This window comes from Moschus berezovskii, chromosome 5 (assembly GCF_049115385.1).
Source record: "Moschus berezovskii isolate FMDL1 chromosome 5, NW_MosBer_1.0, whole genome shotgun sequence".
Taxonomy (NCBI): domain Eukaryota; kingdom Metazoa; phylum Chordata; class Mammalia; order Artiodactyla; family Moschidae; genus Moschus; species Moschus berezovskii.
In genome coordinates this window covers 46,037,883-46,109,971 of record NC_142464.1, presented here as the reverse complement: position 1 = coordinate 46,109,971, position 72,089 = coordinate 46,037,883, and positions in this window count along the sequence as shown.

Genomic DNA, 72,089 nt, shown 5'->3' with positions numbered 1-72,089 from the left:
CAACGTGAGTTCTGATTGTTTGCTTTTTTTTTTTTAAGGTATGACAGAAAATGAGAATTTGTATGGAAACTAAGACTTTTTAAATTGGGAATTCACCTACTGTTACCAAATAGTGGTACAGTATATCCATGGGTCATGCCATGTACTGAGATAGGAAATAAAGAATATAATATATAATATTAACAGGCTTCTCCGGTGGTGCTAATGGTAAAGAACCTACCTGCCAATGCAGGAGACAAGAGATTCAGGTTCGATCCCTGGTTCAGGAAGATCCCTTGGAAGAAGGCATGGTAATCCACTCCAATATTCTTGCCTGGAAAATCCCATGGACAGAGGAGCCTAGTAGGCTACAGTCCATAGGGTCACAAAGAATAGGAAACAACTGAAGCAACATAGCATTCATGTACATATAATCCTATGAAGCAACTTCTGTTATTATCCTCAATTTACTTAGGAGAAAACTGAGGCAAGGAGAGAGACACCCTGACTTGCTCACAGTCACACAGTAAGGGAGTTGGTGCATTAGTTGAAATCCAGAAGTCTGGCTGCAGAACTCGTACTTTAATTCACTGTATCCTATGGCCTGTCTATGCAACAAGGCCTTCAATGCGATAAGATCTATCCCTTCCCCGACTGAGCTCCAGAACAGAGATGACAGAGAAGATATACTGGTAAATAATAGCACACCAATGTAATACAAGCTAAGAGACAGTGAAATATAAAGTATTGGTAATCCAAAGAGGAAAGACAGCTATTTCTGAATATTTCTCAAAGAAGATTACGTTTTCAGCTGCATCTGGAATGAGGTATGGGCTTTTCTTCATATGATAAGAGATAGATCTTTCTGAATGCAAGGAATGGGATGGTAAACACCTCCAGAAAGAGTGTTCAGGAGTGAGCAAGTTATTCCAGGAGGCTGGAACACAGGACACACTGTGCAAGGTGGCAGTGATAAGGATGGGCAGGTACAGTTAAGTCCACTTCTGTGTGCTGTGGTGGTGGGTAGCCATCCTGGGTTGTAAGCAGGGAAGTAATGCCATAAAAGACTGGAGTAGTGGGAAAATGGATCAAGAGATATAGGTTCTGGGTGAAACTGGAGTAAGACCCAAAATGTGAGTGAAGTTCTACTGAAACACATTCAGCCTCAAGACAGGCTGCCCAAGCCAATACCAGCTCGCCAAAAGTGAGGACTACAGAAGCTGGGAATCAGGCCAGGCTGATATATAGCAATGATACTAAGAGGAAACATGTTCCTATCTCATTTACCAAGTGTCAGCTAGCGCTCTAAGTATTCTACATCAATTAACTCTTTAAATCGTCACAAAATCCCCATTTTACAGATGAGAAAACAGAGAAGTTAAGGAATTTCCCCAGAATCATATAGCTAGTTGACTGGAGAGAGCTTGTCTTTGGACACAAGCAGCATAACATCACAGGCTACGTTCTGAGCCAGTACATTCCACTGCATCTCTAAAAATAGAATGGAAAGTAGTAATGTAGTAGACTCACTAATTACAAAATTTTCAGGATCCAGAAAAAGTCACTATATTGTCAGCATGGTATGATAAAGGAATTGGGTTAAATCAGCACTGAAGTGTTGAGATATGGAGAAAGAAACAAAACTTCTTCCTTTTGATCCCTTTGATGAAAACGATGCAATCTGGTAACTGGCTTTTCAAGTAGTAGGCAGACGTTGGCTATAGGGTCTCATCATAAAACCAATATAAGTATTGGGTTTAATTTTGTCTCTACTGATGTGAAACTATGAGCTAGTTTTTTTGAACCTTCATTTTCTCTTCTGTAAAAGGGTTAAAGATGTCATCCATGTCAACTCAAGGTAAGTTCTCAACAAATGGTAATTTTTAGATGATCATAATGATGGCAAAGATGTGATGAGTTCCCTGTCTCTAGAAGCAATCAAGTCAGAAATAAGTGGCCATTTACAAATGCTATTCAAGATATATGGAGTTGTCCTTTCTAGTTCCTGGATTTTAGATTCATTCTGAGACATGGCCAAAGCCTTGAAGGAGAATTATCTCATAATGCTGTCCCACTAACCTGATGTGTGATGATCCCTAGATTCAGTACAACAGTTGGAAAGGCACCCAGAAAAAAAAATCACTGAAGTTTCATGACTACAACATGGAAACTTCAAAGACCAAAGAAAGAAATTATTGTGAAAACTTCCAACAGTTCACTGCTAGTGGATAACACCCCTAGAATCTAAGTTTCTCAACTTATTCCTCATTTCCTCATCAAGTGTTACTAGCTAAGTCTACTAAGTCTACTATGGAAGGTTCCTTCATTGAAACAGACTAATAGTGTCATATTGGTCAATTAGAAAACCAAGATCAGTGTTAAAACAGGTGTTGCTTTACCCAAATTAGGAATGAATCCATTTCGGCATCTGAAGCACGGCACTGTTTGCATTTATTGGAGCTTAGCTAGAAATTCAAGTTAGGTAAGGAGAATTGGACACGACTGAGTGACTGAACTGAACTGAACTGAACTGAAGGAGAATTAAGCCTTAAGTAAACTTGCAAACATATGCACAGATGTAATCTCTGAATTTTTTGTTTTGTTGAATTTTTGCTTTTCATTTAAAAGTATAATAAATATAATTCACTTGTGGCACCATCAGGAAGATCCACGAAGGCTTATAATTAATTGAATATATAATATATATAATATAATTGAAATGAATATCTCTGACCTAAAGAAAAGTCTTTTAAAAATTGGTTGAAAGAAACAATGCAATACAGATAAAAGCCTCTTGTCAGTTTACAAGACTTGAAGTTCACTTAAGAACTTGAGGGCAAGCCTAAATGTTCCTGTGCAGAGATACTAGTCAGTCAGTCAGTCAGTTCAGTCACTCAGTTGTATCCAACTCTTTGCGACCCCATGAACCGCAGCACGCCAGGCCTTCCTGTCCATCACCAACTCCCGGAGTCTACCCAAACCCATGTATATCGAGACAGTGACGCTATCCAACCATCTCATCCACTGTCGTCCCCTTCTCCTCTTGCCCTCAATCTTTCCCAGCATCAGGGTCTTTTCCAATGAGTCAGCTCTTCGCATCAGATGGCCAGAGTATTGGAGTTTCAGCTTTAACATCAGTCCTTCCAATGAACACCCAGGACTGATCTCCTTTAGGATGGACTGGTTGGACCTCCTTGCAGCCAAGGGACTCTCAAGAGTCTTCTCCAGCACCACAGTTCAAAAGCATCAATTCTTCGGCACTCAGCTTTCTTTATAGTCCAACTCTCACATCCATAAATGACCACTAGAAAAACCAAAGCCTTGACTAGATGGACCTTGGTTGGCAAAGTAATGTCTCTGTTTTTTAATATGCTGTCTAGGTTGGTCATAACTTTCCTTCCAAGGAGTAAGCGTCTTTTAATTTCATGGATGCAATCAGCATCTGCAGTGATTTTGGAGCCCAGAAAAAGTTTGACACTGTTTCCACTGTTTCCCCATCTATTTCCCATGAAGTGATGGGACCGCATGCCATGATCTTAGTTTTCTGAATGTTGAGCTTTAAGCCAACTTTTTCACTCTCTTCTTTTACTTTCATCAAGAGACTCTTTAGTTCTTCTTCACTTTCTGCCATAAGGGTGGTGTGTATATCTGAGGTTATTGATATTTCTCCCACCAATCTTGATTCCAGCTTGTGCTTCCTCCAGCCCAGCATTTGTCATGATGTACTCTGCATAGAAGTTAAATAAGCAGGGTGACAATATACAGCCTTGACATACTCCTTTTCCTATTTGGAACCAGTCCCTTGTTCCATGTCCAGTTCTAACTGTTGCTTCCTGACTTGCATACAGGTTTCTCAAGAGGCAGGTCAGGTGGTCTGGTATTCCCATCTCTTTCAGAATTTTCCACAGTTTATTATGATTCACACAGTCAAAGGCTTTGGCATAGTCAATGAAGCAGAAATAGATGTTTTTCTGGAACTCTCTTGCTTTTTCCATGATCCAGCAGATATTGGCAATTGGATCTCTGGTTCCTCTGACTCTTCTAAAACCAGCTTGAACATCTGGAAGTTCACGGTCTATGTATTGCTGAAGCCTGGCTTGGAGAATTTTAAGCATTACTTTACTAGCGTGTGAGATGAGTGCAACTGTGTGGTAGTTTGAGCATCTATTTGCAATATTTGGAAAATAGAATGAGATCAGGATTTCCATGCAGGTTTTGGCATTCCTTTAATTTATGACTTTGAACATCATCTATGTCTCTGGGTCTGTTTCCTCAGCTGCAAAATGAAGTAATTATATGTATGATTTCCAAGGACATGCAGGCTTTAGAAACCAGAGGATTCACATGTACTCCTTACATCTAGAGGGCTTGTCCCCAGTAAAGGTAAAGCACAGGGACTTTAGCTATGCTGCTGAGTTCACACCTCAGTGCCACCATCCACTTATAGTGGTAGCACAGCCTACTTTCATTCCCTGCTTTGTAAAACTGGGATTATGATAATACTCATAGGATTATTGGGAAAACTGAAAGAGTTAAAATTTTAGAAGAAAACAGTTCTTAGCACAGCATAAGTTTCACTGTAAAAATCTCTAGGCTCACTACCGTGCTAAATTTCTTACTTAAGTTTTATTTTCCAAAACTCACATCTCTCCTGCAAAGCAAGCTGATATTCTCATCCCTGAATGTCCCATATCCTTCCAGGAGCTATACAATTGGTAAGATCAAAGTGGCATTTGAACCATGCAATAAAGAGCCCCCCAGATCTTTCCATCTTTGATCACATAACACTGTCTCCCCAGTTTTTTCTTTCTATTCTTTCTAGCCCTTTCTTCGTGCAGAACCAAAGTTCACCACATAAAAGTTAGCAAATTAGTTCAAGGAGGTGATACGTTTAAACCTTCCCTGGAGGCTCATATGGTAAAGACTCTGCAATACAGGAGACCGGGGTTCAATCCATGGGTCTGGAAGGTCCCCTGGAGAAGGGAATGGTTACATACTCCAGTATTCTTGCCTGGGAAATCCCATGAACAGAGGAGCCTGGCGGGTTACCGTCCATGGGGTTGCAAAGAGTTGGATGCAAGTGACTAACACTTTCACTGTTTTAATGCTTAAAACCACATTTGCAACAACTTGAAAGTCCTAGAATCAGATAATCTGTCCTAGAATCAGATATGAAAATTGAAATTAAGTTAATTCTCTCCTCTAGGGCTCCTTAGTGAACAGTATCACCTGCCACAGAGTCTCCCAAGCTAAGTTTCTAAAATGAGGTTACTATCATAAAACCAAAAGTTGTACCCATGAGAAAAGGTAAGCCCATTTAATCATCAAGAGACAAGTACAAAGTGATTCTCATATAGGGACCAAATATGACATTGATCCAACCAAATATCTATTACTGATAAAATACGTCAAAAATATAGCATAATAAATTGTAGTGTGAGTTAAAATTTATCATCGTGTTTAACTATGGCACACACAAGATATTTCCATTAAAATCAAAGGAGAAAAGAAAACAACCACTGACACATATGCAATTTCTTCTCTGGAACATCTAAACAGTGCTATAGGATATGAAATTGGTACAATGGATGTGCTGGAGAAGACTCTTGAGAGTCCCTTGGACTGCAAGGAGATCCAACCAGTCCATTCTAAAGGAGATCAATCCTGGGTGTTCATTGGAAGGACTGATGCTGAAGCTGAAACTGCAATACTTTGGCCACCTCATGTGACGAGTTGACTCACTGGAAAAGACTCTGATGCTGGGAAAGGTTGGGAGCGGGAGGAGAAGGGGACGACAGAGAATGAGATGGCTAGATGGCATCACTGACTGGATGGACATGAGTTTGAGCGAACTCCAAGAGTTGGTGATGGACAGGGAGGCTTGGCGTGCTGTGATTCATGGGGTTGCAAAGAGTCGGACACAACTGAGCGACTGAACTGAACTGAACTGATTATAAATAATGAGAAAAAGTATTATTAATTTAAAATAATTATATATATGTAAATCTCAATAAACCAAGAAGCTTCCAGAATTATAAGAGGATTTTTAATAAAGTAACTAAATACAAAATAAATATTCAAAAATTAATAGCATTGTGTCACCATCACCACTACAATAGTTTCTCATAAGAGAGGCTCTTTTCCTCCTCTTGTTCACACCCCTTATAATCTATTTTACACAAAGTAGCTAGAATAATCATTTTAAAACAAATCTGATGGTGCCACCGGCTACCTTCCTATCCTTCTGCATCTTACATACAATCAGATTCATAACTCTGGCCTCACCTCCTGCTCAGCCTCATTGCCTGCCTCTATCCCTTGCTTGTGTCTCTTCTTCCTTTGGAGAAGATGTCGACTACATTCCAGAGAGGTGGGGACCAAGACTGTTCTCATGAAATTCTGGTAGCACATCTGGAAAAAGCTGACTAAACAACTCTGAGATGCACAGAAAACAATAAACAGATGATGGTGGGAATTATAATTTTATAAAGAAAGTAAAATAAAAAGAACTATCCTCGCAAAATATTAAGCTCTATTATACCTATGTTTCAAAGATATAGTCACTAAAGTTATTAAGTAGAATAAGACTAAACAATTGCTAGTGAATGCAACATTTAATATATGACAAAGGCAGCATCCCATTGACCAGGCAAAGAGATGGATTTATTCAACAGCCTTTATTCAAGAATTTGTCTATATAAAGAAAATTTTCTTTGTTTTTTTTACTACACACCATAAAATAGACCAAAGTGCAGACAATTTATCTGTTAAGTATTAAATACATAAACAGAACTGATAGATAACACTCTAAGGATCTCAAGGATCTTGTGATAGAGAAAAGCTTTCTCAGTTTACATGCAGTGAATGAAAAGACATCTCTACAGTAAACGTATCATGAAAAACTTTAAATTTCTTGAAAATTACTTATCAAGAAAACTATAAAAAATGTGCTTATAATATGATAATATTCTGTATAGAATGTTTCAGTTTAGTTCAGTTCAGTTCAGTCGCTCAGTCATGTCCGGCTCTTTGCGACCCCATGAATCACAGCACGCCAGGCCTCCCTGTCCATTCACTCAAACTCATGTCCATAGAGTTGGTGATGCCATCAGCCATCTCATTCTCTGTTGTCCCCTTCTTCTCCCACCCCCAATCCTTCCCAGCATCAGAGTCTTTTCCAGTGAGTCAACTCGTCGCATGAGGTGGCCAAAGTATTGGAGTTTCAGCTTTAGCATCAGTCCTGCCAATGAACACCCAGGATTGATCTTCTTTAGAATGGACTGGTTGGATCTCCTTGCAGTCCAAGGGATTCTCAAGAGTCTTCTCCAGCATCACAATAAAAAAATAATTCAAATCCCAAAACAAAAATAAGCAAAGGAAATCAGCAAATAATTCACATAAGTAAATGACAAATGTGGACATACTAAAATAATGATCACCTGTCTAATAATAAAGTAAATATGAATTTAATGACTAAATATTAAGTATTAAAGTAGTACAGATTTTTCAAAGATAATCCCAGGGTTGGCAAGGATGCATTAGACAGGCACTCATCCATTATGATAAAGAAGAGTGAATTGGCACAACTTGATTAAAATGCAATCTGGCAATGTAAATTGAGAGTTTTAGAAAATTTATTATCTGTGACATCAGTAATCTTCCAGAAATACATCCTGAATAGTCAACATGAGTACATATATTTGTGTACAAGTATACTTAATAATACAATATTAATTATAATGGAAGGAGAAGTGTTTCTAGCCTAAGTGCATAATAGGGCAAAAATTAAACATGTGAAGATATATCTCATTTATGAAATATAGTTTAACTGTTTAATGTTTTGAGAGACTAAGACTCTTAGTATCAGAAAATACTAATGACATAATGTTGAGTAAAATAAAAGATTATCCTACTAAGCCACATTCAATATCATCCTCATTTTTGTGTATATTTATACAATAAAACTTTAGGTAATATAATGAATTTTAAAATCAGTTATCTTAGGATGGTTAAACTACAATTACTTTTTACTCTCCAATGTTTTATATTTTCTTTAATATGCTCAGTACTATTACTTTTAGAATATTATCATTTTGGCACCAAAAATTATTTTAAGTTTAGCAAATGATTAAAAGAAGAGAAACAAACAAGAATTTAAGCAGAAACTCAAGGGAAGATTTCTTTTAGAAAAGTTAAAGCTTGATTTTCATCTGTAAAGTGATAAATTAATTAAAATCAGAATATGGAGAACAGTATAAGAAAATATGATCAATAATCATATGCAAAAATATTACGGCTTAATCAATAGGCTATAAATAAAATAACAAGACAAATTACTTAATGGCAAAGCATTTCATCGATTAAATCAGTAACAAGGAAGTTGATGACCATGTCTGCAGTGTAGTGATGGGAAATCAAGTTCTCAAAAATCCCAAGGTCAAAATTTTGTACAAGTTCATTATTAGCATTGATACAAACTAGAGCTTGAAACTAGTTTCCGAATGTATAAAAGCCATAAACAAACCAAAAGTTCTCCAGGCAAGCATGCTGGAGCGGGTAGCCATTCCCTTCTCCAGGGGATCTTCCCAACCCAGGGATCAAACATGGGTCTCCCACATTGCAGGCAGATTCTTTGCCACTTAAGCCTCCAGGAAAGTGCAAAGCAAACCAAAGGAAACAAAAAGTTATATACTCAAAACAGGCATGACAGTATTCTTGATAACAGTCCTAGATCAAAAGCAATCTAACTATTGGAAATTAGGGGGATAGTTAAGTAAACAATGAAACCATCAATTTACTTGTCTTTTAATATATGAAGATTGTTACACAGCAGTATGTCTACATTGCGTCCGTAAAGCATTAAGAGGCCAAACTGCAAAATTTTATGTGTACATGACCACAAGAAATACATGACTATACATAGGACCCAAAACTAAAAGTTTTCAAAGCTGATGGGATTTTCATGGACTTTTGTCTTAATTTTATCTTATACGTAATTTTACTCTGATTTATATTTTGACAGAGACAATGAAAGAGAATAGTGTAAGTGAAGCAGACTCCTAGAAGAGAGAGCAATGAGTCCAGCAAACAGATTTGCTCCTGTGGGGAAAATGAGGCTCCAAAGTTCTCAGTGAAATTCTATTAGGTACTTTGAAGTACATTAGCTCATTTATTCCTCAAAATATTAATATATGTGTGTTATTTTTAATCCTCATTTTCTGTACAAAGAACAATGGGCTCAGAATGGCTAAGAAAGTTGTTGAAGGTCACACAGCAGTAAGTGGAAGAGTCTAGATTCAAACCCAGTGCTCTCTTACTCTAAAGCCTAGCTCTATCTACACACCTGTCCAAGGAAATGCCTTTTCCTTCAGACAGCTAGAGGAGGAGTGGTTGAACGATGATAAGTTCATCTGGAGTGGTGTCGGAGAGAGTGGGAAACAAACAGAAAGAGGAGGGAGCATTGAAGGACTTCAATCTTCTCAGTCAAATGAAGTCGAAATTGTTTGCTGAGAGTGAGATCATAAAACTTCCAGAGACTGGAAACTTGCCATCAACAGCATTGGTAGAAATCAGGTCTGATACCAGCAAGGACTCTAGGGAAGATGTTGATTACTATTTGGGAAAGACGAAATTCCAAGTGCTTTCAGGAAATGCCAAAGGGAAAAGAACATACACTATGAAATCACACAGTTTAAACTCTGAAAAATGTTGTCTTCAAGACAGTCTACAATGGTGATGATTCTCAACCAGGGATGATCTTGCCCATCCCCCAATCCATCTCAAGGGACATCTGGCAGCATCTAGAAACAGTCTCGGTTGTCATCGCTGGAGTTAGGGTGCTACTGGATAGGGCACAAAGGTGTTGCTATTACAGGCTTTAAATATTAGAGGAATTCGTGTACAATACCAAGCACAGTGTGTAGTCATGTGCCCTCCTCAACCACCATTATGTTTCCACTTAGCCAACTGCCCTTAGGCTCCCACTTCCTCAGCTTCCTTAAATAACTACCAAATCCAGCCCCTGATATCTGGTCTCAATATTGACCTACTTGTCTATCAACCAATCAGCCTAAACCTTGACACCTTAAAAGTTGAACTGAACCAATCCTTCTATATATTACAAGCTAAGCATAAAGAGGTAAAATGCCAAGATATTACTCTGAGATCCAGGAAGCCATTATAATTCTAGACCTGTGTTAATAATAAGGAAATCATCATGGATATGCACACTGATTTATCTACAAAGATGTGTATTCAGAGGTGCTTTGTGATAAGGAAGATACAGCAACAACCTAAACATCTACTAGTGGGGATTAGTTAAATTAATGATGACACATCCAGTTTGGAGAGTCTAATTTTTGATGTTAAAAGATAAAGACTAGATTACAATTTAGTGTGTAAAACATGAAATCATTATCATAAAATACCAATTAGCACAGAAAATATCTGGAAAGACAAACATCAAACTAGGAACAGTTATTATCTCAGGGTAGTAGAATTATAGCTCTTTTAAAATATGCTTTGGGCTTCCCTGGTGGCTCAGAGGTTAAAGCCTCTGCCTCCAATGCGGGAGACCCGGGTTCGATCCCTGGGTCGGGAAGATCCCCTGGAGAAGGAAACGGTAACCCACTCCAGTATTCTTGCCTGGAGAATCCCATGGATGGAGAAGCCTGGTAGGCTACAGTCCATGGGGTCGCAAAGAGTCGGACACGACTGAGCGACGGAACGGAACGGAAAATATGCTTTACTGTATATTTCAGATTTTCTAAAATGAGCTTGGTATTGTCACTTTAAACAAAATAAGAGTAATAAAGAGCACAATTTTTTTTTACTTAAATGTGTATTTTCATCAGGCTCAAAAAGAGCTGCACTTTGAAAGAAGAAAATTAAAGGAAATCTGAAAATGTGAGAGAGGCTCCAAAGGAGAAAAAGAAAACTACTAAACTGAAAAAAAGCTTCCTTTTTGTACGGAGTTGCCAACTTCAGTGTAAAACACTTGCAGCCAAAGAGTGAGACGTGAAATCTTAACTATCCAAAAGAAGCTGCTTCTCTTTCAAAGCAACAAGGTTCCCACCCAAATTTGCTTTTTTTTTTTTTTTTGCTTTGTGCTGTCAAATGGTCATTTGCCTTATCTCAACTGAGAAAACTTCTCCTGAAATATCCAAGTAATTATATACAAATGATCTTAAAATCAACACCAAAAGCTTTCCTATCCTTCTTAGGCTTTCTTCAGTTCTGCGTGGTAGAGTAGTTTCCCATAATATTTTTAAGAGTACCTATATATAAGAATTAAAGAACGAAAACTGTGAAGCGTTCCAAGTGCTTTTAGGAAATGCTTTTAATATGTAAGTACTTCAACGTGGAGTTTATAAGTTGGGAAAAAGAGCAACTTTGCAATGAATCCAACCAGCAAAAACATCCACTCTTCTTCCACAACTAGGCAACTTCCACACCATACACATTTTAAAATGGAATTCCTAAATTCTCCTAAAAATTACCCATCATTTTCCTAATTCAAGCTGTATCTACCAAAGCACCATACAGTGCAGACCAATAATATCAACATCCTTGTGCCACATAACCTGAAAGTCCTAGACTCTCTCACCTTATTCTTACGCATATTCTCTTTCAGTTCAGTTCAGTCAATCGTGTCCAACTCTTTGCGACCCAATGGACTACAGCACGCCAGGCCTCCCTGTCGATCACCAACTCCCAGAGTTTACTCAAACTCATGTCCATTGAGTCAGTGATGCCATCTAACTATCTCATCCTCTGTCATCCCCTTCTCCTCCCGCCTTCAATTTCCCAGCATCAGGGTCGTTTGAAATGAGTCAGTTCTTCCATTCAGGTGGCCAAAGTATTGGAGTTTCAGCATCAACATTAGTCCTTCCAATGAATATTCGGGACTGATTTCCTTTAGGATGGACTGGTTGGATCTTGCTGCAGTTCAATGGACTCTCAAGAGTCTTCTCCAACCCCATAGTTCAAAAGCATCAATTCTTCAGTGCTCAGGTTTCTTTATAGTCCAACTCTCACGTTCATACATGACTACTGGAAAAAACATAGCCTTGACTAAATGGACCTTTGTTGGCAAGGTAACATCTCTGCTTTTTAATATGCTGTCTATGTTGGTCGTCACTTTTCTCCCAAGGAGTAAGCGTCTTTTAATTTCATGGCTGCAATCACCATCCGCAGTGATTTTGGAGCCCCACAAAATAAAGTCAGCTACTGTTTCCACTGTTTCCCCATCTATTTGCCATGAAGTACGATGCCATGATCTTAGTTTTCTGAATGTTGAGTTTTAAGCCAACTTTTTCATTCTCCTCTTTGATTTTCATCAAGAGGTTCTTTAGTTCTTCTTCACTTTCTGCCATAAGGGTGGTATCATCTGTATATCTGAGGTTATTGATTTTTCTCCCAGCAATCTTGATTCCAGCTTGTGCTTCATCCCACCCAGTGTTTCTGATGATGTACTCAGCATATAAGTTTAGCATCCACTACATTCCTATGCTGCTTAGAACTTAACTCCTTGGTTTTTTTCATCCTCAGCTTCAGATTAGTCCTTAGGACACGGCAATAGACTTGGCTCCTGTAATTGTGACCACCAGAACTCTCTTGACATGGTGTTATGCTTGCCTTCTGAAGTCTCTCCTTGCTGTTGCCTTTGGTGTTCACCTGGTCTGTAACACCTGTCTGGCACAGATCTATGAGGAAAGCATATTTACTAGGCAGTTCTACCCACTTTGTGATGTTTAATTTTTTCTGTCAACTTGGCTAAGCCAATGGTTGCTCATCTTTTCTGGGTGTGTCTGTGGAGGTGTTCTGGAACAGATTAGTAATAGAATCAGAAGACTAAGTAAAGAAGATCCAAATGATGTAATTGGGGCTCTGTTTTTCTCAGGTAGATAGATTATCTCCATGTAATGGGTGTGATGGAGTCTCAGAATCCAGGACTCATATTCTGCCCTAGGAGAAGTCCCTTTCTCCATAGCACTGGCAAAAAAGAAATAGATCTCAAGGAAACTCTGGCTGTTCTCAAATCATGTGCCTGTGGCTGAACCAATAACCCTGACCAGGGCATTGGGTGTTTGTCTGGACATGAATTAAGTGCCCAGGCCTATGGAAGGTAGAGAAGAAGGAAGAGCCCATCAACAGAGCCGCTTGGAACTGGTTCTCCAGCAAGGTTGGTGGGTCTATTAACAGAAAGAGGAATTGATGCTGGACTGAAAAGAAGGAGGCTGGTAACATATGATCGCGAGTTTCTTCACAGCTAGTTTTTTCTATTTTCTACTATTTTAGGCCTCACTACAAATAAATAACTGAGAAGCTATGCTAAAATCTGAAGCAAGGAATGTTTAACACCACAAAAGAGCAGAAATAGGATGTTTTAGGGCAAATGAGAGCTTTGTACTAACATATGCTCTGAAGTGAATAAACAGCAATCATTAAGCTCATTGCTTTGTGCCTCGTGGCCCACTAAGCTCTGTTGGGAAGACATATGGTAGCAAGCATAAACCAGTAAGGTCAGGAAACATGTTTGAAATCGGAAAACTTACATTTAGATACATAACCTCATATAAATCTCTGGAGTACTCTGATTCTGACCTGTAAAATGGGTGCATTAACACAAATACCCTCTCCAAATAATTGCAAACACCAAAAGAGATAAATGTAAAAGTACTTCAAAAATATGATGCAGTACAAACAATTATTTTTACAGAACAGATTTTAAATAGGTGCTAGGTTTTGTGACTCCATAAATGCTATAGAAATACAAATCATGCAGAGGGAGTCTGATCAGAAAGGGAGGTGGGACTGACTTACAGAAATTTCCAGCATCAAAGTTTTCTACCTTGTGCAGGTTTGCAGTCAATTTTACACTTTTCTTTTATCTGTTCACTGTTTGTACTCTGCTTCCAGAGCACAGACAAATATCACAAGTCTCAGTTGACGAAGAAAGTGCTATATGGAAATCCTGTGCCAGAGGGAAAAGTTCTCTGATGCTTATAGAAAAGAACAGAGGTTTGCCAAATAGTCTGAAAACAATTTGGAATTTGATATCAACGGGGTCCTGGCAAAAGTCTGCACTGAAACAAATATTTAACCTCATCCTTGGCATTTCAAATGACAAGTATTACGTGGAGAAATTAGAGCTGTTGGGCAGTGGAGCCCATGTTAGCTCCTTTCAGAAATAAAGTATTAGTAATTTTCTTTTCTCCAGGTTCTGAGATCTTTCCTACTCTTCTACTCCATTATTCAGCAATGATTTATTATGCCCTTCTCTGGCCAGGAACTTGTAAGTTTCAAGGGAGATAAAGATGAAAGTCATTGTACCTGACCTCAGCAATCTTGTGTCTAGTGATTTAGGCTGGGATTACTGTTCAAACAAGATAGCACAAAAGAAGGATGACTTTTGAGATAGTACACGAAGAGGCATACGTGGAGAAAACTGCACAATTCTAACACTGAGTAGAACAGGATTGACTTGGACCAAACTGAGTTTAACCATCAATCTGAATCAATGAAATCATTTTTAGTAAATGGAAATCCCAAACTTCTTATAATGTTTATTATTTGAATTGCACCCATTTTATAGATGAGGATGCAAAGAACCACAGGGTTTATATGGAGTAACACTATTAAGAGATGACTTTTCTTATTATAAATGTTGTGCGTTTTCCGCTGTACTTTCTAACATTGTTCTAAGTTGTCTATGCATGTCTGCCATGTCCTCACCATCTTATCAGTTTAAATTTTTGAGGTGAAATTGTGAATTAATAAGTCAAATAATCTTTCAACACATGTTATTAAGAAGGTACTATGCCAGACACTGAGGATATCAAATGAAAACAATACAATTTGTCCTTCTCCTCAATTTTGAACAACAGATAAATAACTTCATATTACACAGGGCATTATAACATGGTATTTAAGAACCTAGATTCTGGAAGAGTAATAGACTAAAGAAACATTCAAGAGGTAGGAATCAATAAGACACGCTAACTGACTGGAAGTTTAATCAATTTTCTCTATTTTTCTGGTTTTCATTTCATTGATTTCCACACTTTTTATTTCCCTCCATATACTCATTCTGAGTTTACTTTGCTCTTTTTCTAACTTCATGAGGTCACTTAAGATGATGGAAACAACCTTTTCTTATTTCTAATCTGAGCATTTAAAATTTTGAAAATAAGCAAAAGACTTGAATAAACATTTCTCAAATGACATACAAATGGCCAATAAGCATAGAAATGTCACGCAAAAAATATAGGAATGCAAATCAAAACTCCAGTGAGACACTACTTCATACCCATTAGTTTGGTTATTATTTAAAAAATAATGTTAGCAAGAAATTGGGATGCTGGGTCACTGTTGGTGGGAATGTAAGATGTTGCAGCCACTATGGAAAACAGTAAGATAGTTTCTCAAAAAACTAAACATATGAAACATGTGATCCAGCAATTCCACATCTGGGTGTGTACCCAAAAGAACTGAAATCAGAGACTCAAACAGATACTTACACTTAAATGTTCAAATTACCAATATCACAACAGCCAAAAAGTGGACATAGTTCAAATTTCCACTGAGAGATGAACAGATAAACAAAAGGCAGTGTGTATATGCAATGAAACATTACTCAGCTTTAAAAGTGAATGGGATTCTGATACAACATGGATGAACCTTAAAGACATTATTCTAAGTGAAATAAATCATCCAAAATAGGAAAATTGGGCTTCCCTGGTGGCTCAGACAGTAAAGAATCTGCCTGCAATTCAGGAGACCTCCTGCATATACCACAAAAAGACTATATGAGGACATGTGAGGATTTGGCCTTCTGCAAGCAAGGAAGAAAACTAACTCGACTGCACATTGATCTTGGAATTTCCAACCTCCAAAACTTGAGAAATAAATCTCTGTTATTTAAGACACCAGTGGTATTTTGTTACAGTAGCCAAGGACATGAAAACATAGCATCTGCATCCCAGTTTTCTAGCTTTCATTTTATTTCAGTTAAATACTTTTCATTTCTCTTGTGATTTCTTTTTTGACCCATTAGTTGTTTGATTTCCAGATTTGTTGGAATTTTCCAGATATTTTTCTACTATTGATTTGTAAGTCAAGTCCACTGTGGACCAAAGAACTGAGACTTGTCTTATGGAACAAAAAATGATCTACCTTGGTAAATAAAAGAATGTGCTTTTCAGCAGATAGGTGGAAGATTCTATAAACATCTATTTGGTTAAGCTGGTTGATAGTTTCTTCTATATCTCTACTGACTTTGTGACTATTGCTGTATCATTGTATCAGTTCATACTTTCCAGGTGGTTCAGCGGTAAAGAACACACCTGCCAATGCAGGAGACGCAGGAGACCAAGGTTCGATCCCTGGGTCAAGAAGATGCCCTGGAGTAGGAAATGGCAACTCACTCCAGTGTTCTTGCCTGGAAAATTCCACGGACAGCGGAGCCTGGCTGGATGCAATCCATGGGGTCACAAAGAATCGGACAGAACTGAGGGATTGAGCACACACGCATGAACACATTATATCAGTTAATGAAAAAGAAGTGCTGACATTTCCAACTACATTTGTAAATTTCTCCTTTCTCTATTTATTTCTTCTATTTCTCTATTCTTTCATATCTATATTTCTGCTAATTTTTGCTTTGTGTATTTTGAATATCTGCTGTGAGATACATACACACTTAGATTGGTTATGTGTTCATAAAAGGTCATCTTTTTATCATTATAAAATGTCACTTTTATCTCTGACAGTAGTCAGTGCCCAGAAATTTACTCTGTCTGGTATTAATGCAGCCCATCACAGCTTTCTCATAGTTAGTGGTATCATGGAATACCTTACTTCATCCTTTAATTATTTTTTTTAGAAATACTTTATTTTTGGAATAGTTCTAGATTTACAGGAAAAAATTAGATTCTGGGACTCCAGTTACAGAGTGTGTATGTTAGACAGTTGCTATGATTCTCAAGTGACTTGGATGTTTTTGTTTATTATTTCCCTCCTATTTGTTTTGAATAGCTTTTGATGTTTTATTTCAAGTTTACTTATCTTTTCTTCTGAAGTGTTTGTTTTAAGAGCAGTCAGTGAAAATTTGATTTCAGATATCTTATTTTCCCTCTTTAGAGTCTCTATTTGTTTTTGAAATCTTTCTCCCATGTCTTTCCTCTTTAGGTTCATGTTTCTTTAAAAGCTTGAGCACATTTATAAAAGGTCTTTTAAGATCTCTGTATACTACTTGTTTCATCTCTGTTATTTACGGGCCTATTTTACTATCGTCTCATATTTTTCTTCCTCGTTATGGGTCACAATTTCTTGCTTCTTCACATGTCTCACACTTCTTGACTGGATGCCAGACATTGTGAATGTTACATGGTTGAGTGTTAAATTTTGGTGTAGCCTATGAGAGAGTTTTGAATTTTGCTGCAGCGAACAATTATGCTGTCTGCTCAATAATTTGTTCCTTCTGACTATGTTTTCAAGATATTTTAAGGGTAATCCATGGCAGACTTACCTATAGGTAGAAATTATTACACTACTAAGGCATCACTCTTCTAGGGTTTCTAATAATCATCCCATATATTTAACACATTCTCTCTATTCTGAGTGTAAAAGTCAAATGATTCTTGATCCTGTGTGACTCTGGGAATTAGTCTACTTAAAGCTCTCAGGAAACTTTTCTTCTCTCAGAAATTGTCTTATGTTCATACTTGTGAAATTTCACCCAATATATTCACAGACTGGTATTCAATCAAAGACTCAAGAGGACTCCTACGCTGACCTCTTTCTTTGCTAAGTTCACTTCTCTCTGGGATTCGGTCCTGAAAATCCTATTCACTTAGGCCTCCCCAAACTCCTAATATCTGTCTCTTCAACCAACAAGACCACTGCTCTCTGCTTGGGATCCCCCTGCCTGCACTACACACTGAAAATGGCCTCTGGGCAGAAAGCTGGGGCAGGTTTGTGTGTGTTCATCTTGTACGTGTCTCTTCTCTCAGGGACCCTGGTCCTATGATGCCTGTTGTCCAGTGTCTGAAAACAGGAATATTTTTGTCTAGTTTTTCCAGTCCAAGTTTGGACCATTAGTCTCATGAATGTAGGGAGAAAGACAGAGAAAAAGAGGCAGAGGAAAAGAGATGGAGAATTAACTCTGAAAATGGGTTGTCAGTGGGAGTAAGCATTAAGGAAGCATAAATCACATGACCAGAAGCCAAATACATTTTGGTCAGGAAAGGGAGGCATGAAGGGGGCATGGTACCCAAGAACAAATATAATAGTGCACCCTAGCAGATGCCCGCTCTGCAGTGAAGCCAGCTCATATCAGTCCCCTTCTCCCACACTCTTTCAGTGTCACGACTTCACTAAAGGTCCCTTTTAACACTAATGATAAAGGAGAAGGGGAGGAAAAGGAAGGGGGAGAAACCAAAAATGACAGAACTAGGCTCCAAGCTACTGAGAAAGTATAGGTGAAAAATATCTAGGTTTCTGCCACTGAATGAAGGAAATTAGGTTCAGCCGTAGAAATAGAAAATTACTTTCTCCCCCTGCAGCAGTTTCTTAGGAGGACATTGCAGAATCACTTATAATATTACCCACTCCCCTCTGTTGTTCATTGTTCGCTGGTGGCCTTAGGCGTGCTCGCCTTGCATCCTCAAGTGTACTGTAAGTCTCTCAAAGACAACATTTTTTAATACTTCTTTTTTTTTTAATATCCCACAGCATGTAGCACAGAACTGAGACGATAAGAGGGGAAATTTAACAGGTACATGGAGGTTTACCTGAAAATCACCTGCCTGTTTTTCTGAATAATTCTTCCTGAAAGTTGCCTCAGAGCTTACAATCATCCTTCTTTCTTCTCCTATTAGGAGAAACCAGTCCTACTCATGAGATGTTTCCTAGACATCCCTCATTACCAACATTTTCTCCCATTGCCACACAATGTATGAGACAATTTGCCCCAATATTTTGTTCAGAAAAATATGATCACTGTATTTTAAATCATTATGACAGCAAGAAATGTTCAACCTTTGTTGGCTCTCACTTTCAACATACAACTTTGAGTGCAACTTCTCCATGAATCTCCCACTAGATAAGCATTATATTATTTGTCAAGTAAAAAGATAAAAAGCTGTTTTAAAATATTTTCCCATTTTCTTTTCAAAAAGAGTTTTGAAAGCAAAAAATGTGCTCAATTGTGTTATGCAGCAATGATACCCCACGAAATATTCTGATTGTTGGGACAAAGATATGGCAAGTCTTAGTGAGAATATGATTTTATTTGAAATACATGATTGCATCTTATGTTTTTAATTGCAAATAAAACCCAAGTCACTGGGGCCTCTCCAGGAGAAAACAAAAGTAGAAAAAAAAAATCTATTGACAAGGAGCTAGGTGTTAAGAAAAGGGGACAGCTCAAATCTGCTTGATTTAGACTGGCAAGAGTCAGCAGGAGTTACAGAATTAATTATACTAAAAAAATAGTGACTGACCTTTGGTAAGTGAACTTTGCTTTAAAATAAAAATTTAAAAAGCACCTATTCTGCTGGGTTTCAGGTGCATGGTCAAAGAAGGGGCTAAGCAGTCTTTGGGAGTCCATGGTTGCCATAGAAACATTTATGAGTTGATCTTTCTATGCTGAGAGGTGCTTTGCATACAGGCTATCTAAGGTGAGGCAAATCCCCAAGGGACAGATTCACTCAATGCCAATTAATTATAACAGTGTGGAAGAATCAGAAGAATAGGAAGGGGGTGAGAAAGCACAGAAAAATGGTTATTGCATTATGAAAATGCTAGTTTCAGATACTTACATCATGGTTGCCTTAACCATGGTAAAGACGCAGATCTGTTTTCACCACATGGCATGCCGGTTTGCAAATTTGATCCTACAGATCATTTATGGAATGTTTGCCTTTAACAACAGATCTAATCTCTCTGAGCTTTAGTAATCTTATCTGCAAGATGGAGCTATGGATACTAATTTTGCAGATTATGAGATTTAAAAGGGAAAATATATGTAAAATATCATGCATATTTCTGAAACTATTCCTAATGCTCAAAAGATTTGGTTAGGGAACCGTTGACTGAAACTACCCCTCCTTGGCCAGGCAGGATGACCACTTGTATGAGTTGTCTCACAACAGTCAGTCCCAGTAAGGAACATGGTACTGCCCCCAAAACTAACTGGGGAAATTCAGGAGGGGCCAAAAAGAGGGAGGAAACACTAGCTCGTGATCCGTCTCAGCACTATTTCAATAGCTAGGAAATAGAAGCAACCTAGATATCCGTTGACAGATGAATGGATAAAGAAGTTGTGGTACATACATACAATGGGATATTAGCCATAGAAAGGAACACATTTGAGTCGGTTTTAGTGAGGTGGATGAATCTAGAGCCTGTTATACTGAGTGAAGTAAGTCAGAAAGAGAAAAATAAATATATTAATAATACATATGTATGGAATCTAGCAAAGAGTCAGAGATGACTGACTGACTGAACAGAACTGAACTGAATGGAATCTAGAAAAATGATATTGATGAACCTATTTGCAGGGCAGGAATAGAGATGCAGATGTAAAGAGGCTTGTGGACACAGTGCAGGAAGGAGCAGGTGGGAGAGAGCAACACTGAAACATATGTATCACCATATGTAAAACAGATAGCTAATAGAAAGCTGCTGTTAACACAGGGAGCTCCACCCAGTGCTCTGTGACAACCTGGAGGGGTGGGATGGGGTCGGGGATTGGAGGGAGGTTTAGGATGGAGGGGACATATGTATACTTATGACTGATTCACGTTGTTGTACAGCAGAAACCAATACAACACTGTAGAGCAGTTGTCCTCAGATTAAAAATAAATGTAAAAACAAAGCAGAAATAAATGGAACATTCAGGAGGGAGGAGACACCAGCCTACCAGCCTCCCATAATCCTTTATGCTGAAATCCAACTTGACTGAATGATGTGCATGCCACCAGGTAGACCCTGAGTCAGACCAAATATGGGTCAAGAAAGACAACTGACCAGAGACAATCTGGAAACAACACATTACCATAAAACCTGAGATTGCAAGCCACATGGCAGAGCAATTCTCTTGGGATCCCTTACCCTACTGCTCTCTGCCAGCAAGTCTCTTCCCAATAAAATCTTTTGCTTTGTCCATATGTGTGCTTCCTCAGATAATACATTTCCAAATGTTAGACGAAAGCCCATTCTCAGGCCCTGGAAGGGGTTCCCTTTCCTACAACAATTTTAATTCTTTTCCATATCTAGCTGGATTCTATAAGATTTAGCATACACCTAGAGAAAAGGAAATATGGTCAGTCTCCATATTCCATCCTTATTTATAAATCTCAAATATTTATCAGTTCAGTTCAGTCACTCAGTCATGTCCAACTCTTTGCGACCCCATGAATCACAGCATGCCAGGCTTCCCTGTCCATCACCACTCCCAGAGTTCACTCAAACTCATGTCCATCGAGTTGGTGAAAATGCCATCCAACCATCTCATTCTCTGCCGTCCCCTTCTTCTCCTGCCCCCAATCCTTCCCAGCATCAGAGTCTTTTCCAGTGAGTCAACTATTGAAATCATTGGGTTTCTCTATTGCCTTCTCACCTATTTATACAGAGTATTTAAATCAATATAAATAGATCTTGATAGTTGAGAAACAAAATGTCTTACTTAAGAAGACACCCTGTGCACAGAAGAGCAACTTTCCAAATAATTTTATGCAACAAATATATCAGTCATTAAAACGTTGTTCATTCGCTAATTCATGTCTGACTCTTGCCACCCCAAAGACTGTAGCTCGCTAGGCTCCTCTATTAAATATAGGTTGAGTATAATTGAATCTCTTTGATGATTCAGAGGTTACTTAGTTTCTTTCAGGGCTTAGGTTTGGGAATATCCATTTCACAGAAGAGTTGAAGTGCCAATTAACGAGATTGGTTTGATAAGGTGGATAGAGGAGGCGACCTTATAAATATCTTTTGAGAATGTGTTCTCCATAAACAGGTTGCTATCAGGCAGTATGTAAAACCCTGAGACAAGAAAACAACTCAGGCTAGTCTGAGTCCAGGATGAGCTCATTAGAGTGGAAGAAGGAAACACAAAACATATCTTAACAAAAATAATTTTAAGTGGAATCATAGGCAGAATTACAGAAAGAAACAGAGGCACAGAAAAGGGACATATTAATCTAGCTTGCAATGGACACCAAGAAAAGTCACATTAATCTTCCTAAGGCATGGTCTGATAAGATGACAGCCCTGCTCAAAATTTTTCAGTTACTCCCCACAATCTAAGAATGAAGATAATAAGATGATACTCTTTAGCCTGACTTGGAAAGTTTATCCCTTTACAATCAAGGTATCAGCTGCTCCTTCATGCTTTTCTCCTATACCATGTCTAAAGAATTCTCCATAAAGGTGCTCCAAGCTCACCTCATATTCTCTTGAGGAAGCATCAAGCTCCCTAATATCCAGAATTTCTGTGACACCAATTCCCACCTTTACTAAGGGCATAAATATGATAGAACTTAGATAGAAGCAACAGCCACCATTTGGACTATAGCCTACAAGTCTCCTCTGTCCACTGGATTTTTCAGGCAAGAATACTGGAGCAGGTTGCCATTTTTCTCCTCCAGAGGATCTCCCCAACCCAGGAATCAAACCCACATCTCCTGTGTCTCCTTCATTGGCAGGCAGATTCTTTACTTGTTGAGCCATCAGGGAAGCCCAGCTGTCCAGCAGAAGCAAGAACAGATAGTGGGAAACAATCAAGAATGTCAAGTATCTCCATCACTGATTTGACCAGATGCCATGCAAATTTTCATCTGTTATTGTGTTTAATGGTGAAGCATACATTAGGCTATATTAATTTATGGGACTCCAGGACTCTTGCCTGGAAAATCCCATGGATGGAGGAGCTTGGTAGGCTGCAGTCCATGGGGTCGCAAAGAGTCAGACACGACTGAGTGGCTTCACTTTCACTTTTCACTTTCATGCATTGGAGAAAGTAATGGCAACCCACTCCAGTGTTCTTGCCTGGAGAATCCCAGGGACAGAGGAGCCTGGTGGGCTGCCATCTATGGGGTCGCACAGAGTCGGATGCAACTGAAGCGACTTAGCAGCAGCATGACATTTAGACGACCTTAGTTCATTCCCTTTCTCATGATAACTTGTTCCTCAATCAATTCCTGCTGATAATTATGATTACTACATTCTATTGTTGTTCAGTCACTAAGTTGTGTCTGACTCTTTGTGACCCCATGGACTGCAGCATTCTAGTCTTCTCTGCCCTTCACTATCTCCCAGTGTTTTCTCAAACTCATGTCCATTGAGTCAATAATGCCATCCAACCATCTCATCCTCTGTCGTCCCCTTATCACCCTCAGTCTTTCCCAGCATCAGGGTCTTTTCCAATGAGTTGGCTCTTTGTATCAGGTGATCAAACTATTGGAGCTTCAGCATCAGTCTTTCCAGTGAATATTCAGGGTTGATTCCTATATAGATGTCCCTAGAAGTTATAAGCAGAGACAACAACCATTCTCTCTTTGTGATCACATAGGAAGTCTACTTTTTCCAACCTCCTACAGAGTTAGAGTGAGCTAATATGAATGAGTTCTGGCCAATGGGGTGTGGCAGAAATGATATAAGTAGGCTTAGCAGATATCCGTTGATATCCTCCAAGCCTCTCTTCACTCTTTGTGCAACTTTGAAGGCCACATGTTCCAGATGGCATGGCTCCAAGATGCAGGAATGTTACCTAACTTATACCAGACTTAGTATGAGCAAAATCAGACACAGTCAAGCCACCATGTCAGCTAGTGTTAAGTACTCTGACTAGCACATCCAGTAAGTGTATCTGTTCCTTTAAATTTTTCTGCTTTGGATATTTTCTTCTTAGTATGCTGAATTGTTCTTGTTCTACAAGAATTAGCTCGATCTTCACCAATTTACTAAGCTTTCTGTCCTTTAGCATTCATTTCCCCATAACCTTTACTGTGTGTCATTCATCTCACATATAAAATTGCTGCATCTAAAGAAAAATAAAGTATTACTTTCTAAACTATACACTGTGACACATATGGTAACTGAAAGTGCTTGCATGGCAAATGGATGAGGTTGTTTTTGAATGGAGTATTAGCCACACCCAGGACCTGCTCAGCTGCTTGGAGGTCAGAAAGTAATAATAACTCAAGGAATTTATTGTCTATTCATACCATACCATCATGCCATGGTACACTGGTTGGGAAGTTTTGAAAGAAAAGAAGCCTACTCAGTCCTACATAGTAGAATTATCTTTGAGCTGTCACCACACTACAGAATCTGAGCTACATTTTTCTTAGGGTCTTCTTACTGTATTATACTACCATGTGAAGAGCATTTATTATATTATTTATATTATAGATCATAGGTCTCATTAATCCTCATAGAATCAAGAAGTAGTGTTCATCATTTGTAATCAGAATATAAAGAAACAGAAGCTCAGAGAGGTTGAGTAATTTGCACATGTGAAGTTTTACACCAAAACTCAAGTAAGGCTAGCTCCAAAGTCATTTTGCCTCTGTGAAGAGACTCTCCTTTATTACTGAACCAGAGTGATCGTGCAAACCAAACTTCACAGATGGTGATATATAAAGTAGAAATCCAACTTTTGCCTTTACAGTGGAAAATGTATTACCAAACAAATTAGAATACTGATTTCAACTCCTTATTGCATTTTCATATGTCAATTCTCAGAAGATAAAAACCCGATTTCATGTAAACCTGGTTGAGATATAATATTCTGAAGGTGTAAGTTACACTGTAGAGCATATTTGCCTATAAATTTCAGTACAAGGGACCAGAGTTAGAGTTGAGAAACAGTATCTTAGAGTGTACAATATCATAACTGAATAGTCCATCCTGTACCAAGTTGGCAATCTAGGGCAAAGCAAAAAGAAGGAGCCTTAGTAGAAAGCCAAACAGAAGGCAAAAAAAATGACGAAGAGGGAAAGTTCAAAATAATGTAGAAAGCCACTTATGAAATAAATCGGAAGACCAAAGATAAGCAGCTAAATTGGTGGGCAAGAGCCAGGTAGGAATCTCTGAGAAGACGCAGCTAGCATCACAATTTTTTTGTTTCAGAAAAGTCAGCACGGGACCAAAACACATCAGCAGAGATAGGTGTGGGGTGGACAAAATCTTAATAAATACAAAAAAGGAAAATTACTATGCTAGAGCCACCAAGTTAGCTTGATGGAGTCTTCCCAGTATAGAAAGGACTGCAATACACATCAGAATATGTAGTGCTAATAACTCATCTTTCAGTAACATTGTCTGTCAATATGATAGAACTACGCAGATTATCTGGTCTCAGATTTTGAGTTCCTACCTTCAGCATAGCCCCACTCTGCTTGTTCCCTGAACAAGTGTAAGAAGAGGACTTGAAAAACAAGAGCATAGTCATATACTGTTCTAGCCATTTTGGCATTGATTTCACCTTTGTTTGGTAAAGCACAGTGATTTTCCCTTTGGGAACCACCATCTGGTTGGGAAAGAATTCACCCTGTGATTTAAGGGATGTGTAATACACAGCCTGAGAAAATGAGTATATCCTATTCCCCTGGCCTGAGAGATGGATTCAAAGCTGGATACCTAACTCAAGTTGAACATTTAAAACTTTAACAGGGATCTTTTGTGAAATTACTGAGAATAAAACATTTTCATTTTGTTGCTATGCTAGACTGAAAGAATTTAGCTCTAGAATTGGTTAGGATATCTTGCCACCATGAGAGAAAAACCTGCCTAAGAGTGAAATGGGAAAAAACGATTTCACCTACTAAGTTTGGCAATACCTGACGCCAGTTCCCCTTGACTTTCAGCTATGTGACCAATCAGCTGGCTGAGGCTCTCAAGTGAATCTGAGCAAAGGTAGAAACACTCTGGCTCCTTCGGGCTGTCATTCACAGTCTGAATCAAATTGACCGTGAAACTATACTGCAAAATGGCTTTGACATTATTCTCAGCTTGACTAAACTTTAGAAATGTTTTTTCCTTACTCCAGGCTCCTGACTTCCCTTTTCTTAGAACATTACTTTAAAAAACTTACAGTTGTAAATTCTTCCTCTACACTTTTGAGATGTAAATCACCTTTAAGTCTCTTGTTAGTTTTATAACCCAGATATATCTTTCTCAAGGACCCAGGAGTCATCTCTTTGAAATAAAATTATCAAGAAAGATAATCCCCTATCTACCAGTCTCTTTGAGAACTTGGTCATCTAACTTTGATAACTGTCAATTATCAAATGCAGATGACTCAATCGCATTGACCAATGCTCCCCCACCAACATCATCTACTAATTTTACACTAGCTCACCCCGAAATGTAAAAACTCTCTTGCCTTTTGTTTCAGTGGAGTTGAGTTCAATTTCTCTTCTCCTGTTGCAACAGTCTTACATAAGATTGTATTGCCTGCTTACTTTTGATGCAGTGTTTGACACTATCTTATGTTGGGGCTTCTTTTTATGTAAGAAAATGCATTCCTTTATTTAACGCAGTTGAGACACATTTTTCTGTTATTTGCAGCCAAAATTAATTGATGCAAAGATTATTATTTTCTTCCCTAAATGTTACAATTTTAAAGAATTTGTAATCTTTTATTAGACTTTTTGCTTAATTCTTTTATTTCTATCCCCTATGGCCTCAGAGTACCTTCCTAAATTGGACTTCTTACATTATCTTGGTCATTTGTCAATGTTTCTCCCATACCAGAGCCATATGACATATATATTATCCTGATTACTAAAATAAAATGTTTTGGTATTGCCTCAAACTCCTTTGAATTCTTCGTTCCTTTACTCCCAAAAGAAGAGAAGAAGAAGAAAGAGGAGGGGAAAGGAAGGAGAGGGAGAGGAGAAAGAAGAGAAGGAAGTTGTAATGCAAGGAAGAAGGTGTGACAAGAGAGGGTGGGAGAATACTCATTGTATGTCAATAGAGCCGCAGTATGATCTCCCCTGAGTCTTAGTGTAGTCTCAGAGGAAAGCAGAGACTTCTACTCTAAAATTAATTATGTCCCTGTGTAAGGTAAGGGGCAGATACAGAGGACTGTCTCCAAGTTGGCTAGAGATGAGAGAACTAATGAAGCAAAAGCAAGGCATTCTTAGAGGCACATTTGCAAATACCCACATCCTGAAGACATTATTCAAGACCACTGGTATCTGAACCACGGCTGAGCCCAGGTCCATGGCCATGGTTGCTCAACTTACTTTAACCCCACATCGCCCATATGTTGCTTTCCACATGTTTGTAACTTTGGCCTCCCTCCTCCACTCTCTAGGTAACTGACACTTTCTCACATTAAAGATGTAATGTTTATCATGTAAAAAAGGTTCATTTCCCTTCCTCTTACCTCCTAACATGTGCCTCTGTATTTCCTTTCCTAGAATGAGCTCAAAAATAGCACTTTCCTTGGCTCAGAGGGTAAAGTGTCTGCCTGCAGTGCCGGAGACCTGGGTCTGATCCCTGAGTTGGGAAAATCCCCTGGAGAAGAAAATGGCAACCCACTCCAGTACTCTTGCCTGGAGAATCCCATGGACGGAGGAGCCTGATGGGCTACAGTCCATGGGGTCGCAAAGAGTCGGACACGACTGAGCGACTTCACTTTCACTTTCAAGAGGTCTAAACCTAACAAAATGTGCTTGCAGCTACTGTGTTTTCTATTGGTTTTATAGGGGGAAAAGTCTCTGATCAAAAATTAATCTCTAATATAGAGATTAAAATAGCAAAAAATCTCTCTCTGTGTAACTATCTTATCCAAAACAAATAACTTCCGGGATAATATTTAACAGAAAGTATATTTAAGAATTGATTTAAAGAAATGGAATCCACCTTGGGAAATTACACCCATCTCCCACCAGCATTTTTAGTATTAATTCATCTCACATTCACAATGTGACAAGGTCTCAGCAGACATTTTCAGTGATGTGATCATAACTAGAGCGACACTAGATAAAGAGTCTAGACTTCAGTTGGGCCTTGAAGTGTGAGAATGGCTGAGGAAGGGTGAGGAAGCAAGGGAAGGAAGTGAAGAGTAGCTTTGGCGAGCACAAAGGTCTTGAGCAGAATGAAGTCCACATTGTAAATTTTGTGATTGGACCTGGAGCTAAGCCTGTCTGGAAAAAGAGAAAGAAGAATTCAGATACCAACTCAGAGTCAGGACTCGTTTCTACAAGAATCTATTGAACTCCTGCTATGTAACAAGCTGCCTATTAGTCACTAAGGTTATAAAATGAATCTGTCAAGGCTTCTAACTCTGAACCTCATTAGATTCCGGTAGAAATGGGTTCTTTCACTGTTCACAAAATCTTTCATATACATTATATTTGGTTTTCACAATATTCCTAGAAGAGAGGCAGAGTAGGTATTAACATCTCTGCTTCACAAGCAAATAAATGGAAGTGTAAAGAAATTAAAAGATTTGCCAAACTAGGAAGCAGCAAAGCTGAACTGCAAGCTCAGGTCTTCTGAACTCAAATCTGATCTTCTCTTTTGGATTTTACACGATATTGTGTTTATAAAGCCTTTACCACCAGACTAATGTCCCCCAAACAATAGCTTGTAAGCGATCATTTAGTCAGTCCAATATTCCAAACATAATGTGGAAGGCATTTATTCATGAAGCATATGAACAAAAGCAAATCTTACTCATAATGCTCATCCTACCAATAAGAGAGAAATAAGGTGATTATACCACCTTATTAGGGACAATTTATTTCCAAAGCACTCTCAAATGTATCAATATTTGGTTCTCTGAATTTGTATGAGAGGCTCAGCATAAATTATTATCTCTGTAGTATAGATGAAGAAACTAAGGAAAAGAGAGGGCTTTTTTTTTTGCCAAAAGTCACTCATTTAATTAATTACACTAAACAAGGACCTAAGGCCTAGATGTACTATTTTCAGTCTAAAGCTCTGCTAGCTAAAACTCTCTGCTAAAAGGAGGAAGAGCAATTCATACAAGAGTGGGTGACCTGAAGCAGTTAATTCTCTGTTAGTTTTTTTCATCAAATGGGGATAATATTTGATGATTTCTTATTAATAGTTACCTGAGTTCTTTTTCTCCCACTAAATTACAAGCATTTAAGAGCCGGATATAAATCTCATTCAGCTCTGTTTAACCCCTGTATCTAGTGAGTACCTTGTGCATAGAGGCATACATGTCTGGTTAATGAGATGGATTGAACTGAACAGCACTGAAACATTCAGGTGCTCTGAATATTCATTTGTTTTGAAATACTATAAATAAAGAAGAGTTCCAATAATATTAATTTAGGGGAATGAAAGATGGATTTTGGGATGGAAGAGTAAGTATTACCTGGCTTTCTAATACTAAATTACTAATGACTGTAAAAATACTGTGGCATAATAAAAATTCCTAAATCTTTTAAATCATGTGGACATGAACTTGGGTTAATTTTTTGATCTTGAGTTTCTTCACCTGTGAAATGAAGGATACTATATTCCCAGAAGATCAAAATGATACAAGGTCACATTAGTAAAAAGATTTTAGACACAGGATGCCAAGATTTGCCGTTCACCACCCATTCCCTTTAGGATTCTGGCAATGAAAAACACACAACTAGCTTTCACACATTGGAGAAGGAAATGGCAACCCACTCCAGTGTTCTTGCCTGGAGAATCCCAGGGATGGCGGAGCCTGGTGGGCTGCCGTCTATGGGGTCGCACAGAGTCGGACACGACTGAAGCGACTTAGCAGCAGCAGCAGCAGCAGCAAAACCTGTATAAACCTCCACAACACAATCCTTACAATGTTATTTGTATCCCATTCTCAGGCAAGAGCAGGCATCCTCAGGAATTCAGGGACAACATATTCTAGACTACCACAACACAACAGCCTCGGGTCTCCTGAGATCTCCATTTAACGCTCCATATGTAACTGTGACATAAGTCTTCATCAGAGGGTTAAGTACCCCAGATCATCTACCATCACTTCCTCGTGCTATTCTAAATGACTCCCTTCTCGAAGTTGGACTAAAGGTCAGAGAAACGTTCACCTTGCTTTCCTCTGCCTCATTGTAACTCTGTCTCCAATCTTCCATCTCAAAACCCAGCTCCTTTCAAGAATATCTCTCCATTTTCCTGTTTGATACCCATCCACGTGCTGTCCAGCCACTTCCTTTAATTTATTGCTGACTTCAGCACCTGGTTCACGTTCTCCTTCTCTGTCACTAACTTCTATCTTTACATTTGGAAACTTCAAAAACAATATAAATTATCTATAAAAGGTCCTGGTCAAGCTCTTTGACCTGATTCTCTCTATTACCACATCCCACTTGAGCCATCTACTCCCATGAGTACATCTCAACCATGTATTTACCAATGACTGCCCTCCCTCCATCAACTTAATATCAATACCCACTCTTCACACAACCCGTTATATATTTTGAACTCATCCTCTGTAGTAATTAACTCATACTTCCCTTTTACCCCACTGGAACCATGAATCATACCAAACTGGCAAAACTACAAGCCTACTTAGACCTTCTAGCTGTGTCTTCACCTGAGCGGCTAAAATTTGTTGGGGAAAATACATCATTACTGACCAAACTCACTTCAGATTTATGGATATGAGCCTCAAATGAACGTTCAATATTGCCAGTGTCTGCTGTGCTCCTCTCATAAATTCAGTTCCCCCACTTTGCTGCATCACTTTTTTCTACCTTCTTTCTTCTCAAATCCCCAATAAATCTCCCACTTCATTGCCTTGAAATGATTTGCAAATTTGTTTTTTTCCCCATTTTGGCTTCTCTGTGCATCATGTAGGATCCCAGTTCCCCAGACCAGGGATAGAACCCATGTCCTCTGCAGTGGAAGTACAGAGTCCCAATTGCTGGACCATCAAGGAAGCCCCAACTTGCAAATTTTTATAGAATAAATAGACACTAACAAACAAGTACCTTAATCTTATGCTTCATTATTTCTACCTGGATCTGCCTCCTTTCCTGTTAAAATGAAGAAAACACCCCACTCCTATTAAATCCCCTTCTCAATGTACTCTGGATCCCATCTCCTCTCACCATTTCCAAGTCCTTACCTCAGTTATCTCCCATCTCTACAGCATTATTGATTTCTTCTTTTACACTAGCTCATTCCCAGCAGAACACAAGTGTGCCTTAAAATCTCCCATCAAAAAATTATTTTTACCCTGCATTTCTTCTAACCTCTCTTCCATTATCTTGCTTCTCACAGCACAATTCGTTTTTGTTTTAAATTTAAATATAGTTGATTTAATGTTTCAGGTGTACAACAAAGTAAATGAGTTATACATATACACATGCATGTTTTCTTTTTCAGATTATTTTCCATTATATGTTATTACAAGATATTGAATACAGTTCCCTGGGCTATATGGTAAGTCCTTGTTTATATATATTTTATATATAGCAGTGTGTATCTGTTAATTCAAAATTCCTAATTTATCCCTCCCGACTCCTTCCCCTTTGTTTACCATGAGCTTGTTTTCTACGTCCAGCATAACTCTTAAAAAGACACATCTATACTCACCGTCTCTACTTCCTCATCTATCATCTATTTCCTCCATAAAGTCTTATTCAAATCAGACTTTCATTCCTATGACTCCACTGAAATGACACTCATTAAAGATTGTTATGACCAATATCTTACCACAATTGATGGTCAATTCTCTGACTTCATTTTACTCAAATTCTCAGGAGAATTTGACACATTCGAACTCACTTTTTCTTGGAACATTTCCTTCTCTAGACCAGAAGTTATGGACTATACATTGTGTTCCCCAAATCTATAAGTTGAAGCCCTATCCCCAAGGAACTGTATCTGTAAATGGAGCCTTTAAGAAGGTAAGTAAAATTTTTTTAATTAGATAATAAAGATGGAGGCCATAATCCTATAGGATTGGTGCCCTTATAAGAAGAGGAAAAGACTTCAGTAACATGTGCTCACCGAGAAAAGATCATGTGAAGAGACAGCAAAAAGGCCAAGGAGAAAGGCCTCAGAAGAAACCAAACCTTCCAACACCTTGATTTTAGACTTCTGGATTCAAGTACTACGAGAAAGTGAATTTCTGTTGTTTAAGCCACCCAGCCTGTGGTATGGCAGACCTCGCAAATAAATACACTAGATTATCAACTTGTGTGTATATTTAAAATGAAAATTCTCTATACCAAAAAACCATTTTTTAAAAAGATCCTCTACATATGAATGGTTTTCAAAGTATTTTCTATAGGCCCAGCCTTTTCTGTGATCTCTAGCATCTCATATACAACTACCTTCAACTTCTCTATTTAACTGTATAATAGAAATTTTAAGCATAATATGATTGAAACAGAACAATTACTTATTTCCTAACATCTGCTCCCCTTCTAACCCTTCCCTATGTTACAATGCAATATGACTATCCATCAAGTCACTTAGTCCAAGTCCAAGGAATATCTTTGAGTCCTTTTTCACTCACCACTCACTTAGTGTTCAATAGCAACACCACTGACTCATCTTCAAAAATATATCCCAAATCTGCCTACTTCTCTTCATCCTTACTGCTAATCCAGCAAATGTGTTACATGGCTGAGATTGCTGCATTAATCTCTTCATTTTTTTTTTTAAGAGAAAAAAGTATGTTGATTTGGGCCATTCACTAGGATCATTGTAAATAATGCAATATATTAATATAATAACGGCTGTTCTTAAGCACTTAATAGATTTATAAATATAAAGGATAACTGGCTTACTAGGCTTTCTCTTCAATTTCCATCATTTTGCTCACTTATAATGCATCTTCCACTTAGACACTAGATCTAGAGACCTTACAAAAGTACAACTGAGATCATACTACCCATGTGCTTAAATCTCTCAAAATGGTTTTTCATTACATTCCAAATTCATTACCATATTCTACAAGGTCCAAACTGGGTCCAACCAATCCAATGATATAGACCTATTTTCCTCTCCATAGGTAAGCCTTAATAGTCGTAAGCCTCTGTGATTAATGGAGGTCTTCAGTATCAAAATTTAACCTTGCCTATACTGCTGACTGATACAATACTTATTACTCTTAAATTTAACTGTTTTTTAAAATCTTCACATTCATTTCTCTCCTGACTAGAATACAAGCTCTTTAAGGGCAAGGACTGTCTATTCACTAGGGTACCCCCTGTGCCTGGAACATTGTCTGTCACTTAATAGGTAATCAAATATTTCTTGACTCTCTAGTTTCTTAAGTTGTATTCAAGCATATGGCTGTATCTTGATGCCGAAGTGAGACTTCCTCCTTTCTGACCCAAACCTCAAGCTTTCAGAGCAGGTCCCATGCCCAATAAGGTTTACAAATGAAGAATACAGGCCTCCCTTATGCACTCTGCCATATTTAGGACAGAGAAAGCTAGTTTCACTCAGAAAGTCAGGTACAGGCATTTACCTGGGAATACTGACTGGACTGAATAAGGATGGGAATTGGATGAAAATGAATATGATACACTTAGAGAGAGAGGAAGTAAAGGGGCAGGAAGGAAGGACAGAATCCTTCTGCACCTCACCTCAAGGAGATAATCAAAGAGAAAGTGTGAGGCGTGGCTCTGGCTTTAGAATCACATCGAAGCTACCAACTAGGGAGATAAGTCCCAGTGAAGATCAGGCTGTGACTAAATGAATTAGAAGTTTCTCTTCTCTTGGAAAAAAATAAGTAAAGTATTCCCTCCAATACTGCTCTATGAGGAGAGGGAAGAGATGCCTACACATCTATGGGCCACGCCAAGATGTACAGACTGCAAGAGAGAGGATCCACCTCCAACACCAAGGAACTGACTCAAAGCAGGTTTTCTCATGCCAACTGCCTCACTTTGGGGACTATAATGCCATCAATGGAACTGTAGTCATCATAGACACTGGGGGGAAAAATGAATGGATCCAAGATGAGAAGAAGGCTTTCTGAGTGAATTTAGATATTTCAATCTGCCTTGATTTATCAAGGAATGAGAAGACAAATAAATGTGAAAGGAGAGCTTTTATTTAGATTCCATTATAACTTCCCCTTTCTCTTTTGGACAAAATAAAAATCGATGTATAAAACAAAGCAAGGAAGTAAGCTCTTTCAGTACACTGAATACGGAAAAAAATCCTTGGTAGCACTGCCCTCCCCCTTGAAAGTTGACATGCCATTTCAGAGTAAGCTTGCTTTGTTTAAGCTAGATTTGCATCTTAGTAGACGCTTACAAGCATGTAACCTGTGAGGGGATTGTTGCCATGACAACATTAATGAGCCTGTCCTATGACCAGAGATATTGCAAAGAGAGAATATGTTTGTGTTCCCACTTATTATCATATTGGTCTCTGCTTTCTGGACAGGGAGAGCTGAAAAATCATTCTAACAGAGGGAAATGTTTATTAATGGTTTCATCATAAGCCATTCAAACTTTGAATAAGTAAGAGGAAAATTTTACAGCATTAAAAAATAAATGAAAAAAGGTCAGCCTAAAAACCATTTAGATAAAAGTGTGCTGTGTTTATAATGGGTTATTGCTATGAAATGATGCTGTTTTCTAACAAATAATAATGGTGTGGAATTTACCATTAGTCTAGCTTGGCCTGATATGTAGCCTTGTGTAGTCTTTCTCATTGAAGAGTTTCAAAGCCTTTTGTGTTTGAAAACTAAAACAGTAACCCTTCACAGGCCCCTTACTTAAACATTAAGTACTTAAGCATTAACACACATTATAGTTCTGTACCATACTAGCTCTTTAAATATACCATAGCTTTTCAGTCTCAGAATAAAAATCACCATGAATTATCCATATTTAATTTGAGAAAAGCCAGACTCAGAGAATTTGGATAGGTTTCTCCAGACTACACAGTGAGTAAGCAGCGCTTTGACTGCCACCTGGACACAAAAGACAGCAGTTTTTGACCTGCTACTCCCTCACCATCAGCACTCATGTGTTCAGTGATGTGTGAGCTTTCTGAAGGTATATATATATATATATATATATATATTTATATAGTCAAAAGGACAGAAAAAGTCCCCACCCTCAGGAGTTTTTAATACAATCAGATGAGATTTATAATTTATTTTGGAAAAAATTGAGTCTTGAGAATAGAATTTATGACCCAGATCTGCCACTAAGTAACTGGATGTTCTTAGGCAGGACATGTATTATTATTGTGCTTTAGGTTCCAAAAACTACTACTAATAATATCGGAGGTACTAGTTGTTGCAAATGGGATTATTTCCTTCTTTTTTATGGCAGATTAGTATCATGATATCACTTACATGTAGAAACTAAACAAAGAGTACAGGAACTTCTCTGGTAGCCCAGTGATTAAGAGTCCACGCTTCCAGTGCAGGGAGTGAGGGTTCAGTCTCTGGGTTGAAAACTAAGATCCAGCATACCGTATGGTACGGCCAAAACAAAACAAACAAAAAACCCACAACAAGAACCATAACAAATTTTTAGAGAAGAAATGGCAACCCACTCCAGTATTCTTGCCTGGGAAATCCCATGGATAGAGAAGCCTGGTGGGCTACAGTCTATGGGGTCACAAAAAAGTCAGACATGACTTAGCAACTAAACAACAACCATAATCAGCTTGAAAATTGTATAAGGAGTATATTCCTTAATCATCAAGCAGATCTCTTTGCAGGATTTTTGGAGACACACACACACAAAAAAAATAAAATATTTCAAAGGGTACAAATGAACTTACTTGGAAAACAGAAATAGAGTTACAAATGCAGAAAACAAATTTATGGTTACCAGGGGGTAAGAGGGAGAGGGATAAACTGGAAGATTGACATTGACATATACACGCTAATATATATATAGTAGAATTATAGTAAAATATATATAATATATATAGTAGTGTGTATATATATAATATATAGTATATATAGCAGCAGCAGCAGTATACATATTATACTATACTATATCATATTATAGTATAATATACTATATAGAATATATAGTAGAATATATATAATATATAGTATAATATATACGCCACTCCAGTACTCTTGCCTAGAAAATCCCATGGATGGAGGAGCCTGGTAGGCTGCAGTCAGTGGGGTCGCTAAGGGTCGGACACGACTGAGCAACTTCACTTTCGCTTTTCACTTTCACACATTGGAGAAGGAAATGGCAACCCACTCCAGTGTTCTTGCCTGGAGAATCCCAGGGATGGGGGAGCCTGGTGGGCTTCCGTCTATGGGGTCACACAGAGTCGGACACGACTGAAGTGACTTAGCAGCAGCATACATAGTAGAATATGTATACTATATATAAAATATATTATATATATATAATAGATAACGAATAGGACCTGTTATATAGCACAGAGAACTCTACTTAATACTCTGTAATAGCATATATGCCAAAAGAATCAAACAGTGTGTGTGTGTGTGTGTGTGTGTGTGTATACACACACACATAACTGAGTCACTTTGCTGTATACCTGAAACTAACACAGTATTGTAAATCAAATGTTTACTCCAATAAACTTTTTAAATTATTTTCTTTTAACTTTTCCAGTTATACTTGAGACTTTAGGCTGCCACTAGAAACCACATCCCACAGAGAAATAGAAATATATTTTCATTCAAAATGAGCATGATGATCAACAAAAACCTACAGTATAGCATAGGGAATTCTGTTCAGTACTCTGTAATGACATGAATGGGGAAAGATCTTGAAAAAGAATAGATAACGTGTATGTGTATAACTGAATCACCATGCCATACATATGAAACTAACACAACATTGTTAATCAACTATGCTCCGATATAAAATAAAAAAATTTTGGATAAGCATGATGTTAAAGAGTTCAACTTTAATCTATGGATGGGATGCTTAGCTTGGTGTTTCTCAGGAGTAGCCCTCTGATCCCCTGAAATGCTTGTTAGAAATTACGTTTCTTATACCCTCCTCTGGTGATGAACAGGGAGGCCTGGCGTGCTGTGATTCATGGGGTCGCAGAGTCGGGCACGACTGAGCGACTGAACTAAACTGAACTGATACCCTCCTCTACCCCTATGGAACTGGTACTCTCAAGTGGATAATGTCTCCATTTCCCCAGAACATTTCAGATGATTCCCATGCGCTGTAATATCCACAAGATCACAATTATAAACACAGCACTCGACTATAACTGAACTAGGGAAACACCTTTCTGTTTGGTCTCTATATACACAGTATTTTTCAGCGTTCCAGACACCCAATATTTTTAATGCCAGTTTAATTAATAAGAATAGGTAACAGTGCTGGACTACTGTGTGTCATGTACTTTACTAAGTTCTTTATAGGAATTAACCTACTTGAGATTCATTACAACCCTACAAATTCTACAGTTATTCCCAATTTCAAGATAAGAAAACTGAGGAAAAGAGAGTAACTTGCACAGCGCTCAGTGATTCAGTGTGACAGCTGGGATATGAATCTAGGATATCATCTCACTGAGCATCATCTCAATCCCATCAATAGACTGCCTCTTGGAGTAAATATTGAATGAATTTAATTCTGTGGCTTCATCTAGTTTTATACTACAAAACATGTATCTCTAATACTTACTAAACCGTCTCACCATAATTTTAAAATTATGACATCACAGATTATGATTGACTGAATTCAAATTAGTAAAACCATAGGAGCTTTCTTAAAAGATGGTCACTTAATTAAGGCATTAGATAAAACAATGTTATTCCCTCCATAAACTGAGCCATCATCTAGGGTACCCTCACTCTTCACTATATCTATATATTAATACTTTACCCATCAATTGTACTTATTTCCAATTTACAGATGTAATTGTTACTGTAATTACATAATTTACTAGTATATTTATATAAAATAAAGAAGAATGAATGTGAAAAGAGGCAAGTTAAAAATTGCTATTGAGATAACTATAAAATAGTGGGGAGAAATTGTCAAAATTCATAAGATTATAAATTCAAGTTGTTTTAATCAGTGTCTTTAGGTCCTTGGTCCACATAAAAGAGATGGGAAAACTCAGATGATGCTTGATTAATATCCCATCTGACTTGGCTCTTTATCAGTTTAGTGAATAGATGTTGTTTATGCATCATGCATTTAATAAAAATGCTCAAAATGTAGGTTTATTTGTTTAAAATTTTCTGCCTTAAACAAATTCAAATATCTGCCCAAATAGCACCTTATCAGTAAAGACTACCTGACTACTTCATACAAAGTGGAAACCCCTTCCCTTCACTGGAACTCCCTATAACCTTTAGTTTGCTTCACTTTAGTCCTTAACTTTTATCAATAAATCATTCTCCATATCCACATTTATTCACTCATGTTGTTTGATTTACAATGTGTGTCCTATGGTAGCAGAATAATACTCCTCAAAGAGGTCCACACACTCCTCTCTGGTGGCTCAGTGGTAAAGAATCTGCTTGCCAATACAGGAGAGTTCGATCTTTGGGTTGGGAAGATCCCCTGGAGAAGGAAATGGCAACCCACTCCAGTATTCTTGCCTGGAATATTCCATGGACAAAGGAGTCTGTCAGGCTACAGTCTGTGGAATCACAAAGAGAGTTGGATACAACTTAGCAACTAAACAACAACAAAAACTGTTGGGGTCCTTTAATGGAAAGGGACCTGGTGGTCCAGAGGCGATGATAAGAAAGTGAAGGAGAAAAAGAGGCTGATATTCCCTAGTTTACGCAGAAAACCAATAAAGTCCTTGGCACAGGACTTGTGTCTCCCACGAAGGCACCAGGCCCCTCTCGAGGAGGGTGAAGGCACAGGGTGCCTTCTCAAGAGAGTCTTAGAAGCCCGGGCAGGAGAGTGGACAAGATGGGTCTCTACCCTCTAATGAATCAGCCGAGGAGAGAGAAAGAGAGAGAGAAAGAAAGACACGGGAATCCAAGCTCTGATGGAGCAAAGGTGCTTTAATGATTTTTCTGTGAGTATATATAAGCTGAAGTACAAGAAATTTCTTTTGTCAATGATAAAGATCAGAAAACCAAATGTACAGTAACCGTTACCAAGGGAACAAGGAATTAATAACGGTTACAAGGTCAGGAGACAATCCATGTCTCAAGAAAGGGGTTAGAGACTAACCAGTTTTGTTGTAAAGAGAATGTTTACTAAAGGAGATTCAAGTCTGTCTCACACAATGACCTCAGTTCCTGGGAGTAGTGTGCTACTCCATTTGAAAAGAAACAAAGGACTTGTGAGAAACAGCACGTAGGAATCCTCCTATTAAACACTCCCTGACAAACAACAAACAGGTCCGCATCTTCATCCCTGGAAGCTGTGGCTCTTTGTTGCCTTACACGGAAAAATTGATTTTGAAGATATGGGGAGTATCCAAGTGGGCCTAACTTAATCACATGAGCCCTTAAAAGAACCTTTCTATCATTTTATCAGAGATGTGGGAATGGAAGGTCAGTCAGAGAGATGCAACATTGCTGGATTGAAAGATGGAAGTAGGCCATGAGCCAAGGAATGGGAGTAGCCTCTAGATGAGGGAAAAGACATGGTAGTGTCTAATAACAGAACAACTAGAAAGGAACGTGGACCTGCTGGCAACCTGAGTTTAGCCCAGGGATCCCCGTGTTACACTTATGACATAGAGATCATAGGCTAATAACAAGGTACTTTAAGCTAATGAGGTTGTGGTAATTTGTTACAGCAACCATTGAAAACTAATACATGTCTCATCACAGAGAACAAGCTCAATGAATTTAGCACACAGAAAATATTCAATAAGTATATGTGGAAAGGATAAATAATGAATGAATATAATAAAGCAAGAAGCCATCCCCTTCTAGTCCTGATATCACAAGTGGGCTTCTACTAAAATAACATTCATAATGGTACTATTGAGGGTCTTTTGTGTGTCAGCATTTACGTGTGTTTGTTTTCTCATTTACTCATCACCAGACGTTAGGTATAGTATCTCCAGTTTCCACTGGAGCAACCTAAGAAGACTCAGAGGCATTAAGTGACTTGACCAGTCTATTTGGCTAAAAAGTTGAGTCTTCCATTAAGATACCATTTATAAGAATAATTAAATATATTTTTTTAAACTTGTGGTTAGTAAAATAAAGATTAATTAAAAACAATCCAACCCGACATATATAAATGGTAGTCTTGTAAGAAGGACTATTTATTAAAACAGTATGTAGCAAAGGCATTCATGTCCAAGGCCTCAGAGTTTGTATAAGTGTATGTGAATGAAATAACACTTTCTATACTCTGATGATTTGAGTATCTCAAAAGCACAGCAATTAGGAGCCCTGCCTAATAAGACTCCTCATTAGAACTCCATATGTAAACTAATGGACTATGCATGTCCCTCTTTCAGGAGGTCAGCTTACAAACAGAGTAAGCATAATCTTCCAGAGACTTCTGCATGTCCTATCAACAGCTACAGGTTGAGTTCCCCTTGCTCCCTGTATAACCCGTACACAAGGAGTAATTCACTGCTCCCTGAACCCAGAGCTCTTTCATACCCTACCTCTGCTGAGAGTGAACAAACCTGGAAATTAAGCCTGGCCTCAGAAACCCGGAGAGCCTTGGTGTTGAAATAGTATTAAAAATCACATTGAAAAGACAGAGGGAGTTAGAGAGAAAAATATTTTATTCTCATCCATTGAATGCAGATGTAACTGAAGTAACAGAATTTTCAATCATACTTGGGTTTAGTGTTCAATTCATTTTCCAACCATATGGCTATTGACAAATTCCTTAATTCCTCAGAGCTTCTATTTTCTCATCTGTCAAAAGCATATTTTAATACATATGATACTGGATAAAATGAATAAACAGGACAAGACCACTGATCTCAAGGATGTCACAGAATTAAAACACACCTTTAAGAATTAAAGTAGCCTTGAAATTTGTAAATAATCAAAATAACTCTAAAATGGGGAACTGATTGATTAATTTCAGGTAAATCTCTACATTGGATTGAGACCAGAACCAAGCCTAGAGCACCTTTCTTTTGGATTTTCCTCTTACATCCTTTTTTCTGAACTATAAACAAATACTCAACTTTGTTAATTAAATTTATACTTTAAATTTATAAACATTATCATAGATTTTCTGAGAACTCAGGGATAGAATACATTCTTTCCTCACTCAACAAATATTTAAGTCTCTGCTATGTATCTGGTCTCTTTTGTAAGTATAAACCAAAATATCAAAAATATCTACCATCTTGAAGCTAATTCTCCAGGCTGGATAGAGAGACAACAAACACAACAAATAAAGAAATTATAAAGTATAAGCTGTTAAAATAGAAACAGGGAAGGGATGTGGTGAGCAAAAAGATGAGAAAAAAATGTTTTTCAGTGCCTTCGCTTCCAAATAAAATGTATCTAAAAATGAAATCTCTCCAAGGCTTTCCATAGCAAACGGTCTTTATGAGTCTAATCTAGAGCTACAGAGCCCAGTATGGTACCACTAGCCACACGTGACCATTTAATCTAAATTTAAATTAACTAAAGTTTTTAAAATTTAAAATTCAGTTTCTTACTCCTAACTGTAGTTGTCAAATACCCAATAGCTGTGTATATCTAAAGTGAGTGAAGTCACTCAGTCATGTCCAACTCTGCAACCCCATGGATTGTAGCCTGCCAGGCTCCTCTGTCCATGGAATTTTCCAGGCAAGAATACTGGGGTGAGTTGCCATTTCCTTCTCCAGGGGAAACTTCTTGACCCAGGGATCGAACCCAAGTCTCCTGCACTGCAGGCAGGCTCTTTACCATCTGAGCCACCAGGGAAGCCCTGTATGTCTAGTGGCTACCATATTGGACAGCACAGACCTATAGAAAAACGAACTGGTATCATCATAAAAAATTGTGCTGGACAGTACCAATGTAGAGTCTTCTTTCAAAATCTAGGAAGCTAAAACCAGTATGTCCTCTCACATAAAACAGGTGTTCAATAAGTGTGTTTGAATGCTGAATTAAGCTAGATTCTAAATAGGTAGGAAAGAGAGGGGAGATTCATTTTGAGGAAGCAAATATCTACACTGAACTTTTAGTAAATCTATGTATAATTGAAATTTCATGTCAGTGGATTTGGTAATAAAACTTTTTGAGTTTTCTATTTATAGTGTTTGCAAAATTTCATTGCTCTGGTGATTTTTATAACTTAGAATTTCCATTTCTGAAAAGACAAATTCAAGTCAAGTAAAAATATTTAGATATATGCTATCCTTATATCTTTCTTGAATCTAGAATCCAATGTATGTCTTTTCTTCAGAAACACCATAGGCTATCTGTCTTCCATGTGACCTCAAGCAAGTCTCTGTCCAGATCCTGCTTGCCTTACCCACCTTACAGTGGTGAAAAACAAGCAAGTGAACATGTAAAAGTGCTTTGAAAGCTTACATATATTTTTAAATTATTATTGTAATTTGGGGGGGAGCAGTTCAGCTGCCTATAAATCAGTTGTTGGATGTTGGTATAGCTCAAAATATTAAAAGGTTTTCTCAGGCTAATAATTAACTTACCTGTTCTGTTGCTTATCAAATTGAAACACCTGTCTTTTTGTTAATGTTTAAATTCATTTGAGAGATGTCATTTATGTTTGTTTAGTTATAATGAAAACACGGAAGCCTGGGTCCACTCTCTTCCTTAGTCACTTGTTCCAACTTCTCCTCTCCTCGCCTCTGCTTTAGTCTCAAAATCATGCTTGTCTTCACCTCTCCACATCTTCAGGAACAATCAAGGTTTGAGTCAGGAGAGGTAAAAAGTCATTCATATACAAAAGAAAATGTCACTTTTTAATTTTTAAATTAATTTATTTATTTTGATTGGAGGATAATCACACATCGTGATGGTTTTTGCCATACATCAAAATGAATCAGTCACGGGTGCACATGTGTCCCCCATCCTGAACCCCCCCTCCCACCTCCCTTCCCATCCCATCCCTCTGGGTAGTCCCAGAGCACAGGCTTTGAGTGCCCTGCTTCATTCATCGAACTTGCACTGGTCATCTATTTTACATATGGTAATCTATATGTTCCAATGCCGATCTCTCAAATTGTCCCACCCTCACCTTCTCCCACAGAGTCCAAGAGTCTGTACTTTACATCTGTGTCTCTTTTGCTGCTTTGCATATAGGATCGGAAAATGTCACTTTTAAAGAACTCATTTGACAAGGAACAGTAGTAAAAACAAAGGGAGACATTTTGCTATTGCCTCCATTACGTGCAACCTCAGTATTATTATTCTGATGAAATCATCATCATTATTAGCACAACTAACTTCTTCTATTCAGGTCTCATATTGATATATCTGGAATATTTGTATTTAAATTTTATTCTTACTCTTGCCCTCTTTATTTTCAAAGCAATTTATAGTCAGTTAGGCATTTTCCCATTTGTTACTTCATCTGAATCTCTCAGCTACTCCCTGAGATTGGTCAGGCAAGTGCTTCTATCTCAAATTTTCCCTAGGCTCAGAGAGGTGAAATGATTTGCTCAAGGTCACACAGCTGGTATATGGCTGAGCTGGGACTCAAATTTCACTAATGTTATCCAGGCTAACTTTATTTTTTTTCAGACTAACTTTCAAAGGACTTTCTGCCTGGAAATACGAATATATGTTTGATTGCCAGTTACTTTAAACCTTCCAGTGTTAAGTTTTGATTAAGTCTCTATAAATATTTTTTTTTCTGTTAAAAAACTTAGAAAGTTATGGAAGCCATTAACTTTAAAAAGATTTTTTAAAAATATTTTGTCTAGATCACCTACTTTCTATGCTAACCATGGATTATAAAATTGCCTATAAATACCAACTAGGAATAAGAAGTTTACAGAGGCCTCCATCAACACAGAGGTAAAAAACCTTCACAGGAACCTGAAATCACATCAGCCACTAATGTAATAGTGTTTTGCTATGAAGATATTTTTCTATTCAGGCTAAAAGGATCAAAATATTGTAGACAAGATAAATTTGCAGGAAATGGAAATAAGGTCATCCACTGACACTTTGCACAGAAATGGCACGAGCCCCAGCAGCAAAAAAGGAATTATTCATAAGGTTGACTTTTCAAACACCCTCTTACTGATTTTTGCTGGGAAATAGTCTTTTTCGGCTATGGTAGATAGTACCACAAATAAGCCGGCATTGGAGAGAGTTATGCTCCAAAAAAAAAATCTTTTTGCCTTCAGTAGAACCACAGTAGATGGAATGTGAAAAGTGGGTAGAACTCCTACTTGGTTATGAGACGAGACAATGCAGTAAAGTGGGCAGAACATGAGATCTGGAGTCAGAAGAAGAAACTCTTAAAATAATTAAAATCTGAGCTGTTTTAATACTTGTACAGGAGCAAGTATAGCTGCACAAAGGAACACGTTCCTTCACAAAGCATTTGAAGTTTGGAAAATGGGTTTGATGGATAAACTCCTAATAATAAAAAAATCTCCCTTCAAAACTGTGTCCTCTCTTTTGCTATTACATCTAAAGTTTTTATTCTCTCAGTTAAGATAAAACAGTCTGTAATCAGAGAGATGAAAGTTTTGCTCAGCAACAGTTAGTAGAGATTGATGTGGTCACCAATGTCCCTCTAAAAGAAATCTCTATTATTTTGCTACCAACAAAGGTATTTTTCCACACCGTTAAATGATTAACAATTTTGTAGATTTTCTTTAGCATAATTGGAGGATATGTCTAAGGCTTTCTCAGGTTCTTACAGAGGCAGGAGTTGCCTGTTAACTAACGTCTTCAGTCCTGTTTATTGCAACAAGGAGGCATATTGGAAAAAGTGAAAAACTAATTGTCAGGCACCTGGGTCTAAGAGCTAGCCTTGAAGTTAACTACCCCAACCCCAACTATTTTGCTTTTACAGCCACTGGGTTACTAAGAACAGAAGAAATAAGAGCAAACCCCTTGGTCTGTAGGCTTAGCTGACCTCAACCTGAGGGTTTTTCAAACAGACACAGTGACACCATTGTGATGGGAATTAAATCATGAAACACACAATAGCCGCTTTTCTCACTTTAAACTTTGGGTTACTGCTGTATTCAACCCACACCCAGAATTTCTCCACTCCTCCCACTTTATTCATTTTCTTTCCCTAATTTTGTATGTATCCACCTCCCCCAATAAAATTATAAATTAGTGTTCAGACAGGAAGAACAAGACTATAATTTATTCTGCTTTGCCTACATACATTTTAGTGATTAACACCACTCACTGAAAACAGTGTTTGTATTAAACGTTGATTAAGTAAATGAATGAAAGAAATGTTCCTGTGGCCTTGGATAACTCAGCCTCTATCTCCATCAATCAGTTTCCCTATATATTTAAGAAAAAGTGTAGGGATTGGTGAAGTGGTAAAATGTAATGATTAAGACTATGGAATTTGGAACAAGAGAGACAAGGGTCAAATGCTACATCCACAGTACAACCTTGGGCAAGTTACTTAACCCCTCTGAGCTTCAATATTCTCATCTGTAAAATGAGGATAATTCTTGCGCAAATTGTATTGAATGCAAAAATTTATGGACATTGTATGTACAGCGTATATAACATAAAACATGTGCATGCGTGCTAAGTCACTTAAGTTATATCCGACTCATTGAGACCCCATGGACTGTGGCCTTCCAGGCTCCTCTGTCCATGGAATTCTCCGGACAAGTATACTGAGTGGGTTGCCATGCCCTCCCCCAGGGGATCTTCCTGACTCAGGGATTGAATCTGTGTCTCAAGTTTCTTGCATTGTCAAGCATGAAGCATAGTTGTAGAGATAATAATAATATAATTTAAAAGATTTTTTTTTCTATTATACCTCTAAAATACTATAAGTTCATATGTTTTCTTCAAAGAAATGTTCTATTAATCATTAAGAATAGGAGGAAAATATCACAAAATAGCTCCTTTCTGCTTATTGAGTCCCTATATACTCAGTCATTTTCTGGCCTCAGTAAGAAGAATGGATGTATGAGAGAAAAGGATTTTAACTGAGTGTAAGGTATGAAGAGGGAAGTAAGAGACCAAAAGAGAAAAGCAATTACTTCTAATTAAATACAGTAGTTTAGCAAGAGCTGCTATTATAGTATCATGATACTATTATAGTAGAAAAAATATTACTGTACAATTAACATTAATAAGAAAAAAATCATTTACCCTATTGAAATTAATGTTGTCTTACATAGTTAGAAATTCTGCCTCAGCTGCATAGGAGAAAGTTTTCTAATAAGAGAGGATATACAAATACACATATACCATGCATTTAAACACCAGTATGTGTTGATGGTTGGTCAAACTGGTCTGAAGTAAAAATAAACACAGTTGAATGAGAATACAGCCAGTTTGACAGAAAAGAATAGAAAACCAAGAATCCGAAAAATTGATTTAGTACTAAAATTCTGGACATTATAAAATATTTTTAAACGTAAACATTGAATAGTGGGTGATTTGAGAGCCATCAACACTGGGGCATTTGAATTTGTTACTTGTACATTTTCTACACATATGATTAAAGTCAGTTTAAGAAATCCACTAAGTTTTGATCAAATAATTTTAAATGAAAATACTGACTAAGAATGCCTTTTTTCAATCCCCATCAGGTCCCTTCCTGAACAAGTTTGCTACACTTGTTCACATCATTGCTTCTTAGAAGACTTCTTACTTTGGTCTGTTTTCCATTCATTCAATAAAGATACATTTATTAAAAGTTTCCTTCTTGCGATATTTTATTGGATCTATATATATATACAGCATGTAGGTTAACGCGTCTGCCTCCAATGCAGGAGACCCAGGTTCAATTCCTGGGTCGGGAAGATCCCCTGGAGAAGGAAATGGTAACCCACTCCAGTATTCTTGCCTGGAGAATCCCATGGATGGAGAAGCCTGGTAGGCTACGGTCCACGGGGTCGCAAAGAGTCGGACACGACTGAGCAACTGAACAGAACAGAACAGGACATTTCACTAGGGAGGAGGCTTTCAATAATAAGTTAAAAATTAATAGGTAAGGAAGTATACATGTTCCCTGGTGGTTCAGTCAGCAAAAAATCTGCCTGCAATGCAGGTGACCTGGGTTCAATCCATGGGTCAGAAAGATCTCCTAGAGAAGGAAATGGCAACCCAGTCTAGTATTCTTGCCTGGAGAATTCTATGGACGCAGGAGCATGATGGGCTACAGCCCATGGGGTCACAAAGAGTTGGATACGACTAAGCAACTAACACTCAAGGTAGTATGCAAATAGATAATAAGGTAATTTTACATAGTGATAAGTGCTATAAAAATTGAATCAGTTTTCTTCTAGAAATCTTATAATGTTAGTTTTTACATTTAAACCTTTGATCCATTTTGAGTTAATTTTAGTATATGATGTGAGGTATGTATGAATCAAAGTTCATTTTTAAATATGGACCTGTTGGATGGTTACAAAAACCCCATTATAGCATCAGTGGGAAGGTTGGACTTCCATCCCCACCCCACAGTAATAAAGCATTCCTCTCTCTCCTTACTGGGTGGGGGTAGAGCAGATTGTCTAAAGAGACCTAGTGAACACTCAGGATTTTTATCACAACTCAGCCGTGAAGTTATCCCCACTGTGGTGTCAAGAGAGGCCACATGGGAATTAGTAACAAGGCATTCCAGACCCTCCAACCCAAAGAGGCATCAGTGGAGGCTTAATGGGGAGACAGAACTTCCACCCTACCCTACCTAGTCATGAGGAGTCCTCACCTTGAGGTGTGTCAATAGGAACCTGGAATTCTACCTGAGATTACTTGAGGAGATTCCCCCTACCCTTTACTTCCTAAAGCAGTGTACAACAAAACTACCTAAGATAGAGCCTTAAGTAAGATCCAGAGTCTCATCATATTCAAAAAGGCCAGGTTTCAGTCCAAAGTCACTAATTATCCCAAGAACTAATAAGACTCTAACTGAATGAAAAAAGATAATACATGCCAACCCCGAAAAGTCAGAGAGGTTAGAATTAACAAATATTCCGGGAGTTGGTGATGGACAGGGAGGCCTGGCGTGCAACAGAAAGAGAAGTATTAAAGAATAAACCTTGGAACATCAAAAAAGAAGAATAAAATGTAGAATAATAGTAAACAAATACATGTGTAAATACAATAGACTTTCCTCATTTTTTTACTTATTTATATCCATTCTTTGAAGCAGAACTATAACACTAATGCAGTTCCAAATATATGTAGAGGAATTATTTAAGACAATTATAAAGGATAGACTAAAATTACATAAAAGGAGGTAAGATTCTATACCCAACTCAAACTATTTCAAGGACCACACCAATTGTTCAATTGCCAAGTCATGTCCAACTCTTTGCAACCTCATGGACTGCAGCACGCCATGCTTCCCTGTCTTTCACTATCTCCTGGAATTTGCTCAAACTCATGTCCATTCAGTCAGTGATGCCATCCAACTATCTCGTGCTTTGTCGCCCCCTTCTCCTATTCTCAATCTTTCCCAGCTGTCAGGATCTTTTCCAATGAGTCAACTTTTCCCATCAGGTGGCCAAAGTATTAGAGCATCAGCTTCCACACTAGTCCTTTCAATAGTCAGGATTGATTTCCTTTAGGATTGACTGGTTTGATTTCCTTGCTCTCCAAGGGACTCTAAAGAGTCTTCTCCAGCACCACAGTTCGAAAGCATCAGTTCTTCAGTACTTAGCCTTCTTTATGGTCCAAATTTCACATCTGTAAATGACTACTGGAAAAACCGTAGTTCTGACTACCCAGACCTTTTTTAGCAAAGTGATGTCTCTGGTTTTTAGTATGCTGTCTAGGTTTGTCATAGCTTTTCTTTCAAGAAGCAAGCATCTTTAAATTTCATGGTGGCAGTCACCATGTACAGTGATTTAGGAGCCCAAGAAAATGAAATCCACCACTGTTTTCACTTTTTCCCCACCTATTTGCCATGAAGTAACGGGACTGAGTGCCATGATCTTGCCTGTGATAAATTATGTGTATATGATACCTAGAGCATCCATTAAAGTTATAGAAAGAGATACTCAAAAATACTATAGGCAAATCAAAACAAACTCTAAAAACTGTTCCAAGTAACCCTTAAGAAACAAAGAAAAAGAAACAAACAAAAAGGAAAAAAAAATAAACAAAAAAATGGCAAGCTTACTCTCTAAGACATCAATAATTATAATAAATGAAAATGGTCTAAACACAAAAACTAAATGACAGAATTAACAGTATATTTTCAAACATGAACAAGCTATATACTGTATACAAAGAACTCAATATAAATATATATGAAGGCAAAATGTAAAAAAAAGACATGCAAAAATTAAAGCAGGATTTCCTGTATTAGCATCATGTTAGATAGACTGGGCTTCCCAGGTGGTGTTTATGGTAAAGAACCTGCTTGCCAATACAGGAGACATAAGAGACATGGGTTCAATCCCTTCCTGGGTCAGGAAGATCCCCTGGAGAAGAGAATGGCAACCCACTCCAACATTCTTGCCTGGAGAACTCCATGGACAGAAGAGCCTGGTCGGCTACAGTCCATGGGGTCACAAAGAGTCAAACATGACTGAGTGACTTCAATCACCCAACAAAAAAAGAATATACATTATTTTCAAATCAGCATAGAATAAATGCCAAGATAGGGCATATCTTGGGCAATAAATTAACCCTGAACAAATTTACATGAACTGAAATCATACACTGTTTGCTGACCACAACAGAATCAAATTATAACTTAATAAAAATGGAAAGAGAAAATTTCCAAACATTTGAAACCTAAATAAAACAATTCAAAATAATACATGGGCCAATGCGAAAGTCTCAAGGGAAATCAAAAATGCACTGAAGAGAATGAAAATTAAAATACATCAAAATTCATAGAACATAAAACTAGTGTTAATATTGAAATCTGTGGAATTAAATTCATACATTAAAAAGGAGAGAAAGTCTTATATCAATAGTCTAAGCTTTTACCTCAAGAACCTAGGAAAACAAAAACAAAATAAACTTAGAGAAAGCAGATGGAAGGGAACAACAGAGATAACAGTAGAAATTGAGGGCCAAAAAAAGAGGAAAAATAGAGAAAAGAAAGCTGACAGTAATTATTAGAGAAATGCAACAAAATTATAATGAGGTATCACCTTGCACTAGTCAGAATGGTCAGAACCATTATCAAAAGATCTACAAACAATAATTGCCTTAGAGGGTGTGGAAAAAAGGGAACTGTCCTACACTGTAGGTAGGAATGTAAACTGGTAAAGCCACTATGAAGAACAGTATGGATATTCCTTAAAAAACTAAAACCAGAGCTACCATATGATTCAGCAATCCCACTCCAGGTCTTATACCTGAGGAAAACTGTAATTCAAAAAGATTCATGCATTTTAATGTTCACTGTAGTATTATTTACAATGCCAGGATATGGAAGCAATCTAAATGTCCATTGCTAGGTAAATGGATAAAGAAAATGTGGTACACACACACAATAGAATATTACTCAGCAATAAAAAGAAAATGCTATTTTCAGCAGCATATGTGGGCCTAGAGAGTGTTGTAATTAATGAAGCAAGTCAGATAGAGAAAAATAAATACCATATGATATTGCTGATATGTGAAATCTAAAATACAGGATACAAATAAACTTACTTAAGAACAGAATTAGAATTACATATGTAGAAAATAAACTTATGGTAACAAGACTATAAGGGGGCAGGGAGGGACATATTGGAAGATCGGGATTGATATATACACAGTGTTATATATAAACTAGATAAATAATAAGGACCTACTGTATAGCACAGGGAATTCTACTCAGTACTTTGCAATTGCCTATATGGGAAAAGCATCTATAAAAGAGTGGATTATATATGTGTATGTGTATGTATATATAGGCTTCCCTCATGGCTCAGACAGTAAAGAATCTGCCTGCAATGTGGGAGACCTGGGTTCAGTCCAGTGATCAGGAAGATTGCCTAGAGAAATGAATGGCTACCTACTCCAGTATTCTTTCCTGGAGCATTCCATAGACAGGGAAGACTGGCGGGCTACAGTCCATGAGGTCACAAAGAACTGGGACACCATTGAGCAACTAACACTTTCACTTCAGGGGTATATGTATAACTTATTCACTTTGCTGTACATCTGAAACTAACAATATTGTAAATCAACTATACTTCAATAAAAATATTTTTAAAAGAATATAGATGTAAAAATTAACAAAATATTCGCAAATACTATCTAGCAATGAATAAAAATAATTATAAACTATGACTACCTGGTATTTATTCAAGGAGTGCAAGTCTGATTTAATATTGCAAAATCAATCAATTTAATATACTATTATGCTTAGTCACTCAGTCTTTGCGACCCCACGGACTGTAGCCCACCAGGCTCCTCTGTCCATGGGGATTCTACAAGCAAGAATACTGGGATGGGTTGCCATGCCCTCTTTCAGGGGCTCTTCCCAACCCAGGGATTGTATCCAGGTCTCCCACATTGCAGGCCAATTCTTTACCAGTTGAGCTACCAGGGAAGCCCAATATATCATATAAAAGGTTGAAGAAAAAGTCATAATCACACCAATTAATGCAGAAGAAGCATTTAACAAAATTCAATGTTCATTTATTTCAAAAAACTCTCAGAGAAATAAATATAGAAGGAAACTTCTCCAAGTTGATAAAGAACATCTAAAAAAAACTTAGTTAACGTTATGTGTGTGTCTGTATGTATGTGTTAGTTGCTCAGTCATGTTCAACTCTTTGAGACTCCATGGACTGTAGAGTGCCAGAATCCTCTGTCCATGGAATTCTTCAGGCAAAAATACTATAATGGGTTGTCATGCCCTTCTCCAGGGGATCTTCCTGATTCAGGGACTGAACCTAGGTCTCCTGCATTGCAGGAAGATTCTTTACTGTCTGAGCCACCAGTGAAGCTTCTATAGCTAACATAGTTAATGGTAAATGACTGAATGTTTTTTCATTAAGAAGGTGAACAAGGCAAGGAAGTCTGCTCTCACTACCTTTATTAAACACAGTGGCAGGAAGTTCAAGTCAATGCATTAAAGCAAGAAAAATAAAATTTATGCCTATCAGAAAGGAACAATAAAACAGTCCCTATGTGCAAATGACTTGACTACCTGTGTAGAAAATCCAAAGAGTCTACATAAATACTCCTAGAACTATAAAAGGAGTTCATCAAGGTTGACCCGATAAAAGAAACCTACAAAATTGTATTCAATTGTATTTCTATGTACTAGCAATGAACATATGGAAACCAAAATTTAAAATACAACATCTTTTACAATCACTCAAAAAAAAAAAAAAAACAACACTTAGATGAAAATCTAACCAAAAAAATGTACTGGATTTGTTTGCTGAAAATTACAAAATGTTGATGAAAGAAATTAAAGATCTAAATAAATGGAGATATATATTGTGTTCACAGATTGGAAGATTCAAATAACAAAAATATCAATCTCCTTCAAACTGATATGCAAATTTAACATGAAAGTGAAAATCGCTCAGTCATGTCTGACTCTGCCACCCCATGGACTATACAGTCCATGGAATTCTCTAGGCCAGAACTGAAGTGGGTAGCCTTTTCCAGCTCCAGAGGATCTTCCCAACTCAGGGATCAAATCCAGGTCTCTCACATTGCAGGCGGATTCTTTACCAGCTGAGCCACAAGGGAAGCCCAAGAATACTGGAGTGGTAGCTTATCCCTTCTCCAGGGGATCTTCCCAACCCAGGGATGGAACCAAGGTCTCATGCATTGCAGGCAGACACTTTACCGTCAAGCCACCAGGGAAGTCCGCAAAGAAAGTAGACTAGCTAAAATAATTTTGAAAAAGAACAAAATGGAAGGAATCGGTCTACCCAATATCAAAGCTTATTATCTTGCTACAGTAATCAAGACTGTGTTGAATTGGCAAGGAAATTTCTCAGTAGCTTTAGTTGTGTCTGACTCTGTGGGACCCTATGGACCATAACCTGTGAGCTCCCCTGTCCATGGGATTCTCCAGGCAAGAATACTGGAGCAGGTTGACATGCCCACCTCCAGGGGAACTTCCTGACCCAGGGATTGAACCTGCAGCATCTCCTGCATTTTCTGCATTGCAGGCAATTTCTTGACCACTGAGCCTCTCGGGAACATATACACATAGATCAATTCAACAAAACACCCAGAAATCAGTCCAATTGACTTGATGCAAAAGAAATTCAATGGAGAAAAGATAATCTTTTAAGCAAATGGTACTGGAGTAATTGGTTATCTATAGGGAAAAAAAAAAAGGACATCAACATAAGCCTCACACCTCATACAAAATTTAAATCCAAATGTATTACAGAATAAAATGTTAAACATACTTGGAACTTCAGACATCCCTACAGTACTCTGCTGCATGACCTTTCACTGCTGACAATTGCTCATCTTTAACTCCAAAACTTTGGCCATCTCATGTGACGAGTTAACTCACTGGGAAAGAGTCTGATGCTAGGAAGGATTAGGGGTGGGAGGAGACGGGGACGACAGAGAATGAGATGGCTGGATGGCATCACCGACTCGATGGACATGAGTTTGAGTGAACTCCAGGAGTTGGTGATGGACAGTGAGGCCTGGCGTGCTGTGATTCATGGGGTCGCGGAGAGTCGGACACGACTGAGTGACTGAACTGAACTGAAATACTAGCTTAAATATCATTGCCCAGGGGGACTTAAACCAATTCTTTTAAGTGAAACTTTCTCCCATCCTCGTTGATTTCTGTCATAACACTCTGTTCATCTTAAGTCCTTACTGCTTGATTGTTACACAGTTTTATTAAATAATTTACTTGTTTACTGTTTGACTCTATCACAAGGCTGTAAACTTGACACTGCGAGAACCATGTCTATTTTATTCTAGGAATGTGCCCTAATTATCTAGTATAATATCAGAAACATGGTAGCTGTTCCAAGAACTGGCTGTAGATAAAATAAATAAATCTGTCTTAGAAGGCCAAGGCAACCTTGTGAAACAGAGTGATGTCTTTTGTAACATCCAGAAATCTCGTTATGGGGAAAGAACTCTAAAGTTCTCAAATGGGCTTGATGCCTAGCTCTTCCACTTAACACTTCAGCTAGCTAGTCTAAATGAGTGAATAATTTAAACCCTTTGAGCCTGCAAGGGTTGTTACAGGTGGTGAATTAAATCACGAAAAAGTTTACATAGTAGACACTGGATAAAATATTGCCTCCCTTTTTTCGATGGGTAGACCTCTTTTTGATCTCTAAATTAACATCTAAGCAAAACTCTTGAATTCCCTGCATTCATTTATACAGCAGTTTCATAAGAGAACATCTGTGGTTATTTGCAAAGGAGAATTATTAGCCTCAAATCAGAAATAAAAAGGAATGATTTTCCTTAAATTACATGACACTTTACAGGCACAAGGAAGAGGAGAATTTTAAATGACCCACTTCTCTTTGAATTATACACATTTTTGTCTTCATCACAATGGTTCTTAGTTTCTTATATCTATCCCGGAAAGAATGATGACCTTCGTGCTATCCAGCAAAACCAGATTCCTCCTGCCTCCACTCAAAGAACTTCAGTTAGGAGTAAAGTATATGCTTGAAGTCTCTTCATGGTGTTCATAGTGATTAACTCTTAGGATTTTATTCCATTTAGATGCTTCTGTTCTAACGAGAATAATAATGGTCTTTGAAACTGACAAAGGACTCTTAGGAACCATCCCTGATCGTTTGAACAGAAAAAACTTTGCTGTTAGTAGACTACAGAAGGACATAATTCTACTTCTTCAATGCCATATACCTAGGGCTTGGAGAAGTATCAGCCATTTGGTAGGTGACTCACAAATATTTCTTAGATGAACAAATGAGGGAATAAAAAGTGACAAAAATATGTGTAATTTAAAGAGAAGTGGGTCATTTAAAATTCTCCTCTTCCTTGTTCCTGTAAAAAGTTCTGGGTTGCAGAAGTAGATTGTTAATTCAGTAGAAACCGTAATACCACAGCAAAGAAGACTTCCAACTTTCTTATTCAGTATTTTATCCTCCATGTATAACAGATCTCTGTTCTGAGATCTCTGTTTAAAAATTTTCCAGATGTGATAAGCCAACCTGTGGCAGGCCATTTCTTTTGCATCCCATTCTAATCACTAGTATGTATTTTCTTTCGAAAAACTAAGGTCTACCTTTATTTCCATCCATTTGTCCCAGTTTTATTCTTCTCCCCAAAATACTTTACCAAAAATTTTAAGGAAGTCATGCCCCTGATATTCGGAAATAAATATAAACTCCTAACAGTCAATAGAAAAAAGAAAAGACTTTAAAGAAGTTTCTGAATAAAGATATCAGGATTTACACTCAATGAACAAAAACTGGCAAGAAAACGGTCTCAGAAAAGTGGTGAGAAAACCACCAAGCTTATATGTTAATAAATGTTTTATTTTAGAATAGTTTTAGTTTGTCAAGAAAATTGTGAAAATAGTATTGAGAGCCCCCAAACCAGTTTCTCTTTAGTATTTTACATTGCTATAGTATTTCTACTACAATTATTAAATCAGTATTTATATATTATCACTAAATAAAGTTTATATCTTTTCCCAACCTTCTTTAGTTTTTTGCTTTTGTTTTTCTACTTAATGTTTGTTTTCTGTTTCAGAATTCCATCCAGAATACCACATTAAAATTTCATGTCTCCTAAAGACACTTCTGGCCGTGACAGTTTCTTAACCTTTCCTTGTTTCTGATAACTATGACAGTTTTGGAAGTATTGATCAGCTTCTTTGTAGAATGTTCTTCAAATGGAATTTGTATGATGCTTTTCTCATTATTAGAATGAGGTTATATGTTTGGGGGATGAAGACCACAGAAGTAAAGTACCATTTTCATCAAATCAAAAGTAAACACTATCAGCATAACTTAATACTTCATCACCCAGCTGATGTTAAACTTCATCAACTGCCTGAGTCAATATTTGTTTGGTTTCTTCTTTCAAAATTACTCTTTTCTCCCTTTCCATCATACTAGTTGGAAGAATGTGATAAGCATTGCCTACACCTAAGTGGAGAGTTATGCCCCACCTCAATGAGGGAACTACCTACATGAATTATCTGGAACTCCTCTGCATGCAGAATGTGTCTCTTCTCCATCATGTATGTATATTGGTATGGACTCATAGCAATTTATTTTATACCTTATTGTAATTAAATTATTTTTATTCCTCGCTGCTCAATTGTTTTCAAGTTTGGGCACTGGGAACTCTGATTGCCTCTTGATTCCTTTGACATACTCCAAAGATTAGATTTTTGTAGGGTCTTTGAGCATTTCTTAACTTTCTGGCACAAGGAGATGTCCCCAGGTTCATTTTGTGCATACCCTGTCTCAATACTAGGATTAGTCACTTCTCCAATGAGTCATTTTTTTTTAAGAATGGTACTAAAAACAAAAATCTGGGTCTAGGGGTGCTCATTGTTCCTGGGGTACTGTTGCCTCTAGACTTTCTCAGTGCACAAAGAAAAATGTATGTATAGTAACTAGTACATAATCAACATCTACAAGTATTTATATTTGTAGCCATCTGTATCAATATTGAGCTAAACATAAGTTGACACTAAAGTTCCAAGTCTAATCCATTATCATATATATCATTCTACTAGCCTCCAGCTAATGCTTATATTTGAACTCCCTTTCCAACAGTGAAAAGCCTGGCCACCACCATTCACCATTTACTTAATTGTCTTACTCCAAATATAAATGCATAGCTGCTCCAGAATTGCTAACCTGTACTCTTGTCATAAACTACTTTATCAACTGGAATATAGTATATACACGCTTCTCCTTTTTCCTTCCATCCTATGGACTGGACTCTATCTGAAGTTACTTAGGTCAATTCCTTTCCTCCTTACCTCTTCAGCAGATTGTTTTATCATTTGAAATATAGTTAGACTATTTTCTATTTTGCCACACTCTTCATTCTATCATGGGATCTCCCAACCTCTAAAATGATTTTTAAATGTATATACATTAAGGTTCACTAATGTATAGTACACATTAGTACACTAAAGTGTTATGTGGGTTTTGACAAATGCATAGTATCATGTATCCATTATAGTAACATACATAGTAGTTTTACACCTTAAAAAATAGCTTGTGCTTCACTCATTCAACCCTCCATCCTCCCAGCAAACTCGTAGTAGCCATTTATCTTTTGTACCGTCTTTATAGTTTGTCCTTTCCAGATTATCATATAACTGAAATCACATAACATGTAGCCTTTTACAGACTGGTTTCTTTCAGTTAGCAATATGTGCTTAAGATTCATTTGTATCTTATTGTTGTTTGTGTGCTGATTTCTTATCAGGGAATACTTTTGTATGAATTACCACAATCTTTTATCTGTTTATCTATGAAGGACATTTTAGTTGTTTCATGATTATGATGATTATGGATAAAGCATCTGTAAACATTCATATGCAGATTTCTGTGTGGACATAAGTTTTCAAGTCATTTAGGCAAATGTCTATGGCATACAGTTGCTTAATCTCCATCACATTACAGGACTATGTATTACTATGTAGGAAACTGTTGCATTGTCTTTTAAAGTTACTGTTCCATTTTGCATTCCCAGTAGCAATGAATAGAGTTCTTGTAACTCTGTATCCTCATTAGCATTTGGTATTGCTAGTTTTATTGATTTTCTCCAATTTAATATGTGTGTCCTCTATCTAACTTTTAACTCAATAATTTTGCGGCTGTTACAGTAACAGGCTGCTTAGGTAACTGGCATAAATTGGAAAGCCAGAAACCAGTTACTTTTAATACCACTTTGAACATGAGAGAACTGTCCATATGAGGAGGGCTAGTATACCTAGACAGTTGATACATGGAGCAATAACAAATCCTCAGCATCACATTCGGAAAAAAAAAAAATTCTTTTTTAATTGGTAGAGGACAGGAAATCAACTCAATTATTTTCCAATAGCAATCAATTACCTCATAAATTCTGTACAAATTTGTATTTACATTTCTATTAGTTACCAATTTGTTTAAATGTGGTTTCCCCCAGTCTATTTCATCTTTATTGTTGAAAATCATCTTATACATCTGAGGAATTTATTCTTCTCAATTAAAAAAATTAAAAATAATTTTCCAAGTTATCCCTCCCAAAAACTGTGCTAGAATTTTTATTAGGATTGCTTTGAATTTACTGATTAATTTGAAAGAAATGTATTTGTTTACAATGAAAAATCACCCTCTTCATGAACACAGCATGTTTCACCATTTAATTCTTGTTTTAATTACTTAAAAGTAACTAATATTTTCTCCATAAATCCTTTATTTATTTATTTTTTACATTAGGCCCTTGTTGGTTATCTATTTTAAATAAAGCAGTGTTTATACACTTCATTAGACATTCCCTGGATAGTTCACCATTTTTGTTGCTTTTATAAATGGTATAATCTCCTTATGTGTGTGCAGCCACTCAGCTGCTTCTGATTCCTTGTGATCCCATGTACTGTAGCCCTCCAGGTTCCTCTGTACATGGGATTTCCTAAGCAAGAATAATGGAGTGGGTTGCCATTTCCTTCTCCAGGGGATCTTCCCAACCTAGGGATTGAAACTGCATCTCTTGCATTTGCAGGCAGATTCTTTACCACTTGAGTCACTTGGGAAGCTAGATTAGTCTTCACTTCTTTTACTGATGAATCCCACTGATTTTTATTGTTGATTTTAGATCCAGCCTTTTTTACTTTATTTTCTTGGTTACACACTTTGATAACTTTTTTTTATACAAATAATATTTTTTTAATTAAAAAAAATTTTCTCTTTCTTTCCAATTTTATATTTCATGGGTCTTTTTCTTATGTTATTACTTTGGTGAAGATCAGTAGTAGGTTTACCAACTGTCCAAGTTGCTTGTGCCTAAGAAGGTTTCTACTTTACTTTTAATACTACAGCTGTCCAGCCAAACCACTCAGGTTTCCTGAGATCGAGGAGTTTTCCAGGATGTACTGTTAAATCTGGTAAAGCTCTGGGGAAAGCAGGATGACTTGATGATCTTGCCTATAGAAACTGGTTGAGTGGTGGCATAAAAAATGAGAATCACTGTCTCGCTTCCTATATTAAGTGTAATGTGGGTGATGATTTCCATTAAACCTACTCTTATAGGGTTCTTTTTTTAATAGTCTTTTTTAAGTTAAGGAAATTAATTTCTAGTGTTTGTTTTCTAATTATTTTAAGCATGAATTAATTATTGACATTTATCCAGTTCTCTGTATATACCTGTCAAGATGATGGATTTTGTTCCGGACTGAGTCATCCTGGCATTTTGGGGACAGATGCTATTACATTATAATACAATTGTTATGCCCTGTTATATTTGCTTAACTAACATTTTGTTTTGGAAGGTGACATCTATGTTCATTAGTGGAACTGGCCAATAAACTTCACAATTCATTAACTTGATTCATTTAAAGTTGTTCAAACTTTCCTTTTTAACATTTTTTGAAATAATGTATATAAGAAATAAATTATCTCATCCCTGGCAACTTGTTTGAATTCATGTGTAAATTTACCTTGGATTGGAGGATAAGAGAAATTTTGAAAATTCATGTCAGTTACTTAAGTGGTTATTAATCTATTCTAGTTTTCCCCGCTTTTGTCTTTTCTGCCACTTGAGGGGAAATTTATCTCTTATTGTTACTGGTTTTTAAACTTATTCAAGCAGTATTTGTAATATATTCTTTTATTGTCAGCTCCATTGAGATACAACTGACATAAAACTGTGTAAATTTAAGGTATACAATGTGTCGATTTGATACACTTTCACATTTCTATATAATCAGCACTGCAGTGTTAGTTAATACATCTATCACATCACAAAACTACCATTTTTTTCTGCAGTGAGAATATTTAAGATCTACTCACTTAGAAATTTTTAAGTGTATAATGCAGTATTGGTAACTATAATCACATTGTTGTGCATTAAATCCTCAGAATTCATTCATCTTCTAACCAGGAATTTGTACTCTTTGAACATTCCCAGTTCTCCTACCTCTCAGCCCCTAGTAATCACCATTCTACTCTGTTTCTACAAGTGTGGTATTTTAGATTCCGCATATAAGTGATATCATAAAGTTTCTGTCTTAAATATGTACCAAGTGTATAATTATCTTTAATTTCTCACTCCACATTTTGTTTATCAGTTTTTCTTATATGTCCGGCCATTGTTTTACCTATCCATCCTTTGAAAGAACTAGTTTCAGGAGTTATGAATCATGTCTAAATTCTTTTGATCAACTTTATTCAATTCTACTTTTACTTTTATTATTTCTTTTTTTCTTGATTCTTAGGATTTATTCATCTGCTCATTACCTCAACTCTTAATTTGAATGCTGAGCTAACTTATTACAATAGTTCTTTTTCTCTGATAAGTGTTTCAGATTCATTAATTTCCTTCTAATCGGCATCTCACAGGTGTTAACATGCAGTGTTTTCATTGCCATTTAGCCTAAATATTTTGTATTTTTCCTTATTGTTTTCTCTTTTTATTTAATACTATGAATGTTATATTTAGTATGCTGTCTAAACTTTAGGCTTTATTGTTCATTCCCAATTCTCTTAAATTAAGAACATATTTCACGTTCTGAATGATACTGAGTTTTGGAATTTATTAAGGCCCTCTTGTTTAGTGAATTTTGTGAGACTTTATCCTTGATAACTTGATTAATTTATAGGTTATACTTGATTAAGTTATAGGTTCAGTTTTTTTTTTTCCATCAGTGGTTTGAAGATATTTTAACACTGTCTTTTTGCATCCAGTGTTACTGTTGAAAAGACTGATATCATCACTTACTTTGTAGGTATCTGCGTTTTCCTGCCTGAAGCATTTGGAAATTATTATTGTCTTTTATGAACTCAAAAATCATTATAATGTGTCTAAGTGTAGCTTTTTCTTATCAATTCTATCAGCACCTAAGGATTTATATCTTCATCCAATTCTAGGAATTTCTTACTATTATTTCTTAATATATATACTTAATATAATATTACTTCTTAATATATATAGGATATACTATAATATTACATTCTCTCCTCCATTTATTCTTTGCTCTCCTTCTGAAAGTCCTTTTAGTTAGCCATTAATACATCTACTTCTATCCTCTATCTTAATCTTTCTTTCACTTTTTCCATTATTATTTCCTGATATTCCAGGAGAGTTCTTCACCTTTATCATATAGTTCACTTATTTGTTTTTCAGCTATATGAAGTTTATTATTCAAGATATCAATGTAGCAATTTAATTTAACAATATTATTTTTCAAATCTAACTCCTTCAGCTGTTTCTTCATAACTATCTGCTCTACTTCATGTTTCCCATATTCTGTTATATGTCTGATAGCATAAACTATGTTTACTTTAAATCTTTGCTCTGTATATTCCATTAATTCAACTTCCTCTTTTATGCATATTCTAATTGTGCCTTTCCTTCCAAGGACTTGTTCTTCTTACATGTTTCATGATTTCTCCATGATACATTTTTAGTTCTTATTCTCCTACACTGAGGTATGAAAGGGCCTGTAGTATCTCCCTGGGAGTGATGGTGAGATTCCAGGTGCCAGGCTTTAAAATCCAGAGTGGGGACCCTCTAGCACATTAATTTTGTGGTAGTTTCCCAACTGTTCTTCTTTCACATGCGTGATAAATCCTTGAAATCTATTCCAGGAGCTAGGAATTGTTTAAAAGGGTCATAGGATATTACTATAAGCTTATTTTGGCTAAAAAGACCTACAAATATATGGAGACTAGAAGAGTCTACTTAAAGAATCTTAGGAAATCAGCTATCAGTGGAAAAAGTGTCAGACTTTATTTTTGGGGGCTCCAAAATCATTGCAGATGCTGATTGCAGCCATGAAATTAAAAGATGCTTACTCCTTGGGAGGAAAGTTATGACTAAACTAGATAGCATATTAAAAAGCAGAGACATTATTTTCCCAGCAAAGGTCAATCTAGTCAAGGCTATGGTTTTTCCCGTGGTCATGTATGAATGTGAGAGTTGGACTGTGAAGTAAGCTGAGCGCCGAAGAATTGATGCTTTTGAACTGTGGTGCTGGAGAAGACTCTTGAGAGTCCCTTGGAGTGCAAGGAGATCCAACCAGTCCACTGTAAAGGAGATCAATCCTGGGTGTTCATTGGAAGGACTGATGCTAAAGCTGAAACTGCAATACTTTGGCCACCTCATGCGGCGAGTTGACTCACTGGAAAAGAGTCTGATGCTGGGAGGGATTGGGGGCAGGAGGAGAAGGGGACGACAGAGGATGAGATGGTTGGTGAACATCACTGACTCGATGGACAGGAGTTTGAGTGAACTCTGGGAGTTGATGATGGACAGGGAGGCCTGGCGTGCTGTGATAGATGGGGTCACAAAGAGTTGGACACGACTGAGCGACTGAACTGATACACAAAAATAAACTAAAAATGGATTAAAGACCTAAATATAAGTTTGGACACTATAAAACTCTTATAGGAAAACATAGGCAGGAAAACATTGACATGAATTTCAGCAAGAAATTTTTTGACCTACCTTTTAGAGTAATGAAAATAAAAACAAAAATAAATGGGATCTAATTAAACCTAAAGTCTTTTGAAGAAGCAAAGGAAACCATAAACAAAACAAAAAGACAATCCTCAGAATGGGAGAAAATATTTGAAATGAAGTGATTGACAAGGGATTAATCTAGAAAATACACAAAGAGCTCATGCAGTTTGGTATCCAAAAAAACAAAATCCAATCAAAAAATGGATAGAAGATCTAAATAGACAGTTCTCCAAGGAAGATAGACAGATGGCCAAAAAGCACATGAAAAGATACTTAACGTCACCAATGATTCCGTCCGTCCGTCCCGTCGCTCAGTCGTGTCCCACTCCTTGCGACCCCGTGGACTGTAGCCTACCAGGCTTCTCCGTCCATGGGATTCTCCAGGCAAGAATACTGCAGTGGGCTACCGTTTCCTTCTCCAGGGGATCTTCCCGACCCAGGGATCGAACCCGGGTCTCCCGCATGGGAGGCAGATGCTTTAACCTCTGAGCCACCAGGGAAGCCCAATGATTAGAGAAATACAAATCAAAACTACAATGAGATATCACCTCATACTGGTCAAAATAGTCATCATCAAAAAATCTACAAACAAGAAATGCTGGTGAAAGTGTGGAGAAAAGGAAATTCTCTTATATTGTTGGTGGGAATGTAAACTGGTACAGCCACTATGGAGAATGGTACGGAGATTCCTTAAAAAACTGAAAATAGAGCTACCTTATGATTCAGCAATCCCACTCCCGGGAACATATCCAAAGAAAAGCATGATTCAAAAGGATACACATGTCCCAATGTTCATTGCATCCCTATTTATTAATATAATAGCCAGAACACAGAAGCAGTCTAAATGTCCATCAACAGAGGAATGGATAAAGAAGATTTAGTACATATATAAAATGGAACATTATTTAGCCTTAAAAGAACAAAATAATGCTATTTTCAGCAACATGGATGAACCTAGAGATCAGCTTTTGGAGTGAAGTGGGTCAGACAGAGAAAGACAGTATCATATGATATTGCTTATATGTGGAATCTTCCCCCAGAAATGTACAAATTAACTTATTTATGAGACAGAAATAGAGACACAGAACAGGGGGGAAAAAAATCATCATGACCAGAGGATAGGGTGGTAGGGACAAATTGGGAGATTGGAATTGACATATACACACCACTATATACAAAACAGATCACTCATAAGAACCTACAGTATAGCACAGGGAACTCTATTCAATGCACTGTAATGGCTTGCATGGGAAAAGAATCTTCAAAAAAAAAAAAGAGTAGATATATGTAAACATGTAACTGATTCACTTTGCTATACACTTGAAACTACTACACTACTGTATTAATAAATCAACTATATCCCAATATAAGTTGTTTAAAATATTGGTTCCACATAAATGCATTCTAAGTTGCTAACACTAGAAAGTGGCACTGAGTATAAAAAGGCCTGTCTTACATATTAAATTTATATATCTTCCTAAATATTCCCCAGAGCCATCCCTAATTTTGAGGAGGAAGTAGAGAAACATTTTCCCCTAATCAACCAAAATAGACACTCTAAAATGTGTCTAGCAGGTGAAAACAATAAATCCTATGAGCTGAAACAAAAAGTATAGGCTATGATGATCTATAAATATTGGTTACCTGCCATGATACAGCTTTTAAAGAAGGAGGAAATGGAAGGATAGTTATGCAATTATGACTATTAGACATCTGACGAGGGCAACTACAGTACTCAATTTCCTGTCAGTAAAGCAATAGTAATATTTGATCCACATATGCCCTCATACTAATAGTAAAATAGCTGCTTTAAAAGGGAGTAAATTTCATGGGGCATTTATAGCTTAATAGTTAAAGGCCGAGGCATTCTTGTCAGTGGGCTAGAGTTTCAGGGCTGACATTTCACAATTGTATGACCTTGGACAAGTGACTTCACCCCCTTGTATTTATTTCCTTGTCGGTTAAAGAGAATTGACAACAGCCCAAACCTCTATAGGGCTGTTACAGGAATTTAACAAAGTGCCTACAAAACACATGGCACATGGTGAAAAGTAAGAATGTAGAAGTGTTAGTGGTTCAGTTGTGCCCGACTTTTTGTGTCCCCATGGATTATAACCCACCAGACTCCTCTGTCTATGGAATTCTCTAGGCCAGAATACTGGAGTGGGTAGCCATACCCTTCTCCAGGGGATCTTCTGGACCGTGGGATCAAACCCATGTCTCTTGCACTGACGGTAGATTCTTTACCATATAAGCCACCTTTATTTTTTTTCTTGCGTGAACATGAATATCAAGCATAACATATAGACTTTTAAAATATGGTGGGTATTGGCCAAAGATTAGAGTGTGAGCACTTCAAAGAAACATTTCTTTCCTCTAAGCAATTGAGTAAACATTTAACTCAGTCGGTAGACAGAATGCAATTTGCAATTCAACATCAGTTAAGAGCTCTGAACAGGGAAGAGATGTGATCAAAGTGAACATGAAGATAGGTATGCAATAGTTTGAAAAGCAAAATCTCAATCCACCATAAACTTGGAAGAACAGTTGCCAGCAGGAGCCAGGAAGCACCTTTACAATGTTTATGCTTTTAATAGGATTTGAGATACCACTTAACCTAAAATTTATTTCATATCCTCAAAACTATTAACACTATAGAGAGAAGACAGTTCAGAGTTTTTACAATAGATGTAATTCTGATATAATTAGTGGCCAGTTCAAGAAGAACTTAAGTAAATTACAAAGATAACAATCCAGAAAAGTAATCAAGGGAAATCAAGAATGGACCAAAGTAGGAATTCACCTTAACAACTCCTGGTTAAGAGTTTCATTCATATTTGAAATTAAAGTTTGGTTTATGAAATTAATAATTTTAATAGTTAAGTGAGAAAGAGGTAAAAAGTGACTGAGGCAGTTGTGTGTGTTGGTGTGTGCATGCACGCGCAAGTGGTAGGAAGAATAACATCTGCCTAAGATGTCCATATTGTAGTTCCCAAATTTGTGGATATGTTATATTACATGGCAAAATTATGTTGAATGCTTTTATCTGTTCAGCTGCAGATGGAATTAATGCTGCATATCAGCTGAACTAAAAAGGTAAGATTTTTCTGGTTTATCCAGATAGGTAGCAGGAGGCACAGCAACCCAATCCCATATTCTTGCCTGGAGAATCCCATGGACAGAGAAGACTGGCAGGCTACAGTCCATAGAGTTGCACAGAGCTGACATGACTAAAGTGACTGAACACACAGCACACACTATGTAGTCACATAAGTCCTTAAGAGTAGAGAACCGTTCCACACTGTGTTGGAGAGATGTGGACTGAGCTGCTCTTGCTGGCTTTGAAGACAGATGAAGAAGCCACAAGCCAAGGAATGTGGTAGCTTCTAAAAGCTGGGAATCACCCTCAAGTAAAAGCCAGCAAAAAAAAGGATCTCAGTTGTATCACTGCAAGGAATAAGATCATGCCCACAGCTTGAATGAATAAAGAAACAGGTTGTCCCCTAGAACCTCCAGAAAAACAAGCAGGCCAGGCAGCACCTTGACTGTAGTGCAGTGAGACTGGTGATGGAATTCCGACCAATAAACAACAGATAAAAAATTTGTGTTATTTTAAGTCATTAAGCACATATGTTGGTAAACTGTTATGGCAGCAACAGAAAACCAGCACTAGAGAAAGACAGAGATTTTAAGAAGACAACTGCAAAAACAGTGAAACTCAATTCATTACAAAAAGCTAATAAGTAAAAATGACACAGAACCCTGTGTTGGAATCCTAGCAAAAACCTCAGAAGGCATGCCCAGATTCCTATTCTCGAAGGCAGGTCCTTCCTCTTCTTGTATATTATCCTTCCATCCCAACTCTGCTCTGCAGCACACACAGAGGGACTAAGCAAGTCCCATGAAGACAGAATACTCACAGAAATGCTGCTCAACTACATGCTAAGTCCTGGCACCAGAACTGTGAATGCTAAAATCAAGGAAGGGCCACTCTGTTCCAAACAAAGGAACTTCTCTGTCAGGAGTAGAATTCTAAGATCACTTTGAAAATTTAAAATTGCATGCAATAAAAATTATGCATGATAAATCTCTTAAATTACCCATAAAGCATATTTTAGATTGTTTTGTGTATTTAACTCAACGATGTAATGTGAACGTGTAATGGTTTAATATATATGAGGAATATATATATATACAAAATATTATTCTACACAGTTTCTTTATTTTTCCAAACACAATTGAATTAAGAGTAAGGTCAGTGCAGCCCCACAGTGTATACAAATGTATTATTACATACATTTATTCACAAAGGATATATAGTAGTTAGGAAAGTGGTAAGCTATAAACACACATATGAATGTGGATAAAGACAGTCATCCTTGACTTCTGCACTTCTCTTTCAACCTACATTTGAAGGGTAGTCACTCAGTTGTGTCCAGCTCTTTGCGACCCTATGGACTGTAGCCCACCAGACTCCTCTGTCCATGGGTTTCTCCAGGCCAGAATATGGGAGTGGGTTGCCATTTCCTTCTCCTACATTTGAAGGGATGGCAAATTTTTCCAGTTTTACCTTCATATGAATCCATTTTAACCATCTCCACTGCTGGTTCAAATCACCATCATCTTCCACCAAAATCATTGGGCCAGTCTACTTAGTGATTTTCCTGTTTCAGTCTTGATGTCCTCAATCTATTCTCAACACAGCTACCAGAGTGACCCTGTTAAAATAGGTTGGATCAAGTCCCTGAAGATGATGCCACTCCAATGGCAGAAAGTGAAAGTGAAGTCGCTCAGTCATGTCCGATTCTTTGCGACTCCATGGACTGTAGCCCACCAGGCTCCTCCATCCATGGGATTCTCCAGGCAAGGATACTGGAGTGGGTTGCCATTTCCTTCTCCAGGGGATCTTCCCGACCCAGGAATCAAACCCATGTCTCTCGCATTGCGGGCAGACACTTTAACCTCTGAGCCACCAGGGAAGCCTAGACTAAAGAGCCTCTTGATGAGAGTAAAAAAAGAGAGTGAAAAAGCTGGCTTAAAATTCAACATTCAAAAAACAAAGATCATAGCATTCAGTCCCATCACTTCATGGTAAGTAGATGGGAGAAAAGTGGCATCAGTGACAGACTATTTTCTTTGGCTCCATAATCACTGTGGATGGTGACTGCAGCTATGAAATTAAAAGACACTTGCTCCTTGGAAGAAAAGCCATGACAGATCTGGAGAGCGTATTCAAAAGCAGAGACATCACTTTGCCAACAAAGGTCTGTATAGTCAAAGCTATGATTTTTCCAGTAGTCATGTATGGATGTGACAGTTGGACCATAAAGTAGCCTGAATGTTGAAGAATTGATGCTTTTGAATTGTGGTGCTGGAGAAGACTCTTGAGGGTCCCTTGGACAGCAAGGAGATTCAACCAGTCCATCCTAAAGGAAATCAACCCTGAATATTCATTGAAAGGATTGATGTTAAAGATAAAGCCCCAGTACTTTGGCCACCAGGTGTGAAGAGCTAACTCACTGGAAAAGACCCTGATGCTGGGAAAAATGAAGCCAAAAGAGGAAGAGAGCAGCAGAGGATGAGATGGTTAAATAGCCTCACCAATTCAATGGACATGAGTTTGAGCAAACCCTGAGCCTAGTGTGCCACAGTTCATGGGGTTGCAAAGAGTCATACGTGACTTAGCAACTGAACAACAACAACATAGGGGCTAAGGCAACAGTTCTGGTCCAGGATCAATCTTATTGGCCATATTGTCATTTGCCAGGGTGCCCCCACACTTTCCTTTACTTATTATTGATGACAGAAAGTCCATGATTTTGATTATGTGCTTGTTCAAAGTAGTCTCTGAGGTCTGATTCTTCATTACACTATTTCTGGGGAAGGATTTGCCACCTTCTAATATGTACTACCTACTGCTGATCATCTGCTTTAGTTATTAACAAAAATGGCTTCTGGATCAGTATTCTACTTCAATAATCTTAGTTAGCTACATTATTTCAATCTTTTTTACCTTCTGGCATCATTAATATTAGTATACCTGCTATGGTTAGAAGAAGGATGCTTTAATATTTTTTACCTAGTAAAGTTACTTCCTGATGGAAATCTAAGTGGAGAATAAATCTACCATTGCACAGAATCCTGAGGAGTGTGCTGTTTCCTGTAAGATTTGTCACTCTTCCTCCTGGTGCTAAAACAGCTAAGGGGCATCATCATTTAAGAGTCCATTACCCAATATCATTCCAGTCTTATCTAAACAAGCCTCATTTCACTTTATCCTCCTCTCTTTTTCTTCCCCTTCTTCTTCAGTGTGCCATAAAGACTTCTTGAAGGTACAGAGAAGAAAAGAAAAAGGGGTAAAATAGGGGGAAGAAAGAAGGAAGGAGGGAATGAGGGAAGTTGAATAGCTCTTACTTTGTCATTCACTGTGATAACATTTTCATATAAATAATTCCATCTAATCTTTGTTAAATGGGTATTATTTCCTCCTTTTTCCAGAATAAAAAACAGACTGGGACAGGCTGAATGAATTTTTCAGAGTTATAATGAGAGTAATGGCTCCACAGATGTTTCTACAAGTTTTCTTTAAAAGTAAGCTATGTTTTGAATTGTCTTCATTGTATGTGTTTTTCTGCTGCTGATTTTAGTTTATTTTAGGCAGTTATCATATATGATGAGGTTATGTACATTTAAAAAATTCTTATTAAATTCCAAGAAGAAAATATGTTAAAATTACCCCCAAAATTGATCTACACAATTAGTTAATTCCTAAGGAAAAAAAAGTATTCACTGCACTGCAGCATAATGAATGTCTCATCTGCAATAACTTAATTTTAATAAGTATATAATGCTTCTAATATTTTCTTATCTCAAGGTTAAAAGTCATCATCAGGGTCTTCCATTCTGCATGTATTATCAGATGTTTACTACACAGTGCCACCTGTTTAAAGTTGTCTCCTGTGGCTAGAGATAAAACCCAGAAAACAAGATAACAAAGCAAAAGATATCATGTTGCCATTAAAAGTTTGTTCCAGTAAAGCATTCATAAGAATATATTGTTGATAATTTCTCATTGTTATATTTCCAGTGAAAAAAGGAACTCAGTTGTTATAATTTAAGGAAACAAAAATGCCTTCACCGAAAAAGTTGGCTTCTCTGCTGAACCTGTATTTATAATCCAGTAATTGTCAAGGGAAGCAATGAGTAAGAATAGAGAGAGAACTACTTTAGACCAAGAAAATAGACAAGACTCCCCCCCCGGCCGATTCCTAACCAACCTAAAAGGAGGAAGAGGCAAGGGCAATGGAATTTTCTGGCATCCAAAGCTAGAAAAATCCTGCACCCCAATTATTGAAAGGATATGTGTTATAGTTGCAAAATACTCAGGCTCTGGACTCAGGTCTGCCTCAATTCCAGCAAAGCTTCTGCCTCTGCATGTTACTAAACACGTCCTGGTTATTTCTCTTTTGCTTCTTGTTTCCTCATTTGTATACTGACAGAATTAGTAGTGCCTACTGACAATATGGTTTTGAGCATTAAAAAGACATACATATATTGAGTTGACCAAAAAGTTCATTTAGGTTTTCCATAAGATGTTACAGTTAATGTAGAACTGCCCCTGGCATTTAATAAGCTCAGTAAATGTAGTTGTTGGTTGATGCCACTACTAATTAGCGAAAGTAATTCATCATAGTAAAGCAGTGCCATGTTTAGGATCTAGAGCCAGACAACTGGGTTCAAATCCTGGTTCCATGATTAACTTGGTGTGTAACCATGGGAAATGTATAATCTTAAATTCTCTATACTTCAGGTTTCTCATCTGTAACATGAGAATAATATAAATAAGTACTTCATAGGGTATTTATGAATATTAATGCCTGGAATATAAGTGCTTATTATATTCAAAAAATAAATAATTCAAACTAGATTCACCTTGTACTATCCAACAGGAAGTCTGTTCCAACCAACAGATCCAGTTGACAGTATGCTTAAGACTGTTCCTTGTATATATACATTCTTTAGGAAAGGACTTAAGACCCAGAAAAATCTTTCTTAAATTTCCAAAGCAAAGGGTTTTATTTTAACCCTACCTCAACTTTACTCCAGCTCCAAACAGCATATATAATTTCCAGAGATGCTCTATCTGATGCAGTTCCTTTTCAGTTCCTTGTCTCCATGTAATAATTATCACCTAATTTCCTTCTACATGAAAATGGACTTTTAGACTCCCTGAATTCATTCCTGAAACAAGTCCAAACATTAATTCATATGCAATCTTCTCCTAGTTTGAAAATTCTTCTTTTTCAATTAGAGGAATTTGGCAATATAAAGAGAAAATCCAAAAAATAAAGGTGAAAATGAAAGGAAATAAAATCTTTTAAAATTCATTTTATATTCTCTTTCTATAAAAAGCATCCAGTAATTCCCTAGGATAACAGAGGTGATCTCCTGGTGACAGCATAATATTGGGGAAAGTTTTCAATGTTAAGCAATTCCATTTTTTTATAATTAGATATGCTGCAGTAACAAATAAACCAAATTCCGATGGTTTAACACAGCAAAGTTTTCCTCCCTCACTCAAGTCACAATCAAATAAAAGCTGGGTGACTCTCTTGGGTAGCTCACTTCTAATCTATGACTCAGGGATCCATGTATCTCCAAATATGTGGGTTCATCACCATATGATCATGTGATCACATCATCACATGATCATACATGTGAACTATAAAGACAAAACTATATTTTAAGATATCTGTCAACATTTCATTAGCCAAAACTAGTCCATGGCCCCAACGCTATAGTTAGGAAGCTGAGATAAATAGTTTTCCTGAGTTTCATGGAACAAAAATGGGATTGCTGAACATCTACTCAATCTCTGCCACAGTGGTTGTTTGCTCACTCTAGTTCTGAGATCCTTAAGGAGACAGAACTTTCTTATCAATTTTACCAGCATATCACCACCAATAATTGTGGGAGCCAATAACTGTTTATTAAGTAAACTAATGAAAAATACCACCCCTACTTGTATTCCTGTCCTGGTGAGTTTATGGGGCTGTTTCTTGCCATTTATTTGTTGGTTTGTTGATTCAGTGGAAGAGATAACTCCCTTCTAATTACAGCCTTTTCAACTGCTCTGCCTGGGACAAAGACTGTGCTCTCATCCCTTGGCTAATGTGTAAAACAGGGCTGGAGTAAATTGTAGAAGTCAAATCAGAAACAAAGCAAAAGTAAGATGCTGTAGGGCAGAGTGAAACATCTGCAGTTTATGAGAATATGGGGTAAGAACAAAGAATAAAGTACTTTTAGATATCAGACCAAAGGTGACAACATTCTGATTAGGTAAATAGTACAGGTGATAAAATCATCCTGATGTCAAAATAAGGAAGGAATGAAAGGAAAGATGCAGGACATTTAGCAAGAAGAAGCACATAATCTGGTGAAGATTTTCTTATAAAGGTGGTCTTTCCTAGGGGACCCCAGGCATGCTTGAATTAATCTCTAAACCAGAACATAAGCATATCTGATATGCTTTGAGAGAGGC